The following is a 72,089-nucleotide window of genomic DNA, read 5'->3' on the forward strand; positions in this document are numbered from 1 at the left end:
GTGATTAAAGTAAAGCACTCAGCTCAGCACCTCTTCTACAGGCCATCCTGGACACCAAAATCTTGAAGGAGAGGCTCAGGCAATGTGTATGTCCAAGGATATTTCTTTCATTCCTCAAGTCTTGTCAGGGCTAACTTTACAGAAGACAGTATTTTCCTGTTAGAAATTTCTTAACACCCTCCCTTTGACACCATAGTATACCCCACCTTTGTGCAGGTTAGAGCCATATCTGCATGCTATGATTGCTTCCAGGAGTTAAGGTAGTCACTGACCCACCTAAGGAGTTTGGTTGAACCTTTGTGTCTTCCAGAAATTCTTCCACCACTCCCTTAGCGATTGCAGACACAAGCAGATGAAGGAGGGCCAGGCAGGTAACCATGTTGGCTGGAAGCACCTAGGGGTTTATTCTCCAGCATCTATTCTCTGCGAAGAAAAAAGACATCCTTCATATTAATATTCAGCCCTGAGAAAAGAATCAATCCTATATCCATTCACTACCTATTTTAGTAATTTGCTTTTGCCTCACTGATTTCAAAGATTAATGCAAACTCTTCTTATGGTTGGTTGAGAGCCTGAGTTTAGAAGCAATAAAAAAAATTTAGAGTTCAAAAGTGTACATTCTGCATAAACACTGAATTTTGGAACACTGAAAAAAAATTAAATTTTTTTAAAAAGTGTACATCCTCAACTGTGTTGGCTTCTCCAGGTGCTTGGCTTGACTCCTGGATTGGTGGTTGCAAGTTAGTTTTATGCTTCAAATATTGCTTTCCTATTTCTTACAATACAGTGTGTTTCAACCTAATGTGTGGTAGAAAGGATGTAGGAATCTTGGTGATAAGACAAGGCAAACACTGCTTGAATGCTTCCCTTGCCCCTTGTTCTGCCTGTAATTCAGAGCTTCCCCAAAAGTAGGAAGGAGGAGAGACCTAACCTATCTCCCCAACAGCCTCCCAGTATATTAGGAGGGGAAAATTTCTGTGTGCAACAAAGCTTACCTGCATTTGCTTCTGCCTTTTATTTATTTGTTTGCTTACTTATTATTTCAAGTTTTAATTTAAATTCTATTTAGTTAACATATATGGTAAAATTGGTTTCAGGTATACAATTTAGTGGTTCTTCACCTACATATAACACCAGTGCTCTTCACAAACGCCCTCCTTAATGCTCATCACCCACTTAGCCCAAGCCCCCACCCACCATGCCTCCAGCAACCCTCAGTTTGTTCCCTATAGTTAAGAGTCTCATAGTTTGCTTCCCTCTCTCTCTCTCTTTTATAGGAAGTGGCCAGGAGCAGTTGAGCCATCCTTAATCTTCCTCAGTTTCTGCTTTCAAAGTTACTCCTAAATAAATACAGAACCTGTTCTTGTTCTTCTTCATCACCCAAACTCACCCCGTTTGTTCTGGTCCATGGATAGAGAATCTGGCAAATGACCTCAGCAGGGATCCCCTGCAATCTGGCTTCTAGTTGGGTTCAGCCCATGAGAAGCATCTGGAGAGCAAGAGGAAGGGGAAATCAGTGTATTTCCTCCCCCACTCCCTCCCTGTAACCCCTATTGATATAACCCTTATGATAACAGTGCCTCCTGGCTCTTCCACAGCTCCAGCCATCACCAGGCTCAGAGAGACCATTTCCTTCCCTTGCTCCTTCAGACCTAGGGGTGTAATGTCTTCCCACTGTTGCTGTCCTTAGGTGCCTCAGTGTTCATTTTTGGTTTCTCTAACCTGTCCACATTTTTGGAGACACTCCTTTAATTAAAGTCTCTTTACTTAAATGCCATTAAATGGAATTTTGATTTCTGCCAGGACTTTGCTACATGATTAAGTTAAAAATAGTTTGTTTGCTATGCAAGTATAATTTGAAGATAAGTTTTCTTAATTCCCTTTCGATTAGACACTCCCAACAAAGCCCCTTCTACTTAGAAATTCTGGAACTGCCATAAGGAATATCATAATTCAATCCTGGGGTACATGTTTCTGTTATGAAAAGATCATAATGAGATGATTAAGAGGGGTTAAGAAAGACCCCCCTTGTCATTGGGGAGAGTTGGGGAGTAAGAACATATTTATATTTTGGGGGAAACCTTGAAGATAAGAGTGAGTAGATGAATAAGGGTCTGGAAAACAGACAGAAAGGAAAGCAAAAGTGGTCATGGAAGAGAGGAACCTCAAGATATGGCAGGAAACAGACAGTGAGAAATTGTCAGTGGTGGGAAATGTTCATAAATGCCAGGATTAGTTATGTCTGGAATTGTTGAAGGTTATTTTGTGTTCTGTGTTGAAATTACTGTTATCCTGCTCCTTTCACCCCATCTTCTCCACCATGGCATTCTTCCCTCAAAAATCAGTAAAAGTCAGTTACAAGTAACAGCTTTATAAAATTAGTGCTCCGGGGGCATGAAAGAAGGTCCCATGTGGAGCCCTTTAGAGAGGATGGGGCTCGTTCACACTGAGAGGGATGTTAGGAGGAGGAACTGTGGAGAAGCAGGCAGCTAGAAACCTTATGGAAAATTGTTAAGTCCCTTAAAAATCCTCAGAGATATTGGGTTGTATTTACATGTTATTATTATTTAATTAATACTGAGAACCAAGGTGATAGACCTCCACTATTAACTCCAGAAGGCAGGAATATGTTCATGTAAAACCATATGACTCAATCAGAACAAACAAGAATAACATTAGCTATACATGAAAGTGTGTTCTGAGTTTGAAATTTTTATTCTTATTTATGTATTTTTTAAAAAGATTTTATTTATTCATTTTGAAAGGGAGAGAGCACAAGACAGGGAGAGGGAGAGGCAGAGGGAGAAACAGACTCCCCGCTAAGCTGGGAGCCTGTTGTGGGGCCAGATCCCAGGATCTGGAGATCACAACCTGAGTCAAAGGCAGACACTTAGCCATGAGCCACCCAGGTGCCCCCTGAGTTTGAAATTTTTAAAAGAATTTCTCAAGTAGTGAGCAAATACATGGGTGTTTACACTGGCAAATGGGAAATTTTCTCTAAGTGCATAGAATGGCACCTGGTATAAAGTAATTGCTATATGTGTGTTTGGTGGTTTAGTCTTTCAAAGGGAAAACATCCATAAGCAAATAACTTCTTAAGAGATAAGGCCATACAATTACAGTAGGGTAGGTAGGTAGATAGATGGATTGATAAATAGGTGGCAAGGTGAATAGATAGATTATAAATACAGTTATTATGTAATTGTCATTGTTGTGACCGGGGGGTTCATTGTCCAAAGAGTGCCCTTCCTTTTTTCCTGGACTCAAATGGCATCTTCTGACGTTCAAACGTTCATGGAGCTACATATTCCAAGAAATTCAGGTTTAAGTCATGAACATAAATATAAGTGTGTGTTCATGGTCTATGGAAAGCATCATCAATGGAAGAAATATAACTCAGGATACTCACAGGAAAGCAACCACAATAAATGTTACTCTTCAGTACTATGTGCAAGACTCCATTTAGATACATTTGATACTCAGAGCTACCTTATTATCATCTTATTTCACAGAAGAGGAAATTGAGGGACAGAGAATTAACTTGATGGAGATTTCGCAGCTAGTTAGCAGCAGAGTCAGGATTCAAACCTACATAGTTTAACTCCGGAGCTGCAGCTCTCAGTGACTACACTGTCTCATCTTAAAGCTGGACATAAGCAGCCTGGGAAACACTGCACTTTATTTAGGGGACACATAATTCCAAAATTGCATAAAATATACTAATTATCATTGACTGTGGGAAGGCAATAATGTAACAAGAATTTATTCATTCTTTCAGTAAGTACTTAGTGAGCACTTACTAAGTGCCAGAAGCTCTCTAGGCATGGGGGCTATAGCTATGAACAGTGTGGACAGAAATCCCTGCCTTCACAGACCATAGATTCCAGTGAAGTGGATACAGGCAATAAACAAAATAAGACATAAATATTATGAAAAAATAAAACAAAGTGGAAAAGAAGGAATAGTTAAAGAAAGCCTCCACAAGGAAGTTGTTCATTTGTTTAGGAAGCCTTGGAGAAGGGAAATGAAATATTGTGCTTACCTTTCCCCCTTTATTTCTATTCTCCTCTTCACTAAGATGAAACATGAATGTGAGCTAAACAGCCACAAAAACCTGCTTACCATAATTTTAGAAATCCACTCTTCCAGTAATCCAAAATCAGAAGTATTGCTATTACTCTCTGAAATCCTTTTAAAGTTGCAGGGACTTCCTTTCTTATGCTGGGGTGTACCCACATGCCTGTGGTTCTTGAAAGAGCCTTCTAAACCAGAGCAGTTCCTACACCTGATCATCTCTCCATTAAAGTCAAGATTTATTTGAACTTCACCAAATGGCCTTTGGCGGTTCAGTGTCCTTTCACATGGGACATCTAACTTGTCAAATAGGAGTTGGATTCCCTGAGGCTTGATCTTGAACTTCTGGTTAAGACACTGGATGAGATTTTCCCTTCTATTCCTATTTTGTATGTGTGTGTTTGTGCTAAAAGGCAATATTGTTACAGAACCTACATAGACAATCACTATAGAAGTATACAGTCATGGTATGAAATCATGCTGATAAAGTATGTCTTTTTTCATGGATTCCCATAAATTACCTAGCCTAAATACTCCAGAACAGGGGCACCTGGGTGGCTCAGTTGGTTAAACATGTGACTTTGGATCTCAGCTCAGGTCTTGATCTCAGGGTTGTGAGGTCAAGCCTCACATTAGGCTCCATGCCTCGTGTGGAACCTACTTTAAAAAAATGAAACAAACAAACAGGAAAAAAAAAATCCAGAATAACAGAGGATAAATAAAATTTGAACAAAATCCCCAAGCATGAAAAGAATATATTCTAATTCATCAAAGGTTTTATTTCCACTCTTTAAAAAATCTTCAGAAATCCTAAATGGTCATTATTTACTTCAGTTTTCTCTCTGTTCCTTGAGAAAGGTCATTTTCTCTTTCATAAAACATAACCAGGACCTCCTTCTCTGGTTTTGAATATCACAGAAGACAAAAGCTAGACAACCATTGTATCAGTTGATGCTCTGCCTGTGGGGCATTTCTACACAACCAGTTCTCATAGTTGGTGCTTGATTTCAGTCTATTCAGACACGAAGACAATGTGAGCAACAAAGAAATGCACTCTCCACGGGCACCCCTGCCACCCAGATCACTCCCTCTTTTCCTCTACACCCGTTTCTTCCTCATCCAAAGTTAGGTGGCAATTATCACTATTCCTGTCTCCCTTTCCTCCCTTCTCCTGTTTATTCCTGGGTTCTCAGTTGTTCTCTAACTTAAGAGGAAATACAGATTAGTCCGGAGTTTATAAGTCACACATATAACCTTGAATCCCTAATCCCATAATACAATTTTTTTTTCTTAAGGAATGTGGTTTTATTTTTTAAATGCTTCCACTGGCTTTACTGAGATATAACTGACATATAACATTATGTAAGTTTAAGGTGTATAACGTGATAATTTTTGTATATATTGTAAAATGCCACAATAAGGTTAGTTAACACATCTTTCATCACATAGCATTGCCATTTTGTGTGTGTGTGTGTGTGTGTGTGTGTGCTCAGAACTTTAAGGATCTACTTTCATAGAAGTTTCAAGTATACAATACAGAGGACGCCTGGGTGGCTCAGTTGGTTGAACAACTGCCTTCGGCTCAGGTCATGATCTCAGAGTCCCGGGATCGAGTCCTCTCACGGTCTCTCTCTTAAATAAATAAATAAAATCTTAAAAAAAAAGTATACAATACAGTATCGCTAATTATAGTCACCCTGTTAGACATTAGATCCCATCCTAAAATTTTCTATTTAGTAGGCTTGGATCAGGGTCCAAGAGCCTGCATTTTATTATTTATTTGTTTGTATGTTTTCATGATGTGTATTCTAATCCTCATCACCTATTTTACCAATTCCCCCCTCCCCCCAGTAACCTGTTTGTCCTCTAGAGTTAAGAATCTATTTCTTGGTTTCTCCATCTCTTTTTTCTTTTCTTTTCTTTTTTTTCCTTAAATGAGTGAGATCATAAAGTATTTGTTTTTCTTTAAGTGACTTATTTCACTAAATGTTCTACTCTCTAGCTCTATCATGTTTTTACAAAGCCAAGATTTCATTCCTTTTTATGGCTGAATAATATTCCATTTTATATATACATCACTTCTTCTTCACCCATTCATCAATTGATGGACACTTGGGCTGCCTCCATATTTTGACTATTGTTAATAATGCCACTCTAAAAATAGTGTTTTTGTATTTTGTGGGTAAATACCCAGTAGTATGATTACTGGATTGCAGGATAGTTCTATTTTTAACTCTTGGAGGAAGCTCCATACTGTTTTCCACAGTGACTGTACCAATTTGCACTCCCACCAACAGGGCAGGAGGGTTCCCCTTTCTCCACATCCTCACCAATACTTGTTGTTTCTTATGTTTTTGATTTTAGCCATTCTGATGGGTGTGAGGTAGTATCTCATTGTAGTTTTGACTTGCATTTCCCTAATGATGAATGAGGTGGATCATCTTTTCACATGTCTGTTGGCCACCTGTATGTCTTTGGGGAAATGTCTGTTTATGTCTTCTGCTCATTTTTGAATTAGATTATTTGTTTTTTGGGTGTTGAGTTTTATAAGTTCTTTATATATTTTGGATAGTAACACTTTATTGGATATGTCATTGGCAAATATATTCTCCCATTCAGTAGGTTGCCTTTTAGTTTTGTTATTTCCTTCGCTGTGCAGAAGATTTTTATTTTGATGTAGTATCAATAGTTTATTTCTGCTTTTATTTCCCTTGCCTCAGGAGACATGTATAGACAAACATTGCTATGGCCAGTGTCAGAGAGATTACTACTTGTGCTCTTTTTAAGGATCTTTATGGTTTTGGGTCTCAAATTTAAATCTTTAACTCAGTTTGAATTTATTTTTGTCTATGGTAATAGAAAATATTACAGTTTCATTCTTTTGCATGTTGCTGTCCAGTTTCCTCAACACCATTTGTTGAAGAGACTGTTTCCTGTTTCATATTTTTTCCTCTTTTGTCGAAGATTAATCGATTATATAATTGCAGGCTTATTTCTGGGTTTCCTGTTCTATTCCATTGATCTGTGTGTCTATTTTTATGCCAATACCATACTGTTTTCATGATTACTGCTTTGTAATATAAGTTGATATCTGAAATTGTGATACCTCCAGTTTTGTTTTTATTTTTCATGATTGCTTTGGCTATTCCTGGGATGCAAGTTTAGCTCAGTTTTTGGAAAATAATCAATGTGATATGTCACATCAATAAGAGAAAGGATAAAAACCATATGATCATTTCAATAGATGCAGAAAAAGCATTTGAGAAAGTACAACATCCATTCATAATAAAAAACTCTTTGCAAAGTAAGTCTAGAGGGAACAAATCTCAACATAAAAGGCCTTATATGTAAAACCTGCAGCCAACATCATACCCAGTGGTGAGAAACTGAGTGCTTTTCCCCTGAGGTCAGGAAAAAAGAGACGGATGTCCACTCTCACCAGTTTTATTCAACACAGTACTAGATGTTCTAGTCAGAACAATTAGACAATAGAAAGAAAGAAAAGGCACAGAATTTGTAAGGAACAAGTAAACTCTCTCTATTTGGAGATGACATGATACTATATATAAAAAAACCCTATAGGCACCACCAAAAGCTACTAGAACTGATAAATGAATTCAGTAAAGTCACGAGATACAAAATCAATGTACAGAAATTTGCTGCATTCCTATCTGTTAATAATGAAACAGCAGAATGTGAAATTAAGAAAGCAATCCCACTTACAATTACACCAAAAGCAATAAAATTTCTAGGAATAAAATTAATCAAAGAGGTGAAAATCTGTACTCTGAAAACTAAAAAACACTAAAGAAAGAAATTCAAGACAACACAAAGAAATGGAAAGACATTTCATGCTCATGGGTTTGAATAACAAATATTGTTAAAATGTCTATACTATCCAAAGCAATCTACAGATTTAATGTAATCTCTTTCAAAATACAAAATAACATTTTTCACAGAAGTAGAACAAATAATCCTAAAATTTGTATGGAACCACAAAAGAGTCTGCATTTAAAATAAACAGTCCAGGTGATTCTGTTATATGGAAGTTTGAAGACCACAATTTGAAAAATAGTGTTAGTGACAGCAAAATAATTTCTTAAGGAGGATCTACTAAACATTTAAATTTCAGATATGTTCAATGTAGAATGAGGATTAAATTTAAGAACTGTAAAAATGTAGCATTATAGAATGTTCTGGCTGGGAAAAAAGATCATTCTAGGCTAGTGCCTTCGTTTCACAGATGAGGAAAAACAGGTTCTGAGTAGTTAGGTGATATGACCATGGGTTATAATAAGTTTATAGCAGAACCAGGGCTAGAAATAAGGTCTCAGTGCCCCATTCAGGTTTTCTTTTCTTTTCTTTTTTTTTTTTTTTAAGATTTTATTTGTTTATTTGACAGAGATCACAAGTAGACAGAGAGGCAAGCAGAGAGAGAGAGAGAGAGAGAGAGAGAGGGAAGCAGGCTCCCTGCTGAGCAGAGCACCTAATGTGGGACTCGATACCAGGACCCTGAGATCATGACCTGAGCTGGAGGCAGTGGCTTAACCCAGGCGCCACCCAGGCGCCCCCCCATTCAGGTTTTAATCCCCCATCTAACCTTCTAAAATGAAGTTAAAACTAGGAGGATTAATTAGGAAAGTTCTCTTTGTTTTTTTAACCTTTTGTAGGGCTCTAGAATTTCTAATTGTCTCTCAAAATATAGCTCCTTTCTATTTAAACATTTTGGAAGGGTAACAAAGGAGTTGATTGCCACAAAAGCAGAAAAGAACATGGAAAAATACAGCTGGTAGAGAAAAGCTTTTCTGTGTGAAGAGATTCTAAACCATGATTTTATGTTTTAAATACTTGTAATTAGACCCCTCTATATAAACACTCCAGTCTCCTTTTGGCTTTTCAACATACATTCTGTCTTTTTTTCTGCACAGCAAGGTCAAATTGTGTCTTGCAGGTGCATGCACTATGAGCAAGTTGCATGTATCATGAAGGCTAACACGTGGGTCATTATTTTCAAGAACCAGGTATTAAGGACCCACTACACCAACACAGAAAGCCAATCCTTTGACACTTACATGTCAAACTCTTCTCCATAATTATAGGATTAAAATCCATTTCAAAGTTGTACTGCTAGCAGTTTTGCAGGAAATTTATAGCTTTTAATATGGCCAGTGATTTCCAGGTAGAAAAATGACAAATATGAGTGATGTATAAAATTACTGTATAAAATTATTGGTCTGATTGCTTGGAATGTCCACCACCCCAGACATTCTCTTCTTCAAAGGAAAATACGCATCAAAAAGTAAACTGTACATTTGAAACTTGAAATTTGACATTCTTTAAAAAAGAAAACTTTCCACTCTCTCCACAAAGAGAGAGTGAACATACTAGAATAGAAAGAGCACTAGAATTGAAACCAGGTGACAGAGACCTGGCTTGACTGCTATAACAAGTTTAAATTTCAGTTTGCTCATGTGCAAAATGAGGATATCTCAACCTATCTGACAGACTGTCATGAGGCTTCTATGAGCTTATACCTGTGAAGTGATCAAATAAATATTGTAATTTAGTAATTGACATGTTTATTTGGAGTGAAAATGGTGTTAAGAATATTACCTCATGCGGTATTAGGAGGAAATGGTGACAATATATATTATTAGATAATACCTATTTCTGGTAAAAGAGCAACACAGTCTTTTTTGCAAGCATAGCATTACATAAAGCATTTCAGTAATGTCAATCAGGCTCCCTAGGGTCCTGGAGCTAGCTTGTAGGTGCTGACTAGCTCCAACCCTCAAATTCCATTCTAGGCAGGAATTAAGCCAATTAGAAGGAAGAGAGAGACATCTGCAGGGAAGGGGAATAGAAGTTACACTCTCCATGTTCGTTCAACAATTCCTTGTACACAAGTCCAAATTTAAGATTGTTTCTAAGTGGACCACCGCCAGTAGGTTGGTTCCTCTGTAACTCATCATATCAAATTCACGAAATTAGAAAAATCAACATCAGTGGCCTGAGTGTCACTTTATCAAAATTACCGAGCTTGGAGCTGGAAGGGATGCATTTTTAGGAAGCTTCTTAGGTGGTGCTGATACTTAAGCAAGTTTGGGAATCAAAGCTGTAGATCATCTAATTCAGCAGTTCTCAGTCTCTATTAGAATCAACTGGAGAATTTTTTAAATTACGCAGATATTTTATTGAGCCGAACATCAGGATATTTAAAAAGTCCCCCTGAGTTTGTTTTGTGAGATTAAGAGTCACTTATGGTTTGTCTCCCTCCCAATCCCATCTTGTTTCATTGATTCTTCTCCTACCCACTTAAGCCCCCATGTTGCCTCACCACTTCCTCATATCAGGGAGATCATATGATAGTTGTCTTTCTCTGCTTGACTTATTTTACTAAGCATGATATGCTCTAGTTCCATCCATGTTGTCGCAAATGGCAAGATTTCATTTCTTTTGATGGCTGCATAGTATTCCATTGTGTATATATATCACATCTTCTTGATCCATTCATCTGTTGATGGACATCTAGGTTCTTTCCATAGTTTGGCTATTGTGGACATTGCTGCTATGAACATTCGAGTACACGTGCCCCTTTGGATCACTACGTTTGTATCTTTAGGGTAAATACCCAATAGTGCAATTGCTGGGTCATAGGGCAGTCCTATTTTCAACATTTTGAGGAACCTCCATGCTGTTTTCCAGAGTGGCTGCACCAGCTTGCATTCCCACCAACAGTGTAGGAGGGTTCCCCTTTCTCCGCATCCTCGCCAGCATCTGTCATTTCCTGACTTGTTGATTTTAGCCATTCTGACTGGTGTGAGGTGATATCGCATTGTGGTTTTGATTTGTATTTCCCTGATGCCGAGTGATATGGAGCACTTTTTCATGTGTCTGTTGGCCATCTGGATGTCTTCTTTGCAGAAATGTCTGTCCATGTCCTCTGCCCATTTCTTGATTGGATTATTTGTTCTTTGGGTGTTGAGTTTGCTGAGGGTTGCTGGGGGGAGGGGGTTTGGGAGAAGGGGGTGGGATTATGGACATTGGGGAGGGTATGAAGTGTGTACACCTGGTGATTCACAGACCTGTACCCCTGGGGATAAAAATATATGTTTATAAAAACTAAAAAATTTAAAAAAAAAGAAATGCAAATTAAAAACATAAAAAAAAAAAAAAAGTCCCCCTGACATTTCTAATGTGCATTCGGGGTTAAGAACAATTGATCTAGCTTAGTTCCTTATTCAATGAGCACACTGAACTCTTCTCCTCTTGAAAGGAGTAAATTATTAAATTACTCCAAGCATCTACAAATATGAACACTTGATTCAACTCAAAAAAACTTTACTGAGCACCTTTATGGTTCAAAGCTTGGTCCAAGTGGCCTTATCAACTCATAAGAGGGTTGAAAATAACTCAGAATTATATAAGGCAAAGTAAGGTAAATGCTATAGGTCAGGAAAAACAACGTGCTTGGGCATTTCAAAGGGCTGAGAAATAAATTCTTTAAAAGGAACATGGCAGAAAATTCCTAAAAATCAGAGGATTTTGACTTCTAAAAGCTAGTGAGTTCTGAACCTGTGGAGCTGTAGATAATAATGTGACATGGATTCTGCAATTCCATCTCATACTTTGAGTTACCCTGTGTGCCAAAGAATTGTGAAGACTTCTGTTCATCACGGACAGAACTATACAAATGTCCTGAAAGGAAGAATGCTGTAAATAAGGGTAGCTTTTGATTTCTTTTAGCTTAAGTGTTTAAATTATAGGATTGCATTATTTCTAAAGTTCTGAAAAATTACTTGAGAAGTATTATGAATGATGGCTATGAAAGATGTAGTCATTCCTGGATATCTTTTTAAATACTTATAACTTCCCAAATATATTCCAATATGTCACTATTCTAATTTCAGGGATACCCATGTAGTTCAGGGTCTCAGCAGGTATCCGCTTAATCATCTCAAAGTCTCCTTTCTGGTTTTCTTTCTTCTAATCTCTTACGTCATTCAATTGATTCTACATGTTGTTGTGGAATTAGTAAATCTAAAATACTAATTATTTTAAACATACAGAGAAACTTCATTTTATTATATATAAACTTACACTCTCCATTTATATGTATTCTCCTTTTGAAGTTTAATTATTATTTATCAAAGTAGTACACGTAAATGATTTAAGAATTAGAAAATACTGCAAGGCTTATAATGGGATACTGTTCTCTTCTGCTTTATCCCTTTACACTTTCTGCCCCCCAGATTTTTCAATATTGAATGTTGCCTACTGATTTTCTACTCTAAAGGATACTCTGCAGAGTTTTCTACTTCAATTACACAATCATTGCCCTCTGCCTTCCTGCAAATAATAGGGAATATACTAGTAAATAAGATGAAGTCCCATATTTATGAACTCACATTTGGTATAAAATGGTAAATAATAGACAAGTAGCCAAATAATCAAATAATTCCGGAAGTGACCAATAATATATAAAAAAAAAAAGAACAAAAGAATAGGATACATGCTCCCTTTCTCCATGCACCCAATATAGTTATACCAACAATTTTGATGTTTTCATTGGCATAACTAGACAAATATTATGCAACACTGAGATATAACTTGTACTATGACTACCTTTCATTTATTGTACAACCTCTTGTTTTCTCTGAATATGCAATTGCCTTGTTTTTGCATTTTTAGTCTTGCATTTATTGAGAACAAATTCATTCCTAAACATGTTGCCAGACTATACACCTTCTCTCAAGATTGTCAAGCACCGCAGTTAATCCTTTTCTTCCTCCTCTCCTCTTTTTAACTCATTCATCATTCCTTCCAGGGACCTCTGCCTTCTTGCTCCAGTCTTGTATGGTAGCTTTCTGGGCCTGTGACACAGCTGACACCCTGGTGTCCCTTTATCATCTTTCAGGATCTCCCTCTGACTCTCTCCTTGGTGGAGGTCCTTTTGTGGACACCTCATCTTGTTTTCTTAATTTAATTCTCCAGTAGCTTCTTGAGAAGAGGACACAGAAGTAAACTTTTGCAACCACAAATGATCAAGACTGTTTTTATTCCACTCTCACTCTTGATGGAGAGCCTGGGTATAGAATTCTAGGTTGAAAATCATTTTTCCTCAGAAATGTGGAGGCATTGCTCCATTGCCCTCTAGTTTTCAGTAGAGCTACTGAGAATTCTGATGCCATTCTTGTTACCAGTTCTTGGTATGTGACCTATTTTTTTTCCGCTTGGAAGACTTGGGGTTCTAAAATTTCAAAAATTTAATATCTGATTTTTTTTTTTTTTGGAAAGGCAGTGTAGTGATTCTGGTGCCAGACTGCTGAGTCTCTTATTTAACTAGCCCCATAACTTTGGGCACTTTACTCAACTTCTTTGTGTGTCTGTTGGCTGAAAAATGAGGATAATACCAGTGCCCACCTCATAGGATCTTGGGGAGCATAGAAGTAACACTTCAACACTTGGAACAGTGCTGGGTTCATGGCAAGACTTATGTAAATGTTGGCTATTAATATTATTACTATTTTTTTTAAGATTTTATTTATTTATTTGACAGACAGAGATCACAAGTAGACAGAGAAGCAGGCAGAGAGAGAGGAAGGGAAGCAGGCTCCCTGCTGAGCAGAGAGCCCGACGCAGGACTCGATCCCAGGATCCTGAGATCATGACCGGAGCCGAAGGCAGCGGCCCAACACACTGAGCCACCCAGGCGCCCCTAATATTATTACTATTATGTATTAGTTGACTCAATTTAGAAACTCAGATTTTCACAGCTAGGGTATCTGCTTCTGTTATTTCTTTGATAATTTCTTCCCCTTCATTATTTCTATACTTTATTTCTGGAATCTTTGTTATTAATTCAATTCTCTCAGGGTTGTATTTCAATCCATCTGCTATCATATTTTAAATATCCAATTATTTTTCTTATTTTTTGAATTTGTATCTGTGTGTGTATGTATATTTATGTTTTTATATATGTGTATATAAACTTTTTAAAATAGATGCAAAATTTTCTTTTTCCTTTGTTTTTTTTTTTTTAAGATTTTATTCATTTATTTGAAAGACAGAGATCACAAGTAGGCAGAGAGGCAGGCAGAGAGAGAGAGAGAGGGAAGCAGGCCTCCTGCGGAGCAGGGAGCCCGATGCGGGGCTCGATCCCAGGACCCTGAGATCATGACCCGAGCCGAAGGCAGCAGCCCAAACCACTGAGCCACCCAGGCGCCCCCCCTTTGTTTTTTTTTTAAAGATTTTATTTATTTATTTGATATATGTAGAGGGAGAACGCAAGAGAGTACAATAAAGGGGAGCAGCAGAGAGAGAGAGAAGGAGACTCCCTGCTGAGCAGGAAGCCTGATGCTCAGTCCAGGACCCTGGGATCAGAACCTGAACCAAAGTCAGACATTTAACTGACTGAGCGACTCAGGTGCCCCTTTTTCCTTTCAGATGATATTTGCTTTAAGATTTGTTCTTGTTGTTCAGGCCTTCCTCTGCTTTTTTCTGTTCTATTAAAGGCTTTTGTCTGGTGATTCTTGGCTATTTATACTTAAAAGTGAGGCTCTTAACTGGTGAGTTTTGCTGAAGAGAGATTGAGTTGGAGTAGGGATCCCCCGAAGAGATAGATGGGCTCCCATAAATGTCAGTTTCTGTAGACTTCTTATTTTGAGCTGGCCATTATTTTCTAATCTCTTGCCTGGGAATATAAGTCTGGCCAACAGAACATGGGAAGCTGAGCCTTAGAAGGGTTAGAAGAAGTGTTTTTCACACAGCATCACACAATCCCCTTATTTTTAGTATGGTGTTTCCTGGTCCAACCTCTCCACCTTGTCTATGGTAGATCTAGGTTTGGTGGCACCTAAAGCTTATACAACTTGGGGACCCTCTCCCAGACAAAAAAAATATATATAAAATTATGAAGGAAACTTCAATATATGGTCTTGGGAGGGACCTGTGCAAATGGGGAGCCTAAGGCCTTGGTTCCATTAGCTTTATGGTAAATCTGGCTCTTCATCCTGACCCCTACCAGGGGCTAAAATGATGTACCTGACTTCATTGGCTGAAGAGGGCACCTGAGAGGTCTAACTGTTGTTTATAGTCTTTTGGTTAATTCTCATCTTTTTCATCCTACTCTATAGCCTGGTTCTTCAGGAATAACCAGTATCTTCAAATCCTGGGCCTTTCTGGCATTAATAGTTCAATGGGTACACTTGTTGTTAGAGTAGCTCTCATCACCGGTATTTAGTCTTTAATTGTTCTTCTGAGCAGTCTTTTATCGCTCATTTATGTACTCCCCATTTTCTAAAATCTTGAAGATATCTCTTAGTTACTGTTATGTCATTACCCATCCTGTTCTCTTTGTTACAATGGGTTTAATCCTTTTAACAATGACTTTGCTGCCATTTATATGGGGCTTAAGGAGAATATAAAAATAAGCAACCAGGTTCAATGGCCACGTTTAGTTGAAAGCCTCATTCTATCATTAAGTATTTTTATATCTGCCATTAACTCTAATATTTTATTGCCATTTAAATAATTTCATTATAAACTAAAACATTTGTTGTTCTCCATATTTGAAAAATAAATACTTTAATGTTCTTATAGTCTGGCATTTTTTTGAGCCAATAAATCAATACTTGTTGGCCCAGCAAGCTTGTGTGCTCTCCTATTAATCAAGTTCTGAATATTCTGTGAAGGAGAATGTGCCAGAAAATGTCTACAGTTTTTTAAAACAAAATGACAAAATAATGCTTATTAATAGAGGAGTTCATAGAAAAAATTCCCTTTGTTCATATGCTTATGGAAAAAATACAATGGAAAAATGTTTTATCTAGTTTATTGAGATGGTGCTCAATACATGTTTATTAAATAACTAAATGCTCTTATAACTAGTTCTATCTCATCCACTCAGCTGACATCATTTCTATGAAAACATTTTCTTTCCCAAACTATTCTCCAAACTCTTGGCAAATGAGGTATAAAAGCATTTATAGTAATGTTTCCCAAACTGTGCTCTTTGGAACCTCAGCTCTGCAAGAATACTAAGTAAAATCTAAGAAAATGATCTGTAGTCAAGTATATCTTATAACTCTGAGTTCAACAAAGTTAAACAAATTTCTTTACATCAAGGACTCCTTAGAGCCTTCACTACAATAACATGCATTGTGAATCTTTAGGAAGGGAATAATTATTAGTAGTTCTCAAATTAACTTAGTACCAATCTTGTTTAAGGTAGCATACTACTTATTCCTGACAAAGCAAGTTACTTCAAAATATGGTTTGGAACATTTATTATCAGCAGTAGATTTCTTAATTCTGTACCTGTACAAGATGTCACTTTCATCCTGAGAAGTTTCCATTTTAGATCCTGATCCAGTTCCACGCTAAATCCTGATCCCTCAGGATTGCTCTATCTTGAAACTCTCTGGAGTATCAGACCGACTGTGTTCCCATGGGGCCCAAACGATGCAGGGTGAAATAAAAACCTGTGTCAGGGGACTTTTTAGATTTGAGTTACTGGGGAAAATGGAAATGAATAAAGGGTAACAGCAGGATACTCTGGCACAAGATGGGCCATCCACGTCTTCCTGCATGGGGCATCACGCTTAGGGTCAGTGTTTAGCAGAGTCAAGCAGAGAAAGAGAGAACCCAAGTGTTCTCTATGCTCTGCTCTTTACTATTTCCCAAACTTAATTTCTTCATATATTTTATGTCCAGAGCCTCAAACTGACTGACTGAACCAGACTCTCCAGGGGACGGACCTGGAAATCTGCATGTAAGAAAAGATGATTCTTAGACTGGCAGGTTTAGGAAATACTATACACTGCACCACTATGGGGCTTATCTGGCCACTCCTGACCATAATATCCAAATTGCTGTCACACTGATGATGTTCCTGTTAGAGACTCCGAGCTCACTTCTTGCCATATGCATCTGCTTTGCTTCAGATTCTAATTGTGTGGAGAGACACAGACACAATTGAGAGACTGAGCTCAGTCTCTCATCCTGGTTCTGATTTCTTTGTCTCCCTCTACTGAATATTTTGGACAAGCATTAAATGGAGTGAATTCTCTCTAGGAATAATCTTGCCAGAGCAGCTCAAAAGATCTGAATAACTTCTCCTACTATTTGAGGAAATTAAATGTTAAATAGATTCAAGTTAACTGAAGAATGGTTGTGCCAGAAGATTAAAAAATTAATTAACACAGAATTCAAAAAGTACAAAAAAGCAAAAGCTAAAAAGTATGGTTTTTCTATACTACTTCTACCAGCTGTGTAGTTGTTTGAAAGCCACTTGTATTATATGAATGCTTCTAAGAGATATGCTAATGCATTTATAAACATTTATGTAATATATATGTGCATTATTTCTTTTACACAGAAACACATGCCATATACCCTCTTCCATTCCCTGCTTTTTTTCACCTAGTTTACCCGGGAGATCGTTATAGATTGAATTGTGTCTTTCACCAAAATATGTTGAAGTCCTAACCTCTAGAATCTCGGAAGGTAGCATTATTTGAAACTAAGGTCATTGCGATTAGTTGAAATGAGATAATTCTAGAATAGGGTGGGCCCTTCATCCAGTGTGACTGGTGTCCTTATAAGCAGACACAGACATACAGTGAGACTGCCATGTCACAGCAGACAACAGAGGCAGAGATTAGCATGATGCAGCTGCAAGCCACAGAATGCCAAGGCTTGCTGGCAAATCCCCAGAAGCTAGAAAGAGGCAGGAAAGGACTGTCCCTTACAAGTCTCAGAGGGAACCTGACTATGCCAACACCTTGAATTTGGACTTCTAGTCTCCAGAACTGCGATACAATCAATTTTTTTTTTTTTTTTTTTTTTTTTTTTTTAGTTTATGGCACCTTTTGGGGCAATTCTAGGAAATGAACAGACAGCACTGTCCATATTAATAGACAGCTGCTTTATTCTATTTGACAGATGCATAATATTCTATTGTGTGGCTGAAGCATAATTTATTTACTTGGCCTTCTACTGATGGACATTTAAGTTGTTTTTCAAACATTTCCCATGAAAAACAATGTAAAATGAATAGCCTCATATATGTCATTTCGTACCTGTGTCAGATCACCTTGGGCTGAATATACAGACATGGGGAATACTTAAATTGAAATAAGATGAGAAATTATTATAACTCGAGTAACCTTCAGTTTCTATGAACAGAAGAAATATATAATAAAATTATCCTCAAGCCAATAATAATGCCAAATGGCATGACTTTATCTCGACTCCTTTTTCAACCCTCCTCCTAACTGTCCAACTGCTGACCTTTTCAATAAACCTTTCTTCTTTTCTCTGGATCTCTGCTGTACCTGAGTTTTTAGTGTCTTAATACTTGAGTTCTGAGAGTGGTTGTAAGGATCAAATGAAAAAAAATTGTGAAAGTAATTGCCCTACATAAGGACAGGGATTGCTGTTATCTTTGCCTTAAAGCAATGGTTGATAACTTTATTATGCTTTCTATACACACACACAATTGCTCTGGGTTATAGATCTGTTTCTCACATTTGTTTTCAGATATTTAGTAATTTCGTACTGTCTCCTTTACATTTTACCATAACAGCTGGCATACTGTCTTTTCAACAAATATTACTATCTGACTAATAAATATATGCTCAGTGCTTTTGCATGCTAAATTTTTCATCAATGAAAATTCTTTACTTCCTGAAGGTAGCTTGAGGATTTCCTTTTTCTAGAATAACAGTTTCTACAAACTGCATTCTTTCCCTTTCTTCTTTTTTCAGATTAGGAAAACTGCTGGGGATATATTTTGTAACCAATGGAGTGAAAACAATCAGTACAAGATACATTTAATTGTTACAGCTAATCCATATACAAAGGAAGGAGGTAATTTCACCTTTCTAACTAAATCACAAAGACTTTTCTTTCTAGGCAGGGTTTAGGATTGTGACCCTGGTCACGCTGGTTATTATTCTTAGTATCCTCAGCCTTGTAGCCTGCCAAGAATAGTTAGGGCTAAAAGCAGGCTGTTGTTTATATGATATAATTGGTGAAGTGCTAGGAAGAGCCCTAAGTCTTCATACATCTCCCCTAGAGCATTCCAAAGTACTTAAAATTCCTACCTTCAGAGTTAATGCTTTCTTTTGCTCAAATGTAAATAGCCTGAAGGGATATCATAATAAACCATTATCAGTCATCAGCAACTCAGCATGAATTGGTCTATTAGATTTTTTTTTCCTGCTCACAATAGATGGCCAAGAAGAAAGTGAGAATTCAACAGGAAGCTTTCACTGAAGTGAGTTGTTTGCTGCTGCTGCCTCCCTGAGAGAAAAATCTGCAGAGGTACTTATTATCTCCCATCACTCTTTTCGCTACCAGGAAGACAGAGCTCATTTGAATGGAGGTTGTACTGGGATTGGAATCATCTAGAGAACTGGGGAAAAAGGATCTTCATCACTTGCCTGCAAGGTCAACTCTGGGCAAAATTGTGAAGAAGTAGCTGTTAAGTTAAGTCTTTAAGTATGGCAAGTATAAGTATGATTCTGGAAAAGCTCAAAATGGTATCTGGCAGTCAAAATGGTTTTTCACACTTCCTTAGCACATAATGTTTAACTCTTATTTTTTGAATCAAGCTACTTACTAAAATTAAATTATTCTGTATTCCTCTCCTTTTTCCCTCTTCCCATTTCTCTGACTACTGTGGGACCACTGATCATCTATTTTGGAAAAAACTTTGACTTCTTTGTGGAATATTTATGGCTAGAAAAAGACCAGTAAATATATTCTTCATGTGTCCTATGCACTAAAGCTAATCCCTACCCCATGAGATCTGTTTGAGGGATTGAATGCCTGGTTAGGCTCACTTGCTTGTTTGGTCTCTCACTCTCCAGCATTTTCCAACCTCACCTAACTAGAAAAAATATTGGAAAGAGGTCATATCTCATCTCAAAATGCTGTCCAGACTTTTAACCACATCTTTTAAGAATTAGTATTCATTTCAGAAGCAGTAAAGAATTATAAATTGAATGTGCTCCATAGAGGGAACACTTTTTTGCTTGAGAACAGTCAACAAATTGTGGTGATTTCATAAATTAGATTCATCCATAGATGTATCAAATCAAATATTGTTCTCAGTTATTGATTCATTGAATATGTCATATTATCTCTTTATGAAATTTACCACTTATGAGAAAATTTTCTCTAAATAATTCCCCACTTCTTATAGTATTTTTATTCTATTGCTGGCTCTTTCTCCTCTGCCTAAAAACACACTCAAGGTTTTCCCCATCCTAGAATTTTTAAAATCGCTTCTTGGACAGAGTTTACTAGACTGAATGCTTCATGTCTCTCTTCTTTCTCACAGACCTCTTGAGAAGTCTCCAGGCCCTAATCTCCCATTTGCTCATTAATTATGATATCATTATTATTATTAATAGCTAATATTTGTTGAGTGAATAATGTGTGCCAGGCACTGTGTAGCTTAGATGTATTATCTCATTCATATCTTCCAAGGATTCACTGAAGTGTAGGTACCAGTAGTAGTCTTACTTATATGATGAGAACAAGGGCTTAGAAGGTGTTAGTATGTTGCTCAGCAAATTTGACAGTGAGTGGGTGGCAAGGATACAAAGAAACTGACAGCCAAGATGGGTCATGGGTGAGAGAGGGGCAGAGAGCAGGCAGCGGAAAAGATGTGTGCCAGAGGCATACCTTCAAAATGAGAAGGTAAAGTCACTTCAGATGACTTTAAAAAAATTTTTTTATAAACATATAATGTATTATTAGCCCCAGGGATACAGGTCTGTGAATCGCCAGGTTTACACACTTCACAGCACTCACCATAGCACATACCCTCCCCAATGTCCATAACCCCACCCACTTCAGATGTCTTACACTCTGGTAGATTTTTGAACTGAACATCAGACTTGCTTGTAATACTTAAACTAACTGGAACTTACCTTTCTCATCTGTAAAATCAATTTTTAAAATATTTATTGTATTTATTTGAGAGAGGAAGTACATATGAGTGGGGGGAGGGACAGAGGGAAAGGCTCTCAAGCAGACTCTGTGCTGAGCACAGAGCTGGATGCAGGGCTTAATCTCATGATCCTGAGATCTTGACCTGACCCAAAATCAAGAGTGGGACACTTAACCAACTGGCACTTAACCCAGGCACCCCTGTAAAATAAAATTTTAACGTAGTAATCTCTGATAATTATATAGTTACGAAGTCTAGTATCATTTACACAATGGTCTTAGTGATTTGTGATTGTGGACTCTTAATAGCAAAAAAACCTGAGCAAGTACCCCCATTTAGGAGCATGCTGGATGGACAAGTTTATCAATTATTTATAAACATGTTAATTTGTACAAACACCACTTTACTGATACATAAAGTATGTTATGAAACACAGAAATAGAAACATAAGATAAAGATAAAGCAATACAGTTAATTGCCTTATCAATTGTGATGTGTCATATAGTCATTAACTAGGATCTCAAGGCACAGTATTCAGATAGGGTGAGGCTTATCATTACCATGGATGTAAGTGCCTATTTAAAATAGTCCTAGGCAATTTTGATTTGTTTTGCCCACTTCTTGTTAGATCTGATTAGATTTTGTTACTTTTATATTGCAGTTTGGCTGATGACAAGTTCTTTCTTGGATTTAGATAAGTGTCAGCAATGTCAGTTTCTTATTCAGCTCACTCTTACACATCAGTATTATCATGAAGTTTCTTTGAAAGAACCTTGTAAGAACATGTTTCCATTATGTAACCATTCATTCCATTAACTAATTACAAAGAAGTCAAGTTCTAGGCTAGAACTCTAGATCTCAAGTCCATCTCATCTAAGGTTTTGGATCCCCTCACTAGCAGCTCCTGAGGGAAGGACCAAATGCAGGCCATTATCTTGGGAGGTGATTTTCAGAAGCACAAAAGGCAGAGTGATGCACAGGATGTGTTAAGGAGCATGTTGCTGCTGTGGGCCCGACCCCAATAGTGACCTCTCAGAAGCCATACTGGACATACCTCAGAATCGCCCTTTCCTGGATGACTGGGGCATTTATCCACCAACTTTCATTCCGCCATTGGTTGACGGTCATTGCCAGTGGCTCTAACTCTCCTTTATTTCTGGGTAACGCCTGTCTCTGGCAGAGCGAACTCCAAACTCCCATGGTGCTGGAGAAGCAGGCAGAGAAGAGAGGTGCTGGTCCTAGAGGTGGAAGGCTTTAGCGTGCTGCTGCTATTTACTGCACCTAAGGTGAATTCACCTAGGCTCTGGGAGAATGGCACATGGTATCTACAATGTGTGCTATAGCTGGTGATGGTAAGAATCAGGAGTAAGTGTAAGATTAGTGAACTCCGACAAACTGAAGCAAAGAAAGAAAGGATAGCACTGGCATCTACCTCTCTTTCCTCAGGATATATTGAGTTCCATATTTTGGCAATTAGAGGCATAAAGGCTGCCTATTCAAGGAAACGAACTACAGGGAGGAAGAAAATGACATCTGTCTGATTGTAAGCTGATCTATAGAGGAAGTTTAATTATTGTATCATTGATGTTTATAATCGTGGTGGAGCCAACATTGTCTCTTTGGTATTATCACAATTCTATACATGACGTTAAACAAATTAATTGAACAATTTTGATATCTAAATGCCATTGATTAGGTAACTCCTATATGCTAAATCCCTGTAAAAAGTGGCGTGAGTTATAAAAAGATCAGTAAAACTCAGTCTATTCCTTACCTTATTGTAGGGGGAATGAGCATTGCATATAAGCAACCATAAAGCAAAGTGAAAAGAGGTAAGATCCATAAGAAAAATACCAAGGGATGTAAATATTCTAAGATAGAAAAATTATTTCTACACCAAGAAATTTATTATTTCTTATGATCAGAGCTAAGCCTAGCCCAAATTCCATGCCTTAGAAATGTCTTTAAACATGGGTCACTTGTAAGCCACCAGCTGAAGTTTAGTAGTAAGCGGCCTTTGTCTTAGAAAAGATAGAGAATTCTGAGATGGGCCTTTAATCAGTGATAACTACACTGGGCTCTAAAGATGCCCTCGAGAGACAAAGTAGAATACTTCCCTAACTCTTTATCATTTAAAAAAAACCAAAAAAACAAAACTAATATTTTGTGATCTGTTTTTAAGGCACACACTTTTAAGAATACAAAGGAAACAATGGAAAAAATGATGCAATATTTGCACTGACAGTATATTGTTGCAGCTTTCTTGAGGATGAAAATATTTTCTCAATAAAGGTTTTATCATAAAATGGAAACTAATTTGTTAGGTGTCTCCTTTCTTAGCCAGAAATCAATTTATAATGAGATTATAACACATGAAAGAATTTATAACTGATATTTTAATAGAAAATCAAGTTTAGTCAAGCTATTTGGAATTATAATAAATAATATTTCATGCTCAAATAAGTAGGAATTCTATACTTGTCATATTAGGTATTAGGTACAACTTGAGATCTAAAAGGTACATTTTTCTATTCTGTCCAAAGACTAAAAAAACGTTAAAATGAATTGCCTACAATAAAATGTATTTGTCACATTAGCTATATTCAACATATATTTGACAACTTTTGTTTATTTATCATTAGTATTTAAACTTATTGAAATATAGCTGAAACACAATGTTATATTAGTTTCAGGTATACAACAGAGTGATTTGACTATTCTATACATTATTCAGTGCTCACCAGGAAAAATGTCATCACCATAAAATATTATTACAATATTACTGACTCTATTCTCTATGCTGTACTTTACATACTCGTGACTTATTATTTATTTTATAACTAGAAGTTTGTATCTCTTAATCTCCTTTACCTATTTCACCCATCCACCTAGCCTTCCAGCAACCACCAGTTTGTACTCTGTATTTCTTATTCTGTCTCTGTCTTTGTTTGTGCCTTTGTTCTGCTTTTTTTTAGATTTCATGTGTAAGTGAAATCATACAGTATTTGTCTTTCTCCATCTAACTTATTTCACTTAGCATAACACTCTCTGCATCCATCCTTGTTATTGCAAATGGTCTCATTGTTCTTTATGACTGAGTAGCATACCATTATATATATATATATATATATATATATATATATATATGTAATATATATATATTACTCAGTTACTCAGATAACTCTTTATGTATGTATATAGATACATACACACTGCCTCTTTATCCATTCACCTATTATCACTTGGGTTGCTTCCCAATTTTGGCTGTTGTAAATAATGCTGCAATAAACACAGGGGTGCATATCTTTGAATTTGTGTTTTTGTTTTCTTTAAGTAAATACCCCATAGTGGAATCACTGAATCATATGGTATTTCTACTTTCAATTTTTTGAATACGCTTCATACTGTTTTCCACAGTAATTACACCCATTTACATTTCCATTAACACTGTATGAAGTTTCCCATTTTTCCACATCCTTACCAACACTTGTTATTTCTTTTTGATATTAGCCATTCTGGCTGGTGAGAGATTTATATCTCATTTTAGTTTTGTTTTGCATTTCCCTAATGATTAGTAATATTGAGCATCTTTTCCTGTGTCTGTTGCCCATCTGTATGTATTCTTTGGAAAAATGTTTATTCAAGTCCTCTCCCTATTTTTAATTCAGATTGTATATATGCATGTTTATTGATTTGTATCATTTCTTTACATATTTGGGGATTAACCTTTTATCAGATATTTGATTTACAAATACCTTCTTCAGCAAGTTGCCTTTTTGTTTTGTTGATGGCTTCCTTTGCTGTGCAAAGGACAATATGGTTTGCTCCATTTTATGCACTACCCATGCAAAGTATGATACCTCATTTATGGTAGTTACTTGTTTACATGGTTGACTTCTACATCAGACTATAATACTTTCTTCTTTGTGTTATTACTACCAAGGAAAGCACTTATTGAAGGACTACATGGATGGGTGGATGATGGATGGATGGATGGATGGATGGATGGATAGATGGATGGATTACAAACCAGAGTCCCAATCATCTAGTTTAATCCTAATATAATTTGAAATACTTAAATAATTAATCCAGTACTTTCATAGCTAATAGGTTTTTAAAATAATTTTTAACTTCCAGGAAAAAGAGTTTAGAGATTATATAATAGCACTTTTGATGGGAACTCACTGTTCTTTACTCTCTTTCCTAAAGAAAAAAGATGAGTCACCCTGTCTGAAAAAAAAAAAAAATAGAAGATAAAAAAATAATACAATTTTTATGATGTAGATTCAATAGGGGGATATTTAAATAATGTAATTTTATTTAAACTGTAGTTAGTTAACATACAGTGCAGTATTGGTTTTAGGGCTAGAATTCAGTGATTCATCACTTATATACAACACCCAGGGCTCATCACAAGTGCCCTGTTTAATACCCACCCACCTGTCTCCCTTGACTCTCGGTTTGTTCTCTAGCATTAGGAGTATCTATATTTTGTTTCCCTCTCTTATTTTTCCCTTTCCCATATGTCCATCTGTTTTGTTTCTTAAATTCAACATACTAGTGAAATCATATGGCATTTATCTTTCTCTGATTGATTTATTTCACTTAGCATAATACATTATAGCTCCGTTAACATAATTGCAAATATCAAGATTTTATTCTTTTTGATGGCTAAGTAGTATTCCATTGTTTATATATATACACACCATGTCTTCATTATCCATTCAGTAGTCAACGGACATTTGGGCTCTTTCCACAGTTTAGCTATTGTTGATAATGCTGCTATAAACACTGAATTGCATATACTTCTTCAAATCTGTATTTTTGTATTCTTTAGGTAAATACCCAGGAGTACAATTACTGGATCATAGGATAATCCTATTTTTAGTTTTTTGAGGAAATTCCATATTGTTCTCCAGAGTGACTGCACCAGTTTCATTCCCACCAACAGTGCAAGAGGGTTCCCCTTTCTCCATATCCTTGCCAACAGAAATGTCAATTTAGGTCCTCTGTGCTCTTAAAAAATTGGTTTGTTTTTTATTACTGAGTTATAACAATTCTTTGTATATTCTAGGTACAAATCCATTATCAGATATATGATTTATAAATGTTTTCTCCCAGTCTGTGGGTTATCTTTCATTTTCTTGATGGTATCCTTTGAAGCATAAAAGTTTTTAGCTTTGTGCTTCCTCCTCTCTCTCTCTCTGCCTGACTCTCTGCTGACTTGTGATCTCTCTCTGTCAAATAAGTAAATAAAATCTTAAAAAAAAAAATGGGGGCGGCATCTGGGTGGCTCAGTGGGTTGAGCCTCTGCTTTCAGCTCGGGTCGTGATCTCAGGGTCCTGGTATCGAGTCCCACATCAGGCTCTCTGCTCGGCGGGGAGCCTGCTTCCTCCTCTCTCTCTCTTTGCCTACTTGTGATCTCTCTCTGTCAAATAAATAAATAAAATCTTTTAAAAAAAAGTTTTTAGCTTTGATGAAATCTAATTAACATATATATCTGTTGTTATTGTTTGTGTTCTTGTTATATCTAAAAAAAAACTTTCTTTAACCCAAGGTTATGAAGATTTATTCATTTTTTAAAATAAGTTTCATAGTTTTAGCTATTACATTACATAGGTCTATGATCCATTTAGAGTTCAGTTTTTTTCAGAAGAAAGGAACCCAAGTTCATTTTTTTTGCATGTGGTTATCCTATTGTCTGAGCACCATTTGTTGAAGGTAATCTTTCTTTATTAAATGGTCTTGGCACTTTTCTCAAAAACTGAGTGAATGCAAAAGTGAGAGTTTATATCCAAACTTTCAGTTTTATTCCACTGATCTATTAGACTATCCTTATGCCAGCACAACATTCTCATGATTACTGTAGCTATGGAATATGTTTTGAAGTCATCAAGTGTGAATCCTCCAACTTTTTTCTTCTTTTTCAAGATCATCTTGGCTACTCTGGGTCCTGGGCATTTCTTTATAAATTATAGGATCATTTTATCAATTTCTGTAAAAATCTCAACTGAGAATTTAATATGGCTTATATTGGCTCTGTAGACCAATTTGTGAATATTGCCATCTTAATATTAAGACTTGTAATACACAGACAAGAGATAGCTATGCATGTATTTAGGTCTTCTTAACATCTTTCATAAGTGTTCCCCCTGCTTTTTGAGGTGTAATTGCAAAATAAGAGTATATATATTGGAAATGTGTGATATGATGAATCCATTGCCTCACTTGGTTACTATTTTTTACTTTTGTGGTGAGAATGTATAAGATCTACTCACCTAGAAAATTTTAAGTAGACAATACAATATTATGAACTATAGTCACCATACTGTACATTAGATCCTCATAATTTACTCATCTTCTAGTAGAAAGTTTGTGCTCTGTAACCAACATCTCCCCATTTCCCCCACCCTCTGCCCCTACAAACCACGACTCTACTCTGTGTCAATGAGTTTAACTTCTTTTTTTTTTTATTCAACATATAAGTGATACATATATTATCCATCTTCCTCTGTTTGGCTTATTTCACTTAACATAATACCTTCCAAGTTCATCCATGTTGTCATAAATGGCAAGATTTCCTTCTTTTCTATGGCTGAATAATATATATATGTAACACGTTTTCTTTATCCATCTATCCACCAATGGACAGTTAGGCTATATCCATATGTTGACTACTATGTATAATGTTGTAATGAACATGGGAGTGTTTCCTTTGAATATATAACCAGAAGTAGAATTGAAGGATCATATGGCAGTTCCATTTTTAATTTTTTTAGGAACTTCCAAATTGTTTTCCATAGCGGATACATCAATTTACATTCCTACCAACAGTACACCAGGGTTCCTTTTTCTACAGATCCTTGCCAGTACTTGTTACTTCTTGTTATTTTATTTATTTATTTATTTATTTATTTATTTATTTATTTATTTTAATAAAAGCTATTCTAACTGGTGTGAGGTGATACCTCATTGTGGTTCTGATTTACATGCCCCTGATGATTAGTGATGTTTAGAACCCTTCCACGTATCTATTGGTCATTTGTATTATTCCTTCTCATCTCTTTCTCCTCCTCCACCGCCTCCTCTTCCTCCTCCTGCTCCCACCCCTCATCCTTCTCCTCCCACTCCTCATCCTCCTCATCCTTCTCCTTCTTCTATGTCTTCTTTACAGAAATGTCTATTCAGATCCCTTGTCAATTGTTTAATCACTTCCTTTGGCTATTGAGTTGTATGAGTTCCTTATATATTTTGGATGTTAACCCCATTTCTCATATATAGTTTGCCAACATTTTCTCCCATTCCATAGGTTGCCTTTCCTTTTTGTTGATGGTTTCTTTTGTTGTGCAAAAGCTTTTAGTTTGATTTTGTCCCATTTGTCTATTTTTGTTTTTGTTGCCTACACATTTGGTATCATATGCAAAAAAAATATCATTGCCAAGACTAATGTCAAGGAGCTTTTTCTCTTTGTCTTCTAATAATTTTATAGCTTTAGGTCTTATATTTAAGTATTTATTTTATAGTTTTAGATCTTACTTTTAGGTATTTAATCTCTTTCAAGTATTTCTTGTGAGTGTTGTAAACTAGGGATCTAGGATCATTTCCATGTGGATATCCATTTTTCTCAGCATCATTTGTTGAAGAGACTATCTTTTCCTTTATTGAGTTTTCTTGATATCCTTGTCAAAGGTTCTATGGCCATATATTTGAAGATTTCTGGTCTTCCATTTATTTTTGAATGAATTCAAGTCTACCATGATTAGATGACTCTTTACATAGCAATTAAAATGCATGGCTTCTTGTATCAATCTGGAGGACTATAAGTACTCCACCGTTTACTATGTGATGTTAGACAATTTACCTTCCTGCAAACCATTTTCCTTATCTATAATACAACAATAATGATAGCACCTCCTTATCCCTCAGGATAGGATTATGAAGAATTAATAATAAAAGAAAACTTGTTAAAAATGCTTGATACATAGAAAGAACTCAAAAAATATTCAGCTATTTTATTGGCTATTTTTCAATTTTATTAGGGCACATCCAACACAGTTATAGCTCCCAAAGGATCTTTGGATGATTTCTTTTGAATCTTAGGATTGTTTATTCTATTTTTATGAAAAATGCCAATGGAATTTTGACAGAGATTGCACTGAAGCAGTAAATCACTTTAGGTAGTATGGACATTTTAACAGTATTAATTCTTCCATTCCATTTATTTATGACTTCCTCAATTTTTTTCTTCAATGTTTATAGTTTTCATTGTCCAGGTTTTTTACCTCCTTGGTTACATTTGTTAATACTTGGTTCAATTTGTTAATACTTGGTTAAGATTTTTATTTATTTTTCCCTTTGATGTTACTGTAAACAGGATTGTTTTCTTAACATCTTTTTTGGATAGCTCCTTGTTAGTATGCAGAAACACAACTGATTTTCATATGTTGATTTTGTATCCTGCAACTATACTAAATTTAGTAGCTCTAACAATTTTTTGTTGGAGTCTTAAGGTTTTCTACATTTAAGATCATGTCATCTACATAGGGACATTTTTATTTCTTCTTTCCTTATTTGGATGCCTTTCTTTTCTTGCCTAGTTGCTCTGGCCAGGATTTCCGGTAATACAGTGAACAGAATAAGGTGAATAAAGAAGAGCATCCCTGTCTTGTTATAGATCTTAGAGGAAAGCCTTTGGATTTTTCACCATTGAGTATGTTAGCTATGGAGTTGTCATATCTGGTTTTTATTATGTTGAGGTATGCCCTTTCTCTACCTAATATTTTGAGAGTTTTTATCATGAAAGGATACTGAATTTTATCAACTGCTTTTTCTACATCTACTGAGAGGATCACACAATTTTCATCCTTCACTTTGTTAATCTACTAATTTGTGTATATTGAACCATCCTTGCATCCCAGGGACAAATCTAACTTGATCATGATGTATGATTTTTAATGTCCAGATAAATTCAGTTTGTTAGTATTTTTTCATCTGTGTTCCTCACTGATACTGACGTGGAATTCTCTTTCTTTGTAGTCTCTTTCTCTGGCTTTGGTATCAGTGCTATGCTGCCTCATAAAATGATTCGAAATGTTCACCCCTCTTCAGTTTTTAAAGAGTTTTGAGGAGGATTAGTATTACTATTATTTTTTAAATATTTTGTAGACGGGGTACCTGGGTGGCTCAGTGGGTTAAAGCCTCTGCCTTCAGCTCAGGTCAAGATCCCAGGGTCCTGGGATCGGACCCTGCATCCTCTCTGCTCAGCAGGGAGCCTGCTTCCTCCTCTCTCTCTGTCCGCCTCTCTGTCTACTTGTGATCTCTGTCTCTGCCAAAAAAAAATTAAATAAATAATAATAATAATAAAATCTTTAAAAAAGTGTTTTGTAGAATTCACCAGTAAAATCATCTGTTCCTTTTTGGGGAGATTTTTTACTTTTGATTCAATCTCCTTACTATAGATCTAATGAGACTTTATATTTCTTCATGATTCAGCCCTGTTAGATTGTATGTTTGTAAGAATTTGTCCACTTCTAGGTGGTCCAATATGTTGGCTTATATAATATTTTAGGGGCATTTTCTTGCAATCCTTTATATTTCAGTGGTGTCAGTTGTCATTTCTCTTTTGATTCTAACTTTATTTATTTGGGTTCTTTTTTCTTGCTGAGTCTGGCTAAACATTTATCAATTTGGTTTATCTTTTCAAAGAACCAGCTCTTGGTTTCAATGATTTTTTTTCTTTTTCTTTTTTTAGCTTTTTTTCTTTTAGTCACTTAATTCTGCTCTGGTCTTTACTATTTCCTTGTATCTATTGACACTGAATTTTATTTGTTCTTTTTGTAGCTCCTTTAACTTTAGTTTTTTTATCTGAGCTTTTTTTGGTTTCTTTGTAGGCCTATATCACTATGTACTTCCCTCTTAGAACTGCTTTTGTGTATCTCAAAGAATTTTGGTCTATTGTGTTTTCATTTTCATTTGTCTCCATATATTTTTTAATATCTTCTTTGGTTACTTCATTGACCCATTGTTGTTTAGTACCATGTTTTTAGCTTCCATTTGTTTGTGATTTTTCCAGTTTTTTTTTTTTCCTTGTGATTGATTTCTAATTTTATACTGTTGTGGTCAGAAAAGATGTATGGCATAATTTCAGTCTTGTTAAATTTACTGAGGCTTGTTTTGTGGCCTAACATGTGATCTATTCCAGAGAATGTTCCATGTGCAGTTGAAAAGAGTGTTTATTCTGCTCTTTTTGATTGGAATTGTACATATCTGTTAGGTTCAGCTGGTCTAATGTGTCATTCAAAGACATTATTTCCTTATTGATTTTCTTATAGATAACTGGGTTATCTATTCAGTTATGAAGGGGGGTAAAACTCCTTTACTATTATTGTATTTCCATCAATTTCTCTATGTTCAGTAATATTTGCTTTATGTATTTAGGTGCTCCAATGTTAGGTACATAGATACTTACAATTTTTATATCCTCTTGCTGGATATCTCCTCTTTCATTTCTTTTTCTTTCTTTTTTTTTTTTTAAATTAGCTCAACGCCAATTGTTTCTTTTTTTTTTAAGATTTATTTATTTATTTGAGAGAGAGACAGTGAGAGAGAGCATGAGCGAGGAGAAGGTCAGAGAGAGAAGCAGACTCCCTGTGGAGCTGGGAGCCTGATGCGGGACTCGATCTCAGGACTCCAGGATCATAACCTGAGCCGAAGGCAGTCGTCCAACTAACTGAGCCACCCAGGCGTCCCTCCTCTTTCATTTCTGATGGCTTTTGTTTGTTTGTTTGTTTTTTCTTTTTTTCTTAGTCTAGCTAAAGGCTTGTCCATTTTGTTTATGTTTTGGAAAAAAAAACAACTCTTCATTTCATTGATCTTTTCTATTGGCTTGCTAGTTCCTAGTTTACCTATTTTTGCTCTGATCTTTGTTATTTCCTTCTTTTTGCTAGCTTTGGGCTTAGTTCTTTTTTATTTCCTTGAGATATAAATTTAAGGTTGTCAATTTGAAATATTTCTTTTTTCTTAAATAGGCATTTATTGCCTTGCTTAGAATTGCCCTCTTAGAACTGCTTTGACTTCCATCAAAAGAACCAGCTGCCTGGCAGCTCCTGCTGTTGTACTGCCTCATCCTCCCACATCACTGCTCCTGCTATGGCTGGATGACTCCTTATTGGGGATAAGTCTCCCAGCTTTGAGGCCAATACTATCTGTGGCCACATCCATTTCCATGCCTCCCTGAGAGGTCACTCACATAGGGCATTCTTTGTCCTATGCTTGAGACTTTACTCCACTGTGAACTACAAAGCTTGGCAGAGCAGCAAATCTGGCATCAAAATTTACCCAGAGTAATGCTAAAGCTGATAGCTCTTTTAATAGATAATGTTGAAGATCACCTTGCCTGGAGCAAGAGTATCAATGCTTACAATGGTGAGAAGTCCACAGAAATGTTACCTTTTCTGGATCACTGATTATAAGAATCAGGAGTTTACTATCCTGTTGGGCATGCTGGACCCAGCAGAGAAGAATGAATAGGGCATACCTGTGGCAGCTTGTGTGATGTTTGTTTTTGGTCCTGATAAGAAATTGAAACTATCATCCTCTATCTAGCTACCTCTGCCAGGAACTTTGATGAGATTCTCAAAGTAGTTATTTCATTCAAGCTCACATTGGAAAAGAGAGTTGACACCCTGGTTAACTGGAGAAATGAAGACAGTGTGATGGTCCTTCCAACTATCCCTGAAGAGGCAACCAAAGAAATTTTCCCTAAATAAGTCTTTACCAAGGTGTTACCATTTAGCAAGGAAAGACCTCTGCTACACTCCTCAACTGTAAGGTTCTCTGAGAAGTTGGTGCTGGAACTGCTTGCTTAGCACAGTGAGCAAGAGGACAGTAGCTGCTAATCATGTTTTCCTGCAGCAGCAATTTTGTAAAAACATCCGGGTATCATCCAAAAAAAAAAAAAAAAAAGAATTGCTTATGTTGCAGTTTGGTATGTTGTATTTCCATTTTCATTTGTTTGAATATATTTTTTGTTTTTCCTTTTGATTTCTTCTTTGATCCATTTGTTGCTCAGAAGTGCATTGTTTAATTTCCACATGTATTTGTAAAATTTCCATCTTCCTTCCTGTTACTGATTTCTCATTTCATATCATTGTGTTTGGAAAAAATACCTGGTATGATTTCAGTCTTAAATTTGTTAAGACTAGTTTTGTGGCCTAATATACAAGCTGCTCCAGAGAATGTTCCATATGTGTTTGAAAAGAAAATGTTTTCTGTTGCTGCTGGGATATTTTGTATATCTGTTAGGTACACTGGATCAAAAGTGTAGTCCAAGTCCAATATTTCCTTATTATATTTTCTGTCTGGATGGTCTATATATTGTTGAAAGTCAGGCATTGAAGTCCTCAACTGTTATTGCACTGTCCATTTCTGTCTTCAAATCTGTTAAAATTTGCTTAATCTAGTTAGGTGCTCCATTGAGGGTGCATATATGTTGTATACTACTGATGAACTGACCTCTTTATTATTATATAATGATGTTCTTTGTCTCTTGTTAGAGTTTTTTTTTAACTTAAAGTCTAATTTTTTTATAGAAGTTTATCTTATTTTTTCATTTTCATTTGTATGATAAGTCTTTTTTCACCTTCCAGCCTCAGCCTATGTGTGTTTCTAAAGCTGAAATAAGTCTCTTGTAGACATCACATAGTTGGACCTCATTTTTATTTTATCCATTCAGTGACACTGTCCTTTGGGAAATTTAATTCATTTATAGTTAATTATCGACAGCTAGGGACTTACTATTGCCATCTTGTTAATGTTTTGGGTGGGGGGTGTTTTGTGGTCCCTTTGCTCTTTTCTTCCTCTTTTGCTATATTTCTTGTGATTTGATGATTCTCTGCACTGGTATACTTTGATTCCTTTTTCTTTTCTGAATCCATTACAGGCTTTCGCTTTGTGGCTACTATGAGGCTTACATAAAAGTCTTAAACTTATAATAGTCTACTTTAAGCAGTTAACAACATAACTTTGATCGCATACAAAAACTCTACCCTTCTATTCATCTCATTTTATATTTTTGATGCCACAATTTGTATCTTTTTATATTGTATGTCCACTAAAAATTATTGTACTTACAGTTGTTTTTAATACCTTTGTTTTCTTTTATACTGGAGTTAAGCAATTTGCACACCACCAATATAGTATTAGAGCATTCTGAACTTGACTATATATTTACTTTTACTAGTGAGTTTTACATTTTCATGCTTTTATGTTACTAATTAGTGTCCTTTTATTTCAGCTTAAGAAATCCCTTTGTCATTTCTTATAAGACAGAGCTCGTGGTGATAAACTCTCTCAGCTTTAGCTTATCTGGCAAAGTCTTTAATTCTTCATTTCTAGGGGTGCCTGGGTGGCTCAGTCAGTTAAGTGTCTGCCTTTGGCTCAGGTCATGATTCCAGGGTCCTGGGATCGAGCCCCATGTTGGGCTCCCTGCAGGAAGTCTGCTTCTGCCTCTCCCCCTCCTTGTGCTCTCTCTCTCTTGCTCAAATAAATAAAACCTTCAAAAAATTTCATTTCTGAAGGACAATTTTGCAAAGTATTCAAATATTCATGTTGGCACTTTGTATATATCATCCTACTCTCCCCTGGCCTTCAAGGTGTCTCTTTTTTTTTTTTTTAAAGCTTAACCAAAGAGCCACCCAGGTGCCCATGCAAGGTTTCTGCTGAGAAATCCTATCATAGTCTGCTGCGTGTTCCTTGTATGAGAGGAGTTTCCTTACTTTTGCAGCTTTCGAAATTCTCTTTGTCTTTGATTTTTGACAGTTTTATTATCATGGGTCTCAGTGAATTCCTCTTTGGGTTTTATCTGTATGGGGACCTATGAACTTCAGGTACCTGGATGTCTTATCTCTGCCCAGATTTGGGAAGTTTTATTTCTTTAAATGAGCTTTTTGCTTCCTTTTCTCTCTCTTCTGCTTCTGGGACTCCTGTATTATGAATATTGTTTTTTCTGATGGTGTCCCATAATTCATTCAGGTGTTCACCACTTTTTTTCATTCTTCTTCTTTACTCTCAGCAGACTGGATAATTTTAAATACCTTGTCTTTGAGTTCACAGATTCTTTCTTCTGCTTAATCAAGTCTTCTGTTGATGCTTACCATTGCATTTTCATTTCATTCATTATATTCTTCATCTCCAGAATTTGTTCTTTTTGCTTTGTTCTTTTTTAATGATTTCTATCTTTCTGCTGGTTTTCCTATTTTGTTCATGTATTGTTTTCCTGATTTCAGTAAGTAGTCTGTTTTCTGTTATAGCTTGGTGAGTTTCCTTAAAACAATTATTTTGAAAATTATTTTTTTGGCCAGAGAATTCATAGATTTCCATTTATTTGTGGTCACTTACAGGAAAATAATTATGTTCTTTTGGTAGTGTAATGTTTCCTTGCTTTTTTGTGTGGTTCTTGAAGTCTTGAATTGCTGTCTTCTCATTTGAAGAAGGAGTCACCTCTTCCAGTCTTTACTAACTGGCTTCAAGACATAAATAACCTACATTGGTCACAGTCCAGTTTGGAAGTCTGAAGGTTTTTTCTCAGAGGTCTTCTATGAATGTGTCTACTCCAAACATATTATTCTCTCTCGGGGGAAGTTTTAAGATTCTCTGTTCTCTCTTGATCCTGCAAAACTGTATTGGGTGCTGAGAGTCTCCTATTTCTCCTATTTATGTTTTCCCTAGAGTAGCACCTGGAAATGTTCATATTTGTGAGCATTTTTCCAATCTCACAGAGTCAGGCTGGCTTTCTGTATTTAGTTGTTTGCAAAGGCTCTTTTTTACTGTCTGAGGAATCATGTGCTGGTAGCTGGCCCTGGGGGTTGGGATGGTAAGAAGGTGTGGGTGAGATGGGGTTATCTATGGGTCAGTTGTAGGGGTCTATGGGGAAGATGTTCCCAGCGGCTTGGGGGTAGGCTTCCTGATGGAGTTAGCAAGTCAGTTAATGAAAAAGTCATTAATGATATCCCTTTAATGAGTCTGGAGCCCTGGCTGCAGGGGTAGTTTTTGAGGTCAGTCTCTGAAATGTGTTTTGACCTTAGGGGATTCTTAGCTCTCTAACTCTCTATAGTGAACTAGCCGGCCTATGATTCTGAGGAGCTATTGTTTTTGAATGCCCTTAATTTAAAAAATAAAGTGCTAATTTCTTCAATATATACAAATCAATTAGAAAAAGAAAAAAAAATCCATTGGAACAAAATGGGCAAAAGATATGAACATATGGAGTTAAAAGGAAATATCTGTGGTTTTAAACATATAAGGAAATTATCAATCTCACTATTAATGAGACAAAAATACAAATTAGAGCTATACAAAGATTATATTTTCATGTGCAAGATTGGCAAGGATGAAAAAATGATAACACAGTCCCAACACTGCTGGTGAGAATATAAATTGTTACAATAATCTCTGAGTAGTGCTTTGACAATACCTATCAAAATCACAAAAGCCCATATCCTTAAACCACTTCTAAGACTTACCCTGGAGATATACTGGCAAATCTGAAGTTGACATATACACTCATTAGTCACTGCTGCACTGTTTGTAATAGCAAAGAGCAGAAAACCTTCTAATATGGGTTGTTTAAATAAATTATGTCACATCAGTTTGTGGTAGATTGCACAATAGCCCCATTTCGTCAGATTTTCCTCTATATGAGTCCTTCACTGCGTCATTTTGTACTGCTCTCCCACCATGGATGGGATATAATTCCCAGCTCTTTGGCCTTAGCACATGATTTGTTTTGGCTGATAGCATACTGACAGATGTAATGCCAACAGTATTTTGAAAAGGACTTACCTGGATTGGGCTTGCCTTCTCTTGTTCTTCTACACTTGTCAGGAGAAGAACATGGAACATGCCTACGCTGTTCCACTCATCTTTTGGAGGAAGGTAATAGCCACTTGGAGAGGAACTGTCTTCAAATAAGCTGTCTCAGTCAGGCTCAGCCTAGAGTAGAGCATGCCAGTCAATTTCTATAAGCACAAGCAAACCCAGATTAGCAGAGTTAACCAACCAAGTCCAACTCAGATTATCCAATCCTGCAGGTGCATACACTGTACCTGCAACAAATTTTTTCAGAATTTGTTTCAATTCTTTGAAACAAAGAATTGTTTCAAGCCACTGAGTTTTGAGATGGTTTATTACACAGCAATAGATAGCTCATACACTGTACAATGGATACTATCTACCCATAAAAGAGTTCTTTAGTATAGTAATAGGAATAGTCTCTGACATTTACAGTTCAGTTAAATTAAGTCCAGAACAATGTGAAGTATTCAAAATCATTTGTAAAAATAAATTTGCATACATATGCATAACCTATGACTAGAAGGATACACGAGAAAAGCTGATAAAACTTTGATGCCTGTGGAAAGGTTATCCAGATAGCTGAGGGGCAGGAGGAGTGAAAAGACTTTTCCTTGTATACCTTTTGCTACTTCTTAATTTTCAACTGTTCAAAGGAATTATGAGTGTTAAAAAATAAATTAAAGTATTTTTAAAAACTCAGGCTATTCCGGGTGCTCCAAATTCTTCTAGCAACTAATAGAGCAGAAAAAAATTCTGGCATCATTAGATTTTTCTTCTTTTAAAAATGTCATTTTTTTTTAAACATAAGTGATTGTGGGATTTTTTTTTTTTTTTTACTGTTCCCTAAAATTGGGAGTTTCAGCAGTATCTGTCTAGCTACACAGCTCTAGTGTATTATTATTTCTTGTTAAGTAGTATATGTAAGGAACTCTTAATTAAAACTCAATCACATAGGATGCCTGGGTTGCTCAGTCAGTTAAACGTTGGAATCTTGATTTCAGCTCAGGTTATGATCTCAGGGTCATGGGATAGAGCCTCGTATCCAGCTCCACACTGAGTGTGAAGTCTGCTTGAGATTCTCTCTCCCTGTCTCTCTGTCCCTCCCTGCACACAATCTCTCTCTCAAATAAATAAATAAATATTAAAAAAAAAACCCTCAATCTCATGAAAACAAATGGCCCAATTTAGAAAATGGGCAAATGAACTGATCAGACGCTTCATGAAAGAAGATACAAAGGTGGCAAATAAAAACATTAAAAGGTACTTAATATCACTGACCAATGAAAAGCAAAATGAGATACTATTACACATCTTTCAGAATATCTAGAATTAAAAAGTCTAATCATGGGGCGCCTGGGTGGCTCAGTGGGTTAGGCCTCTACCTTCGGCTCAGGTCATGATCCCAGGGGCCTGGGATCGAGTCCCGCGTGGGGCTCTCTGCTCAGCGGGGAGCCTGCTTCTCCTCATCTCTCTCTCTCTCTGTCTGTCTCTCTGCCTATTTGTGATCTCTCTCTGTCAAATAAATAAATAAAATCTTAAAAAAAAAAGTCTAATCATGTCAAGTATTAGAAATATGTGGGCCAACTGGAAATTTTCACCACTGGTGGTAATGTAAAATAGTATAACAACTTTGGAAACCAGTTTGGCAGTTCCTGAAAAAGTTAAAAATGAATCTAACATATGACTTAACCATTCCATCTCTTGTTATTTACCCAAGAGAAAGGAAAGCATATGTCCACACAAAGACTTGAACATGAGTTTTTATCAGAGCTTTATATAAGATAGCCCCAAACTGGAAACAGACTGAATATTCATCAATAGGTAAAGGAATAAACAAAATATCCTATACCCATACCAGGAAATACTACTCAGTTAAAAAAAAAGGAGGGAATGAATTATTGATACTCATAACAACATAGATAAATCTAAATTAAGTATGCAAGTGAAAGAAGCCAGATAAAAGAGAGTTCATAGTGTATGGTTGCATGGGGATGGGTTTGGGTGGAGGTTACATGAGATGGAGGGATTATTAAAGGTCATGAGGAAACTTTTGAGGGTGATAAATATGTTCATTTTCCTTACTCAAGGGTATATACATAAGTCAACACTTACCAAGTTACACTTTAATATATGCAAAAGAAAATTGAAAAAGAAACCAAATGTTCAGATTTGTAAACTGAGCAGTCTTTTGTTATACTATGTGTTTTCTATATTTAATAACAAAATATTTACATTGAATTTACATTGAAATGACTATTTACATTCAATTAAAAAAACTAGATTTCCCATCTTCTGCAAATTGATTGAATAAACTAGTGGAAACAAGTTTTCAGGAAAACGGGGCCCTTGCCTCTTTTATTCACCATTACATTCTCAGTTCTCAGTACAGTGCCTAAAAGTACTCATCATATACTTCAAAATTATTCATCTAATAAATCATGATTAAATCAGCTTATTCATAATTACTGGGTCTTTTCTTATTTTATTTTATTTTTTTTTTTAAGATTTTTATTTATTTACCTGACAGAGAGAGACCACAAGTAGGCAGAGAGGCAGGCAGAGAGAGAGAGGGGGAAGCAGGCTCCCCGCCGAGCGGAGAGCCCGATGCGGGGCTCGATCCCAGGACCCTGAGATCATGACCCGAGCCGAAGACAGAGGCCCAAACCACTGAGCTTCCAGTTCTTTATGGTAAAGCTTGGAAATTATGGAAATTTTAAAGTGATTACCCATACTGTGGTATGTAGTTGCTAAGATTATAAGAAAACTCTATCTACCTATCCATCCATCCATCCTATATATGTTTGCATTCAGGCAACCTGTACCAATGATTATAGGTGGCACCCTGTCTGATTATTGAACACTTATTAGTCCATGTTTGCATTCACCACACTGATTGTAAACTATTTTGAATATCATCCCTTCACAAATGTCATCACATCAATATTCTTGAATTCAAGTATTTCTTGATGCTACACAACACTCCAGAAGGTTTTAGTTCAAGTTCAGTATAGGCATACTTTGGCATGACCTCTGCACCTAAATCCTTTATTCTACCATCATCCATACCACTCAGGCCATATGATTTGACACTGGTTTGACTTTGTTTCCCTCGTTGAACTCAACTTCCATTTTTTTTTTCCACTGACAAGGTGATATGATATATCTCTATTTCAAAATACATAATATATTTAGTCCTCTCTTCTTGGGCTTTTATATGGGGATCTAAAGTAAATCTGAAAAACATTCACTTACTGGCTTCAAATATTTCAAGCAGTTCTAGTAGGCAACTTATTAACCTATGTACTTTAGCTCACTGAATGAGACTTATAAAATACATTAGAGAAGCTTGGGTCTCGTATCCAAGATTTGGCCCAAGTCTGTCTGCTGAACCTCTGCCATGGACATGCAATAGATTGTCTGTCAATTTGCCAGGATTTGAAATTTTTTAAAGGAGAATTTCTGGCTTTGGAGGTGGCTCTGTTTGGAAAACAAAGTAAGTACCACAAAAAAAAAAGCAGATTAATAAACATTTATTGAACTGTATTAAATTTAATTGAAATTAATTGAATTTGGATGATGGCTACAGTTGCAACTGTTCCCATTTCTTGACTGTATTCCAGTTTTGGTTTAGAACCCAGTTTGCACAAGGTCTACAGAAATGGAAAAACTTCAATGTCACCTTCAAAGTTGAATTACCTTATATTAGAAAAAAGAGTATTAGGTAATATCACTGATTTAAATATTTAATCGTAATTTCCTTTGAAAAAAAATAATTTCAACAAAATCAGGTAGATTTTCCTTTAAACAAAATTCACTATTTTATCCTTTACTCTAGGTATTTTTCACCTTCTTACAGCCAAATTTGACTCTTCATTTTAGAAATACTAGAATTTCTCCTGGACATCACTGAAAATACAGAAATTACAATGTTTTAATTTTTAGAATGATAAATGTCTGTATTCCCACCTCCATACTGAATAAGTCACCATATCTTATAGAGTCTAGCTCTTAAATATCTGTATAGGTTGTTTTCATCCCTCTTAAAACTAATGTTTTGGGGCGCCTGGGTGGCTCAGTGGGTTAAAGCCTCTGCCTTCAGCTCAGGTCATGATCCCAGGGTCCTGGGATCGAGCCCTGCATCGGGCTCTCTGCTCAGCAGGGAGCCTGCTTCCTCCTCTCTCTCTGCCTGCCTCTCTGCCTACTTGTGATCTCTGTCTGTCAAATAAATAAATAAAATTAAAAAAAAAACACTAATGTTTCCTTTTTAAAACAAGTATTTTATGAAACCCCCCCTTTACAAAAAATTTATGTTCACACATAAATTTTAAGTATATACTATATTAACAATAATATAAAGGAGAAATTAAAGGAGAATACTTAAATATTAAATAATATTAATAACCTATAAATGTTTGGGCATAACTATATTAGAACACCTAATTTGGTGGTAATATACTTCCATCTCTTTACAAATAGGCTAATATTTAAGAGAAAGTAGACCAATATTCAAATAAACAGTGACAATTTTTCTTTATATTAGAGATTTTGAAGTAAGATTCACCGTGGATGCAATAACTACAAATGCAAACTGATACAGTTGGGTTATATTGGTGATTTAAATAGCATGAGTAGCCAAGCTGTCAGAAATAAAATTTTGTAACGTTCCAAACAAAGCAATATATGTTCTTCCTTCAATGAACATGGCAGCCTCATTCCTGTAAAATTCAGTGTGTATGAAAAATCATACTATAAGTATTTACAGCTTCTATGTAAAATGGAGTTGTTTCTAGGCTGAGATGATTAAAATCTGGCTTTTCACCTATAATAATGTCTAGATGGATATTTGAATGTCGTGTGGGAAGCAGAACTTTTCATTACATATTACTATCCCTCTGATTACAGGATGTCTAATATCTTCGGCTTCTACACACTAAATGTCAATCAGGGACAGCCAGAAAATGCCTCTGCAAATATCCAAAATGCCCACCAGAGGCAGTGTCACTCCGTTAAGAACTACTGGTCTATCTCATCTGTTCCTGCCTTGCCAATCTTTTACCACTACTTTAGTTGGGTTTTGTTAACAACTAGCACTTGGACCTCCCAAATTCTCTCCCTGTCCTCGCCTTTTCTTTTCTTTCTTTCTTTCTTTTTTTTTTTTTTAAGATTTTATTTATTTATTTGACAGAGATCACAGGTAGGCAGAGAGGTAGGCAGAGAGAGAGAGAGGAGGAAGCAGGCTCCCTGCTGAGCAGAGAACCTGATGTGGGGCTCCATCCCACGACCCTGGGATCATGACCTGAGCCAAAGGCAGAGGCTTTAACCCACTGAGCCACCCAGGCGCCCTGGCCTCAGTCTTTTCTGCTCATATTTCATCCTTCAAATAGATAGCAAAAGTGATCTTCCTGAAGGACACATTTTAGAATGCATCTAACAATTCACCTAAAATCTGGTCCTGTCATTTCCCATCTTGAGTATGGTCAGACGCTCCCAGGCACTATAGGATGAACTCGGACATTTTAGAATGGAGAGAAGCAATCTGACCTTGTATTTAAAATCTGACCTTGTACTACTCCTTCCAATGTGTGCTGTGCTCTTCTCCTTGTACTCTCTTTAACTCAACAAGTTCTCTGAGTCCTTCCACCAACTTGCCCATCATTGGTCTGATGAGTTATTAATAACTCAAAGTATTATTTAAGCATTGCTTCCCCAGTGAAGCCTTCTTCAGACAATCTCCCCACGGTGCCCCTGACTCTGGTGCACACCATGTTTTATAACTCTTAGATAGTCTGCCTCTGCCACTACACAGTGAGTTTAATCTGACAGTAGGGATTTTTGTTATCCACTTTGTACCCCAAGAGCATCAACTAGGTAGAGGCCATATGGTAAGCTCTTAAAAAGTTAAACACTTTTGGGGTTCCTGGGTGGCAAAGTTGTTAAGTGTCTGCCTTCAGCTCAGATGAAGGGTCTGGGATAGCAGGGTCCTGAGATCGAGCCCCACACTGAGCCCCACACTGGGCTCCCTGCTTGGTGGGAAGCCTGTTTTTCCCTCTCCCACTCCCCCTGCTTGTGTTCCTGCTCTCCCTGTGTCTCTCTCTGTCAAATAAATAAAGTATTTAAGAAAAAAAAAAAGTTAAACACTTTTAAAATTGAATGATCTTGTAATGTTACTGTAATGTTAGCTATTTATGTTCTGCAGATCACCATGTAATTTATTTACCTTTCAATATTTTTTCTTAAAGAATCACGTATTTCCATCCAGTTTAAGTCCCCATCTATTACAGCATTTTATCTTGTTCTTTCTTTAGTATTTTAGTATTTATCTTTATTTTAGTATTTATCTTTATTTATCTTTAGTATTTTATTTTTTTCTTAGATTTTACTTTTATTTAACTTTACCTAATTTATTTAATTTAGCTTTATTTAGTTTTTTACTAAATTTACCCTCTTTATGTATCTTAGACAAGAAGCCCATTTCTTCCTAAAGTGATTTGGAATCAGCTCATGAAAAGAGTTTTGTTTTCTTTCATTAACAATTTATGAGACTGATGCGCTACCTACTGTGCTAACAAGGCACCTTTTCATTAACAATTTAAAAAATATATTTTTTTACTTGAGTGGATATATATAACCTCATGTTGATTGTTTGGTTTTAAGTGTTGGTTCATGGTTTTATGACATATGTGCTTGATGTTAGTCACCAATACTTGATTTTGTTTTAGATATTTTTCAGATTTGAGAGTACTTACCTTTATCAATTATTTTGCTAATTTAAGGCAGAGACTAAAATGAAGTAGTCTTAAAAAATGTTGATGGTTGTCCATGCTGTACTACTGGGCTTTCTTCTGCTTCATGAGGGTGGCCATAATCAATCATCCTTTTTTTTTTTTTTTTAAAAAATACACATTATTCTTTGCCTTCCTAGGGCTTAACAGCAATATTTCAACGAGTTACTAATGAATTTCTTTTGGGTCATTAGAATAAAAGCGGATCCTGTAGAAACAATTGAAATAAATGATAGTACAGACATATTTTCCTAGAGGCTACAAAGTACCTATTGAAATACACTAATTGGTTCTTCTCCATTAGGACATTCAGATTTTCCTTTTATTTCATTTTGGAGTGAAAGAATAAGTGGGAAACAAATGTGCTCTGAAATCCTCTGTCCTGCTCTAGAGCATGAAAATAGCATCTCACACAAAAATTTTTCAAGCTGTCAGGAGTAAGGCAAGTATGATAATTTAAGATCATTAAATGCTTAAGACAATCAAAATAAAATGGATCCTAGTAAGCTTTTCTCACTTGGAGGAAACTTCTTTAAAAAGTAGCTACTGATCTAAATGTCTTTCAATAAGTAATTTAAAAAAAATGTGGTATAACAATTCAAAGCATGGAATATTTTGCAGTCTTTAAAAAAGAAGAAAGCAAATCTATATGTATGGACATAGAATGATATATAGTTGTCCTAAAATAAGAAAAATTATGAATAATACATATACTATGATCCCATTCATATAAAAATAGTAGAAACAGAAGTAAAATATATATAAGAGAGAAGAGATTGGAAAGACACACATCAAAGTGCAGTCAATGCTGTACACTGAATTAGTTTCTATTTCTACTGAATTAGTTTCTATTTCTTCCACCAGGTTATGAGTTCCTTGGCTGCCAGATCAAATAAGGGGATGCCCAATTAAATTAGAATTTCAAGTAAACAATGGATGATGATGAGGATTTTATCCCAATATTATATCCCAAATACTACACAGGACATAATTATACTAAAAAACTATTCCTTATCTGAAATTCAAATTAAACTGGATGCCTGAATTTTTTTATTTGCTAATTCTGGCAATTCTATTTTAAGAACCATAAACTCTTCATCCTTGTACTCTTATCATTAGCATACTTAGAGACATATAGTGGTTGCATAATAAATCCTGAGAGGGAGAGGAATTGAGGAGAGTACAATAACAGGCTGTTTTGTTAAGTCTATTATGTATATATCTCAATCCTAATGGAAATGCCTTGAAGTTTTATTACTGGCCCTATTTTACAGAATAAGAAACAGAGGTATACAAAAGTCACACACAGTTAATGAGGAAGTTAGAAATGACCCCAAGTTTCTGGGTCCTGATTTAATAGCCATAACCAACTGCCAGCTGCCAGGAGGAAAAAGGAGAAAAGGGGAAAGAGAACCAAAGGTGAGGCTTTGGTTCCTCCTCACCCTTAGTAGCTCAGCAGGACTGCACAAACCCAACCTTGCCAGAGATGGAATGTGGTGTATGTAGGAGAGACAGACGAATCTGGGCCTGGTCCCTGTATCCACCACTCCACCACTCATGCAAACAAGTTACATAATTTATTTTGACTTCAATTTTCTTGTCTGGATTAAGAGGACCTACCTGACCACTGCCATGATAAGCACAGCAGATAATTTCTATAAAGTGATCAGCACAAGGTTTAGCCAGTGAAAGAATACTCAGTCAAAGCTAGTTATTATTGGCCCAGAACCCCAGTTTTTTCATTTGTAAAATAGAGTAACATCAATAACAAGACAGTGATATCCATATTGCCAAGCTGATTTGAGAATCAGATGAGAGGTATATTATCTTTCTAAATTCTAAAGCGCTTCCCATTTTCCTTGAGTACTTGCCCTTTACACAGAACTGAATTAATACCACGCCAAAGCAGTACTACAATTTTTCCCGAGTAATTCATTTTGTTTTAAAAATTATCATACAGTAAAATCCACTCTTTGGTGTATAAAGTTTTGTGAATTTTAGCCCATATAGATTTATGTAACCTCTAGCCCAGTACAGATACAGAACATGACTATAGTTTTTGAGATTTTTTCAAAGTGTTTCATATTCTTGTTGCAAAACTCTAAAAAAAAAAAAAAAATTTAGATAGCCATGAAGATACAAATTAACAAAACTGGCTTTTTGTACAAATCTATGCAGCCTCCCAACCCCTCTAGGTCTTGTCTGGGCCATTTTTGCTGTTGGTCCTGCAGAATGTCTTTCCACAAAATTCATCAGTCATGGGCTTGAGAGTTGGGACATTTCTTCAAGCTAAAGGCCCAAGGCACAGGCACAGACTTCAGCATTCTTTATTTGTTCCTTTTTTATATGACCTTCCAGAACTTAATTTTCCCAACTATTTCCTCTACTTGCCATTTGCTCTCACAAATGAAGAGAACTGTCAAATGAAGGTCTGGAACACCAGCACCTTCTCACCCTTTCCGGAAAATTATTGAGGATACAGAGTTACTGAGAGAGCAAGGGTGGAGACTTCAGGACCCTAAACCTCTCCAATATAACAGCTCCTCCAGGCAAAAAAAAATTAAGCTATCCCTTCCCCAGCAGCATCCTCTCCATCTCCCCAGCCTGCCCCGCACCCCCTGGGAGAACAGAATTCTGGACCAAACTTCTGTGCTCCAAGAGCGGCCACCTCCCATCCCCCACTCCACCTCGTGGGCTCTGTTTAGGCAATTTGCACTGACACACCGTTGCCACATCCACTTTTCTGGGTGACTCAAGTCATTGCTATTTGCTTTTTCTTTCTAGGATGCTTTGGCTGCTGTGCTTTCCCTCTGCTTTTAATTTGGGGAGGAGAAAAGCTAATGAATCAAGAATGAATCTCCTCTCCAGTAATCCCTTTCAACCGCTCCCTACCCCCCAAAGTTGGCTCCCTCTGTTCTCAAGTTCCGTAACTACCCAAGAAGTGCGGGGGTGGAACAGGTGGGGACGCAGAATTACACCTAAACCTCAAGTTGGCATGTAAGGTATCACTTTTCTGGGAAGACTTTTCTGAAGCTCCCCTGCAGCTTGGTGAGCGTTTTTGCTGCTGCCGCTGTGCATTTTCTGCTCATTTCTTGATGCTGCTGCTTCTCGTTGCTCTGTCACGCCGAAATCTATTTTGTTACGGCCCTAGGTGCCTAAATCAGGGTGAATTCCACGAGACTTACCAGCGGTTCTCTTGCTGTCCAAGGTAAATACACTAGGCAAAATGAGGAACCACCAAAGGATACAGGGGAAGGGGGGAGAGAAAGGGATTCCCTCACCTTTTCGGGCACATTCCTTGTTAATTTCTACCAGAAGGAGGCGCGCGGCCCAGATCCCCCCAGTCTCCTTTCTTAAATCCCCCTACTAAGGGCTGCCAAGGTTGGCCGCACGGAGGGAGAGATCCCTCCGGCAGGCCTGGCTCTCCCCCCGCCCCCCGGGTTGGTTTTTCCCAGCTGCGGAGGTTGGGCCAGGGGCTGGGGTGCGCGGAGAGTCGGCGCGCCCGCATCGCGGAGCGGAGAAGTCGCGGAGACTCTGGTGGGACTGAGTTGTCTCCGGAGGTGACGGGCGCGGAGGTGAGCTGTGGGGAGCAAGCGGCGAAGGCGAAAACCCGGAGGCGGCGCCGGGCCCCTTCCCATCCTCTGGAGAGAGAGTAGCGTAGGTCCTAGGGTCCCCCAGCCGCTTTGTTCGCGGCCTCTCCCCTCCTCTTTGGAGATGACTTGATCCCCTCTGGGATCCGAGGGGATCGCTGGGGCGCGGGCCAGGGGCCGAGGAGTGGGGGGCGACAGCTGTAAGGTCCTCCACTTCCTGCTAATCCGGGAAGGTACCAAAAGAGATCAAAAGACTCCTGTAACCTGAAACTTCCCTCCCATCCAAACCTGGCCCGGGAAAGGTCCGGGCAGGCGCGGAGACCCCGGAAGGCAGGTCGCCGCGGAGGCGGCGGGGGAAGGAGCTGGGAGAGTGAGAAGTTTGGTCGGGGAGGCGCAGGGGATTAAGCGAGAAGTTAGAGGCGGGGGACGAATCTGATCGGGAAAGGAGGAGGGCGGGAGCCTGGAAGGGTATATCTAGTGTGGGCCTGGGCAGAAGGAAGACTTTATGCTGGGTGTCTCGGGACACGCGTCCCTCTCGCGGGTAAGGATGTGCGTGGGACTGGGGAGGCGAAACCTGGACGGGCTTTCGGAGGGAGTCTCGGGGACCAAGTAGGGACGACTGGGCTTGGACAGTCCGGTTCCCGAACTCCGGGAGCTGCAGCCGCCGCCGCTCCTCACGCTTCTCTCCCGCCTGCCTCAGGTCCCGGAGCGGATCAAGCGTGAGGCGCCAACAAAAGAGGCAAGGAGGTGCCACCCGGGGGCGGCGGCAGAAGAAGAGCGGGAGGAGGAGCGCGGAGCTGAGAGTCCCGACCCGCCGTGCGTACTTTCTGGAGGGAAGGGGCGGGGGAATCGACCCCGGGAGGGGAACGCCCGGTGGCGAGGGGTTTAGCCAAGTTCCGGCCGCGGCGTCCCTCCTCCGCTCCCACGAGAGGAAAGTTTTCTCCAGACGCTTCCGGCCGGCCCGCACCCTCCGGACCCAGTCCCCGAGCCTTCGGAGCGGGCGCCGTCCCAGCCCAGCTCCGGGGAAAGCCGCGCCGCGATGCCTGGGGGGTGTTCCCGGGGCCCCGCCGCAGGGGACGGGCGGCTATGGCTGGCGCGGCTGGCGCTGTTCCTCCTGGGCTGGGTCTCGTCTTCCTCTCTCACCTCCTCGGCGCCTTCCACCTCGTCCGCGTCGTTCCTGGCCTCGGCGGTGTCCGCCCAGCCCGCGCTGCCAGGCCAATGCCCCCAGCCCTGCGAGTGCTCCGAGGCTGCGCGCACTGTCAAGTGCGTTAACCGCAACCTGACGGAGGTGCCCGCGGACCTTCCCCACTACGTGCGCAACCTCTTCCTTACCGGCAATCAGCTGGCGGTGCTCCCCGCCGGCGCCTTCGCCCGCCGGCCGCCGCTGGCTGAGCTGGCCGCGCTCAACCTCAGCGGCAGCAGCCTGGAGGAGGTGTGCGCGGGCGCCTTCGAGCATCTGCCCAGCTTGCGCCAGCTCGACCTCAGCCACAACCCGCTGGTCAACCTCAGCGCCTTCGCCTTCTCGGGTAGCAACGCCAGCTTCTCGGCCCCCAGCCCCCTGGTGGAACTGATGCTGAACCACATCGTGCCCCCTGACGACAGGCGGCAGAACCGGAGCTTCGAGGGTATGGTGGCAGCGGCCCTACGAGCCGGCCAAGCGCTTCGAGGGCTCCAGCGCCTGGAACTGGCCAGCAACCACTTCCTCTACTTGCCTCGGGACGTTCTAGCCCAACTACCGGGCCTCAGGCACCTGGATCTGCACAACAACTCTCTGGTGAGCCTAACCTACGTGTCCTTCCGCAACCTGACACACCTAGAAAGCCTCCACCTGGAGGACAACGCCCTCAAAGTCCTTCACAATGGCACCCTGGCCGAGTTGCAAAGCCTGCCCCATGTCAGGGTCTTCCTGGACAACAATCCGTGGGTCTGCGACTGTCACATGGCAGACATGGTGGCCTGGCTCAAGGAGACAGAGGTAGTGCAGGGTAAAGCCAGGCTCACCTGTGCATTCCCGGAAAAAATGAGGAATCGGGCCCTCTTGGAACTCAACAGCTCCCACCTGGACTGTGACCCTATCCTCCCTCCATCCCTGCAGACTTCTTATGTCTTCCTAGGTATTGTTTTAGCCCTGATAGGCGCCATTTTCCTATTGGTTTTGTATTTGAACCGCAAGGGGATAAAAAAGTGGATGCATAACATCAGAGATGCCTGCAGGGATCACATGGAAGGGTATCACTACAGATACGAAATCAACGCGGACCCCAGGTTAACCAACCTCAGTTCTAATTCGGATGTCTGAGAAACATTCGAGGACAGAACAAGGACAGCTATGCATGAGATGTAGACTTAAGCTTTATTCTGTCCTAGGCTTGCTCCACTTCCACCTTCCACTGTGGACACCGCTGACCTTGACTGAAAGCAGTGAAGGGAATTTGCTCTCTTGTTATGTGAAGTTTTTTGGTGTGTCCTGTTAATATAAGACGATGAAAAACTGTGCGTAGTGTTTTATCCTTTTCCTTTTCTTGGAACTCGACTCGTGTGGAGGGATTTTTCGAGTTTTAGCATGAACGTGGACTCCTGGCTGTTTCTCTTAGTACAGTTCAAGGTGTAGCCAGTGTACCCACACAGATAGCATTCAACAAAAGCTGCCTCAACCTTTTTGGGAAAAAAACACTTTATTCATAAATATCGGTTTTATTCTCATGTACCAAAATTGTGGGGAAAATAAACGCATTCCATAAACTGCCTGCAGATCTTAGCAAGCTCTTCAGAGTAACTCCATAGCCCACAGGAGCACCTGCATCCGAGAGCATGCTTATATTTTACTGTTCTACGTATTACAAAAAAATAACTTGCAACTTCAAATAACTTCTTTAACAAAGTAAACTACTTTTTTGGTTGCAGTTTATATGAAACTATACTGAAGTTTTTTTATAAACTGCATTGAGATCCAACAGATTAAATTGTTAAGAAAAACTTCAATAAAGATTCTTAAAAGAATTATAGCTGTGTTCAAGTTTGCTATTTGGAAAAAAAAAAAGGATTGGGGCAATGATGTCAGAATGGTCTTGGTTTTGATGGTAATTGAGGTATTACTTGTATCTGAAAACGAAAGTGGAGTAGTGTTTTAAGTAAATAGAATTTGGAAATAGTTTTGAGATGGTGGAACCTTTCAGGATTTAAATAGAGAATGTGAATATACATGTAATAGACTTATTGTAGTCTGAAAGTTAATGCTATTCATGAAACAATTTTGTAAGAGCATTATAAAGTTGGTAAGAGGGGAGAGTTCTGTATGATAAACAGCTCACAGTTCGGAGCTTTTTCTAGGCTAAGTTGTTAGAATGGAACAAAATTATTTACTTCATAAAATTTTCTATATGAACTTGTTCTATGGGTTTTTAGAGCAGAGTATGAAACAAATATAATGCAAATGTTTTAAAATGAAGTGTCTTAAAGACAATACTCTAAAACAAAAGTTTAAAAATGTAAATTAAAAAAATTTCCTGAGCATAATGTAAATTGGAACTTAGATTTTCTTGAGAATACTTAAAAAAAAAACACACAACCATTTAAAATAGAATATACATGGTCAGTAGTTTATAAGAGATCCTGCTTGTATGTTTAAAAAACCGTCATGACAGGATATGAATTTGAGGAACTAACCAGAGACAAAGGCCTACATCCATAAACAAGTGTCTTAATGAATCATAGGTTGTGTTCAGTTCATATTTAAGAATTGGGGAATCGAAATATTCCTCACCTCTACTTTATATTAGTATATACACCTGTGTGAAGAATAAATCACTGTAGGTGTAAATAACAGCAATTGCTTAATCAATTGATACAATCAGTAATGGACAAGATTTTATTTATTTTTTTTTTTCAGTTAATTGTATGCCAAGGAAGCCTAAAAGTAAATTCCATTACTCTCCAAGCTATTATATAAAGTGACATTAGCCATTATTGCTTAACATACAGTGTAGGTAAACTTGCATCAATAAATCTTAAGGCCTTTTTTCTCTTTAAATTGATTATGTTCTACAGTGCTTTATATTTGAAATAAAATTAACATTTCCATATGTTTATAAATGAAATAGGATTGCAGTCCTTTAGGTAGGTTCTAGAGATCTTTGCCTATTCCTTCTTTGAGTTAAATTGAGAAGTTTTGAAAATAGGACTAAAAATGTATGAATCTTCCTTCTTTAGACTTTGTAGTTAGAATATGAAGTTCTAACTAGATTAAGTTTTGTAAGACTCATTTTATGATATAGTATTTATTATGTACAGGAGTTATTTCAGATACTATAATTAATTACCCAAGGAAAGGTTGAATATATGGTACTTAATATTTTATTAAACATTTTAAGTGTTCACCAGGAATTCATAAACTGGCTGACTGTCATCATTTCTTAGGAATAATAAAGATATTAACCTGCTAACAATAGTAAAAATATCTAATACATAAGGGCACATATAGCATCTCAGAAATAAACTGATAGACTTTGGTAAGTCTGCTGATTCTGTGGAAAACAAATTGTAATGCTTGCAGTCTATTTAGAAGAATTTTTTCTTCTTCATCCCATGATAATCTTAGCAGTTAAAAACCAAGCTCTAGCTAAGATCCAGGAAAGCAGTAGATTTCCTTAGTCTAGTTTTTCTCATTCACTCACTGAAGCAGGATCCCGGATAAAGTGAAGGTGTTTTTGCCTGTTAGGTGAATGGCTTTTTTGAAGTTATGACTTCTTGCTTTTTCATCCCCTTGCTCCTTCCTTTGTATAAACTTCCCAGTTTGTTCTTGGTCTCTTTCCTGTCATATCACTCCTTGCTAGTCTCCATTACATGGCAATAGAACATTCCTTGGACAAAAAATATTACTGTTTGGAAACAATTGCTATTGTGCTATCATAATACTCTAAGTCTGTAAACTCCTAAGGCAGTCTGAGTTCCTTAGAAGATAGGTGCTATATAAATCCAATGAGTATAAGGGAATATAAGAAAAATGAAATAAAAGTATCATAACTTTAAGTGTTTTAAACACTGATCTTTAGTACCATTTTGCATTACTAATCCTAATCCATTTTTAAAAATTTATTTTATAAATTTGAAAATTTATTTAGGAAATTAAAGTATATTACCTACCAAAATAAGTTTTTGAGGAAGAAAGTTTTGAGGAAAACATGTTTCCTCTGTTTGAAACAAAGCTGGTTCAGCGGAAACACCCTTCATTTATCCTTTACAAGTTTCATTTGAAGAAAGTTAGAAAAAAATACTTAAAAATGTAAGCGCTTGATAAATCCCTCAATTTAAAAAGCTATTAAAATGTCCAATAAATTTCTATTTAAAGTGCAAGATTTCAGAATAATACACTATTTGACCCTGAATTGTAACCATCCCCTTTCCATGTAACCATTCAGTTTGATACATTAATATATATATATCATCAATTTTGCTGCCTCCTGTGATTCAGTGGTGACCTGTAAGGCACATTTGTACCTTATGGCTGATGGATTTTTCTGACAAATAGGGAGACTTTGAAGCACAGTCAATAAAATTTTTTAAGGGAAAAGGAGCTACATAAATTGATACTATAAGTAATAAGCTATTTTTTTTTTTTTAGAAGTGGGGAAAGGCTTAGTTGAAATAAATGAGTAAATCATAACTGGTAAATTCTTTTACAGTATCTTGATTGGCAGCAAAGGTGGATTATGCTCAATATTTAATTAGAAATAACATATCTTTGTTTTCTGTTTTTAAAGTAGATGTAAAAAAAAATAAAAATAAAAAAGAAGGTCCCAATAAATTGTGATTATTTCCTCAGGGATTCTGTTTTACTCTCTCCCTTTGGCCTAATGTTCTATTACAGGGCTTAACCTGTAATGTCTTGAGGACATTACAGGCTTTGCAGCTCTAGGGTTGGGAGTCTTTCATATAATTTCTGCTTTCCATTTAAATTTTTTCTCCAAATACTACACTACAAGAGACAACCATGAGGATTTGCAAGGTTAAAAACAATTTGGCCTGTGCTTTCTTCCTGCTCCAAAATCCATTCAGTTATCCAGCCTTCAGAGAGCAGCACCATAAAGTGAAGACTGACATTTATTAGCTGGATTCAGGTTTCACTTTTATACTTGTGCAAGTATTTTTCATGGTAAAAGAGGGAAGGGAGGAAATCGTGTTTATAGAAAATACATGAAAAATACCTTGAAAATGTCCTTTTTAAAATCTTTCAGTAATAGTGCAATGATGCATTAGAAATAATTAAGAAAAGATAATCTGTATTGTTCAGGTGATCCTGTCTTCTTTGAGATGGAGAAAAACAGCCCTTTGAGGATGTTTGTACAATTATTTTTCTGTTCTTATCGTTATAAATGATTCAAAAATGCAAACTGGCTTCATTTGTGTTTTATCGTAAAACGTTTTAGCAGCTCTAACTTTAACTTGGTCATGGTTAAAAAAAAATCTAGATTTAAAAAAATATTTAATACGTGATTTACATACTTTTGACAGGAGTAAGAGCTCTTAGTATTTCAAAATTGGAAGGGCTCTTAGATGTGTCAAGCCCAATTATCTAAGCTATGGATGAAGAAACTGATAATTGTGACATATCATTATGTTATATAGTGACAACCAGGACTCCATTTCAGGGTTCCCAACTCCCCTTCTCATTCTCTTTTTGCCACAGGATGGCATTACTAATTACCTGCCTTCAGTTCTTTGGAATTCCCATGTCTAATATAAAAGGCAATTGCTGTGAATATATCCGTTTTATTGTTTTGTTTTGCACTCATTCAATATGTTTTTGTTTGATCTAAATTTCACTTCCATTGTGTTCAAAATTACTATGTTTCAGACCCCTCAATATGCCCTCACTATGTTTGAGATAATTTTTTCATAGCAATCATATTACCATGAAGCTCCTCTGAGTCTACGAGAGGAGCTATTTTGAAAATTTAATGGTGTTATTTCTTTTTAAAAGAAAAATAAAACTCTGGGAAGCTGTGCTAGCTTGTGTAATTCTATCTTAAAAAATGAGTTAGCTCAGCTGGCCAGAACATTAAACAAATGAGACCAAGTTCATGGCCATGGAGACTGTCAGTTTTGCATGCTCAGGTCTAACCCCCGGCCGAGGCCTGCTCCAGGTGCATGCTGCCATCCTTTGAGGGCCTAGACCAAACAGAGAATCTACGTCAGTGCAAATCCCTATCACACGGGAAAACGAGTGGGCTGATGGGCCAAATCCTGGCAGCCGTGCTGGTGATGTGCTAGTTTACTGTCTTTACCTACGCAGGGCTGAACGTAGTAATCCCTATGTCCTCACTGTGGTATGTATGCCACAGACCACAGAAAGTTTCTCATTTATGTGAATTTTAAGAAAAATCTATCTATCATGAGTGACTTTTAATGTACCACATGGGAAATTAGTTAGGTTTGCTTTGCTATTTAAAATGAAAATATGGCTTAAGTTTCGGGATCGCGATTACTCTGTCACAGACTTGTATGTAAATGTTTATAAAAAACAAATGCAGTTTCTGTTTAGCAGACATTTCATGGTAACAGGATTTATTTGTGGTTTACAGTTTAATGTGGTTAATGTAAGGATTCTAAGGAAGTAGAACCTTAACATAGGACTCACTATAATACTTTCTGTGAAGGGTAAATATTTAATAATATGTTTTAAAGAACCTGAGGATGTTATCAAGATAGGCTTTTTTAAAAAGTGGAATTTTATAAATTTCCCTACTTAAGTTCTCTACCCCCACAGTCCTATTCCTACATCTGTGTCTTCTCCCAAGGAGAACCATGATACACATTTCAAGGTGACTATTTGCGCACAGGAGAATTGGACTGACTGAAACATTAGGTGGGTCAATTTGCAAATATACGTTTTTTTTGTATAAGACAGCTTCTTGAAGCTTTACAATACAGTTAGTGAACCGTTTGCAAAGAGGACTTTATCTTTCACTTAGACATTCTATGGTTATTCTTACAGATCACGGCAAACACATGGGTATTAAACATTTAAGGACATTTTAAAATGAAATCAGGCATATTTCTTGTAGATTTTTTGAAAAATACAGGAGGGAAACACCATGAGCTATCCTATCACTACAGAAAAAAATGCTTCACTATTGAGATAAACGGCCATTTGTTTATACCACATTGTATCTTGCCTTTTCACTTACAATGTTGTCAACATTTCCCTAGTTTCATTAAAAAAAATTTTATGTCTGGGTTTTAAAGTACAAGGGCAGTCACATATTTTACAAATATAGGACTTTTTTGCAATTTCAGCTAAGGTTCTAATGAGCACTGTTGTACCTCCCGGTGTTTCTCCATCTTTTATTTTCCCCTTCAAGTAGATCCTTGAAGGAGAATTACTGCATCAGAAGGTATAATATCTTTTTTCTAACCCCTAAGAATATTTTTGATGTCTGTCTAAATTAGGGATATTAAACATAGACCAGCATAGTTCACTATATATTTTAAATCTCACACCAAACTTTTTGCAGTGCTGAATGGTCTGTGAACAGGATTTTGAACAGAAAGAAACCTTAAGTTGCCAATTAACTTGTCACTGTTTTTAATCCACCAATGTCTACTTTTTGTTAAAATAACAAAATTAGGGCATAGGTAAACCCATAATCCAGTTAAAAGTGTCTCTGTATGTGCATGTGTGTGTGTGTGCACACATGTGTAGGTTACAGGGTTGGGAGAGGTGGTGTGGGGTGTGGAGGAATATCTGGGAAATTAATTTTAGCTAGTTACAAGTTAGCAAGCAGTTTTCAAGACAAATGTATGTCTTTGCCTGAATTCTCTTTTTAGATGATGTGTATTCATACTTAGAATTAATTTAGATTCCATGTATATGATTTAATTGTTCTAATCTTACTGTTAATTTGCTTTAAAGTTTCAGTGAACTCCTATGAACCATTTATTCAGTTCATTCAATAGATATTTATTAAATACTTTCTATATACCAGGCACTATTGTTGCACTGGACTAAAAAATGAAGTTTCTGACATAAAATTGTTTCTGATCCAGTAGAGGATAAGTATGATAATAACTAGCATTTTATTTTGTGTTGAGTATGAATCAGACAGTAGGCAAAACCCCTCACATATGAGATTTTATTTCTTCTCCTTTTGGAAGGACTTGAGGCTTAGCCAGTAGAGGTAACCTGCCTACTGACAACCAGGCAGCAAGAATCAGAGGTGAGATATTCATTCATTCATTCATTCATTCATTCATGTCTGTTTCCAGGGCCCATGGTGTCAACCGTTGAGCTTTAGGAGCAATACGATGTGAATGACTATATTATAGGGTAGATATAGCACTACCAGATAAAGCACTACCAGAGTTTCAAACGATGTGGTACAGGATTCAATGCAGGAAGACAGTTTGGTTGGAAGACTCAGAAAAGGGTTTATGGAAGAGTTAACTTTTAAGATGATCTTGAAGAAGGGACAAATAAAGATGGTGAGTGGAAAAGAAAACTCAAGACAGAGAGAACAGCATAGGCAAAGAGAATAGAGGCAATAAACGACCTAGTTGTGTTCTGGGCATCTAACATTTGAAGCATTATGTTTATAAGGAGTATGGTGGAAAGTGAAACTGGAAAATTCAATTTGTAGCTATGATAAATAATTTCTATTTAATTCAGTGGACAGTGGGGGAGCTAGCTGTTGGAGGTCTATGAGCAGGAGGGTGATACACACAGCTGTGGTTTTCCTCCAGAGGGTAAGAAAACACCTCCTCCTCAAATTAGTTTAAATATCAAGAGCAATGATCACACATGCATCAAGAGAGTATGAAGAGGTTTATTACTCCCACAATGGGGTTTTCTGGGAGAGCAGGGCTTGGCTTTCTTTTCATAGTGATTAGAGGGTGGAGCCAGAGTGAGGGTTTTGGGTCTCTGTGGTTTTAACTACCCAGCAAATGCTAAGGGATGAAACTCATGAGTATTTTGATGGGCCTGCCCAGATGTGGTGCGAAGAGTGGGAAGGGAGGTATGGGACTTGAAAGTTGTCAGTATTCAGACTTCACAAACGGAGTCTGATTCATTATAATTCACCACTGATGTTTGATGGATGGCTGAAATGTGCTATGTCTTATTTAATTGATTTTGAACTCATTTAAGTAAGCCATTATGCTCCCTATGAGGCTTAAAGCATGTGGCCATTAAGGTTTATTGAAGTTTCATTGGATATCTCAGTCAGGAGTCTTTGGTGTGTACTTTGAGAAATACATGCCTTGGTGGAAGAACATCAATAATGTCCGGCACTCCGGAAGGGATAAGATGATGTCTTTTATTTTGGCTTCAGTATGGACAGACGTGCGTGACCTTGATTTTTATTTTGGGTACCTGAAGCAAGAAAAATTCCCATAGTTTTTTTTAGCCCGAAAGAGGTAAGCTTGGATAAGGAGTTGTTGCCATTGGTCTGACTAAGTGGCCAGATAATTGATAATGTCCCAAGAATCTGCAAAAACAGGCACAATGGACCAATTTTTGGCCAAGCATCTTCAATGGCTAAGATGACTGCATAAAGTTAGGCCAGTTGTTCTAACCCTTGAGTCTTGTCCTTAATCAAGGTTATCCTGCTTGGAGATAGCATTAGCTAGCTAGAGGGCTCCATCACATGTTATGGTGATCTTACCATAGGTAAGTAAATGAAATCCCTTTTTTGATTACACAGTTCATCCTGACTTTCAGTCAAACACACATACTTTCTCCAGGTGGCCAGTGGGTCTGGGAGAGGAGTAGCTTTCTGTAGCACCATTACATCTGGCGAAAGACTAAGGTCTGGGGAAGCCAATTTTTCCTACAGAAGTCTAAGGTTTGGCTCTATCTTGTAAGTACCATTTCCATTTTAATAAGGAGACCTCTGTGACTGTGCCCAGTCTTCTGGGTGCTGCCTCAGTGATCCAAGGCATAAGGGGCAGCTAGGTGTGGAGAGTCGTGGACTGAGGGCCTTTGTTTCCCGAAAAGCCCAACATGCAGCCACCAGTTGATGTTCAAATGGCATGTAGCCAGGAGATAAGGAGGGCAGCTTCTTATCAGAGAAGCTCATGGGCAACTTACTGTCATCATAGTTAGGCCAGAGACTCTAGGAGGCTTGAGAGGAGGTTGCTAAAGCCTATAAGTGATGGCATGTACAGTCTATGTACTGTTATGTAAATTATTTTAGTATAGTTTGGATTTATAATTGGGTCAAATTGCCAAACACTATTTCAGTTTCTGATTCCTATCCCTGTATCTGTCTGCTCTACCTCCCCTTGGTGATTACTGGATGTACTTTGTGGGGGAGGGGGTTCTTTTTACTCTGCTCATATTTATAAGTTTCTTCTTCTAGAGAGTCCCCACTCAGTATAATCAGGATCAGAAACCTCTCCTATGGTGATTGTTGCTTTCTAGCATTTAAGGAGTCTGGGCTAAAGTCAGTTTTGAAAAAAACTCTTTGGCGTACTGATAAATCTCTTCACTCAGTAGAACCTAGAGCAATTGTCAGTCCATTTTCCAATTATCCAATAAGGTAATGTCATCCTCTGTTCCTTTAGGAGGCTGCTCTTTGTAATGTTCTGTGCTATATGAAAGTGCCATATATATTTTTCTTTATAGCCCTAATGATCAGGATCTTTTTTGGTGACAGAATCACTGATGGCAGTAGAACCAGAGACATTTTGGGCAAAGGGCCCTAGTGAACCATCTGCTTTTAGGAACATGGAGTCTGGCATGCCTCACAGTAAAGACTCTTCCTCATACAAGTGGCCACGTGATGGGCTTATATACTGCACAGAGTATCAGTCTTTCCCCTGAACACTCTAGAGTAGGGTCTATACAACCAATGGTCACAGGGTAAAAGGTGTCCCCCTAAGCCTAGTGTAGGTCATAGCTTATGCTGGGAGACAAACTGATAGGTCTAGGCCAAGACACATGACCTAGAACCACTTTAAGGAGACCTGTGACACCACCTCCCTCCCCAATCTCATAATCCTGTACCTAAACTCTAATCATTGAAACTTCCAATTTAGGTTATATCTGTGAACAGAAACTCCAGGACCCAGGAGAGCTCCACTCAAAGCACAAACTTGACAACAGGCAACAGCGTGGTTCCCAGCGCTCCCCAGCTTGGCTCAGAGTCAGTGAGCAAGCCAAGAGCAAGAGAAGGGAGACTCCCTTCAGAGGTGGTCATGTGGTCATCAACTATACAACATTGCTTGCTGCTCCAGTTGTTTTTGGTTGCCCCGTGGAGGCTGGGATCAACCTCCCCACCCTCATTTGGTTTGGATTTTACTGATGACACCAGCACACACACCCAAGAGAGTATGGAAAGGTTTATTACTTAGATAATGGGGCTTTCTGGAGAGAGCAGATACCTAAACTGATCTAGAATGGCTTAGGCAGAGGTTATCTCTGATTTTTATTGTAGTTAGGGAGTGGGGCCAGGGTGAGTGTTCCCAAAGTTTGTTTGGTTTGAACTCCCTCCCTCCTCAAGGGAAGGAGTGCTGGGGCCTTCCTATTGGTTTACCCAGATATGGGGCAAGAAAGGAAGAGTGAGACATGAGGCTCGAAAGTATCGGAGGTCAAATATTAAAAAAAATGGAGTCAGACTCTTTACTACCCTCTACCTTTTGGCTCTAGGAAGAATTCTCTCTGACAGTGATGAGGGGAGAGACAGGAGAGAAGTGACAATTTCAGTAGTTATGTAAGAGGGTTCTTTATATTGGTTTTTCACTCAAATTTTAAAAATATTAAAAGCTTCCCTGGTCAAGTCTAAAGATGCTGCCACTATTTAACAGGTCAGTTCTCAGGGCCAGTTGTTCTGACCTCTGAAGGAATGAATGTAGTAGTAACACTCAGAGCATTCCGTACTCCAACCTTGCTTTTTCTCTTCCACCCTTTGATAGATGTTCTAATGAGAATGAATTCACTGGAGAGATTGCTAGAACAAATCTGCAATCTTAATAATTTAATGGTGGCGAATCAAATTAAACTTTGGGTGGTGCTATGCTTTTTTTTCTTTTCTTTTCTTTTCTTTTTTTTTTTTTCAGAGAGAGAGCTCATTCTAGTGGTGAGGGGAGGGGCAGAGAGAGAGGGAGAACAGACTCCTGGCTGAGCAGAAAGCGGGAAATTAAGCTGGATTGCAGGACCCAAGCCAACGACAGATGCTTAACTGACTGAGCCACCCAGGCATCCTGTATGTTCTGATGGTCTTTAGAGTAAAATGGTCACATATAGGTAGTGTAGTTTTAAATTAGTTTATACTACATACCACAGAGACATTTTGTATTACTTAGAGAAATGATTCTTATTTAACAAGTAACATATTTCATAATTTAGTATTTCAAATTAATATTCTCCAGGCACCCTTCTAAGTATGATATTAATATTAAATAATCTTGTCCTTTTAATAGGACATAATGGGGCAATGTGGTATAGATGAGGATAGTGAGTCAACACTAGGTGTTAAAAAATCTGCTAAGTTCACACAGCTAGTAAATGATACAACTGGGATTTGAACCCTATGTCTTAAAATCTGGCTCAGAGACCACATCTTAACCACTGTGCTATATTGTTTTTCACAAGTACACAATAATCACAATACTCTATATTCTGAGAGAAATTAAGACTATAACAGATATCTCTCCTTAATAAGTATAGTATATGGGGTTATGGGGTAAGTGATCTAACAAATTTAACTTCGATTTCAAAGTCTTAGTTTTTTATTTATTTCTTTTTTAAGGTTTTATTTATTTAGTTGATAGAGAGATAGCAAGAGGGAGAGAGCACAAGCAGGGGGAGTGGCAGGCAGAGGGGGAGGGAGAAACAGACTCCCTGCTGAGCAGGGAGCCCAAAAGACAGTGGGGCTTGATCCCGGGACCCTGGGATCATGACGTGAGCCAAAGGCAGACACTTAACCAGCTGAGCCACCCATTTACCCCTAATTTTATATTTTTTGATATTAAACTATAAACAAAAATCATTACATTTCAATATATGTGAAGAAATGGTAATAATATAATAAAAGACCCCAAATAAGATACTGTGTATGGGGGCACCTGAGTGGCTCAGTGGGTTAAGCCTCTCCTTCAGCTCAGGTCATGGTCTCAGGGTCCTGGGATCAAGCCCCACATCGGGCTCTCCACTCAGTGGGGAGCCTTCTTCCCCCTCTCTCTCTACTTGTGATCTCTCTGTCAAATAAAAAGAAAAAAAAAAAGAGCACCATGATCATTCCATTTGCAAATCTAAAATAAAAAATAATAATCACAGTAGTTTATAAAAGAAGAACTTTTGGAAAAAAGAGTAGTGTCCCTATTTTACTTTTCCTATCTAAATGGGTTCACAGATTTCCTTCATGACTTTATATGAACAGTTTTATACTATTGGCTGCATCTACTTTTGGGCAATGCTTTCCACAAAGTGAACTTTAGTTTTGGACAATTTTGAACACTGGTATAAGAAAACCAATGTGGATAAATCAGACAGTCAAGCCTTTTTTTGAATGTTTTGACCTTAGTTATCTGATCTGAGGCCTGCATTTCCATTTGAATCAGATGGTTGTGAAATTCTCCCTTTTAGAGTTTAGAATACTTTGTCATGTCTTTTCAACTTAATCTTGGCTGGACAATTGCCCTCTGGGTGGAGAAGCTGAGAAGGAGGATTCCTGCCCTTCTGTGTGTCTGCCAGGATGTTAATCCTAGTGTCTTTAGAGAGTCCTGACTTTAGGGACTCCTCTGTTACCTTTGTAAACTGTCCTTGATGTGGACTGCCATAGGATATTTTTCAAATAACTTGTATCTTTATGTACAGAACAGGCTTATTTTTTTAACTGACTTCACTGGTCATATCAGCAAAATCACCACTCAGTCCAAAGTTTTTCAATGAACTTGACTCTTAGGATAAAATACAAAATGCATTTTTAGATTGATTTGACTTTTCTTCCCCTACACGTGACTGTTTTGCTTGTGCAGATTGCCATGTTAGTCTGAGGATCTCTGGTAAAAGATGAAACAATATAAATAAAACCAAAGAACCGTTAAGTTAGATTTTTCCATGTATCTCATCTACCCCTTGGTTGAAGGTTAGTTGCTTTTGCATTGGGAAGGCCCGACTTAATTCTTTCAGTTCTGAGGTACAAAAAAAATGGCATTTTACTAAACACAGTCAGCAATGTTGATGTTTAGGATCTTTGACAAATTGTTACTTTATTTTTGCTTGAGTAACTAGACACTCCACCAGCTCTTCATCAACAGAAGTGAGTGCAGTGTATGGTACTTGACTAGATGGAACTAGTTTTGGCCAATCTTCAAGTTGAGTTGAGTTCCAAGCTGGACTGAGGCTGGACTCAAGAGGACTTTCCTACTGGCAATGGCTTCTCAACTCCCTAGCCAGCTCCAAAGATTCTGGCAAATAAGATAGCCTCTAGGAGAGAATGAATGCATTAATTGGGATTAGGTTCATCTGTAAGTGGAAGAAAATTCAGTAGAGGTAAATTTATTCCTCTTAAAAGTTTAAATATTTAAAGTTCAGAAGTGCTATGTCAGCCTTTCTCTATGAAATCCTTAGCAACTCAGGATGCTTCTAGTTCATTAGTCCTCCATCCCTAGTAGGCAGCCCTAAACCATTTGGTCTGAGTTGGTTTGAGTCTGGGACCCCATTAGGATGAGCTTTTGGGAGCCTCACTTCGCCCAGTAGCAAGCAGACCTGTCTTCTTTAGAAAATAGAACATTTTCTGGGAACTTTTTCTTTCTTCCCCCCCCTTTTTTTTTTTGGTAAATAGAGAGGATAATATCAACCCCTCTATATTTTTAACTTTGTTTCTGACTCTTGCCCATGTGGTTTGCTTATCAAAAATCAGAGTATATATTAATTGCCAATATGGTGAGAGCCCTAAGTTTAATTTGGGGTTCTTTATTTCTCCCTCATTAGCTAAAGTGAATCATCTGTGGTTCAAATTAGTGGGGTTTTCAGTTCAGGATAAGACTTCCTGAAGGTCAAAGACTCTGCTAGAGGATATGAAGAATAAAAGATGAGGAAGATAGAGTCTATGTGTTCATAGTTAAAATTAGACAAGCACACAGATCATTATGATACAGAGAAAAATGTGAATATGAAAGATACAGTATTTTGCAAAACCAAAGGAGAGATTACTTTTACTGGATGACTTGGAGAAGGCTTAACGGAGTCACTGTCATTGGGCTTTGGAGGCCTAGAAGCAACTGCTGTTGCTTATGTAATAGCCATCCTGTCCCTCGTTCCTCTCTCTGGATGGTACAGTCCTCCTCCCATGTTGGCGCCTGGAAATGCTAGATGCTAACATTTCCCACCTTCTTGAAACTAAAGAATGGGCATACTGGAAAGGGCATGCTGGAAAGGATTTTCCTTTCCCTTGAAAAAGGATAGATGAGAGGAACTCCCCTTCCTATTCCTTTTGGCATAGATATGTGAGGATGTGATGCCTGGAGCAGTGGCAGCTATCTTGTGACAATAAGGAAATAAGCCTGAAGACAACAGCCAACATGAAGATAGTGAAATAGAATGATACAAAAGCATGAGGCTCTATCTCAGAACTTGTTGCTATGTAAGATAATAAATGTCTGTATTGTTTAAGGCACAGTTAGTTGGGTATTCTGTTACAGGAAGCTATAAGCCTCCTAACTGACAAAATAGGATTTTCCTTATAGGTTGGGGTTATAGTGGGGGTCTGGGGGTGAAGTAGTGTTGGAGAGAGAATATGCCAATCAAGAGAAATTGTGAATATAAATATGGAATGAAATAAATAAATAAATACATATAATTTATATAATATATATAAATAAATAATGAATAAATAAATAAATAAATATGAAAAACTCAGATTATATAGGGAACTAGCAAATGGTTTTGTTTGTTTGGAGCCAAGAGAAAAGACAATGGCAAATGGTGGGAGGTACCTGGTAAGACTGTTTGGGACAAGATCATGGAAGACTTTGTAGCTGAATTTGAGTTTAGAACTTATTCAGTAAGAAATATTGACAGTTGAAGTTTTTGAGCAGGGGGAACTATAATCAAAACTACTCTTTCAGGGCACTTGGGTGGCTCAGTCAGTTAAGCGTCTGCCTTTGGCTCAGGTCTTGATCTCAGGGTCCTGGAATCAAACCCTATATTGGGCTCCCTGATCAGCGGGGAGTCTACTTTTCCCTCTCCCTCTGTCCCTGACTTGTGTTTGCTCACTCTCTCTTGTACAAGCAAATAAGTAAAATCTTTTAAAAAACAAAACAAAACAAAAACTATGCTTTCTTCTTTGAAGAGTATGTATACTTTCTTATATATATTTGAAAGTATATAAATACATACTTTCTTGTGGTTACACTTCTCTTCTTTTGAATTTTCTCCACCCTGTCATCAAGAATATATAATTTACATCCTGGGATCAAGCCCCGCATCGGGCTCTCTGCTCAGCAGGGAGCGTGCTTCCCCCTCTCTCTCTGCCTGCCTCTCTGCCTACTTGTGATCTCTCTCTGTCAAATGAATAAATAAAATCTTAAGATTTTATTTATTCATTTGACAGAGAGAGATCACAAGTAGGCAGAGAGGCAGGCAGAGAGAGAGGGGGAAGCACGCTCCCTGCTGAGCAGAGAGCCCGATGCGGGGCTCGATCCCAGGATTCTGAGATCATGACCTGAGCCGAAGGCAGCGGCTTAACCCACTGAGCCACCCAGGCGCCCAAATAAAATCTTTAAAAAAAAAAAAAGAATATGTAATTTACAGGAGGAAAGTCAGAAAGAAGGGACAGACTATTACACATTTTATACCATTGCTGGTTAAACTGTACATAACTGCTTCATCGGTTTAAGTACACAAGGCAGTTTCCCTTTGATTAAATGACTCTCATTTAAGCATCTCTAGATTTAAAAGATTTGATATTATGGACAGTTTGAAGATGAGAAGAACCCTATTCAGAAATGCACATTCTATTCTAATATGCAATTATTTTTCAGTTTTACCCAGAGATTAAGAAATTTTCTGTTCTTTTTAAAATAAAGTTTTTTTTTAATTACAAAATAATAAATTCTTTATCATTAAATATTTGGGAAATTCAAAAAATTGGGAGCAAGAAATGAATCAATAAATCTTCAGACCACTGATGTTCTTTAAGGTTTTTTTTTTCCCTGTGGGGCACCTGGGTGACTCAATAGTTTAAGCCTCTACCTTCGGCTGGGGTCATGATCTCAGGGTCCTGGGATCGAGCCCCGCATCGGGCTCTCTGCTCAGCAGGGAGCGTGCTTCCTCCTCTCTCTCTCTCTGCCTGCCTCTCTGCCTATTTGTGATCTCTCTCTCTATCAAAAAAATAAATAAAATCTTTTAAAAAAAGGTTTTTTTCCCTGAAACTTATTTTTAAAGGCTTGAAGATGATGCATTATATATTTAAATTTAGGTTGAAAATGTGTAACTGGCACATATAAGTGAACCAAGTAACCAAATAATTTGATACTAATTTGATAGTAAAACGCTATATTACAACTTTCAATTACCACTTAAATAATGTGTTCTTCAGGATACAGGCATATTATTCATTAGGAGTTTTAGTTTATTTTAGAATAAACTAAAGGCGGATTATGTCAGAATAGACAGAGCAGTTTTTCTTTCTCTGTAAAAATGAGCAAACCCTGAAATTTGTTGTAGACTACCATAAAGACAATTGTAATCCAGTAGAGGTTACTCTTGTTCTGAACAAAGCTTTTTGCAGTTTTACAGCATAATTCTGTTATCATGAATTCTGAAAATACTGCATACAAGGCACAAAGTGTTTGCTAAATGAGAGCAAAATAATAAACTTTGCCCATTTAAAAAATATTGTATCAGACAAAACTAGCTGTTGCTGTTATATCTGTCATGAAGAAATTTTCTTTTATTCCATAACTTGTGATTTGTTTATTATATGTTGTTTGGGACTATTAGGATGAACTTCCAACTGTATGGAGGGATTTCTAGGAAAAAAAATAAGAGTAGCATTAAAAGTCTGTTATAGCCATTATATTTGGACTGATCTAAAGATTAAAAGTTTAAAATTTGGAATTTTAAAAAATAGGTTTGGTTTAGTTCTGAGAATTAAAAAACCCATCTTTCCTTTGTAAGAAATATGTGTAGCTGTGTTTTAGATAAGTGCTTCCCAAAATGCAGTATGTACATAATTTACCTAGAGTGCTTTTTATTATTTTTTTATTTTTATTTCTAAATTTTAAAATTTTTTTTTATTAACATATAATGTATTACTAGCCCCAGGGGTACGGGTCTGTGAATCGCCAGGTTTACATACTTCACAGCATAGAGTGCTTTTTAAAAAACGATTTCTGATTCAGAAACTCTGGGCTAGAGCCTGAGATTCTACATTTTTAACTGTCTCAATGCAGATGCCATACTGGTCCACTGATTACATTTTGAATAACAAGGTTTTAGAGGGACAAAAAAAAAGAATTGTTTATGTTATCAAACCAAAAAATATATTCTGAAAACTGACAGATCAATTTAATCACGTGTAAACTGGTCATGAAAAGCTGTGATCAAGAAAGGCAATCATCCAATAGTAAACTATTCACAACCATAAAAATGTAGGAGACTTTAACTCATTACATTTTCTAAAATATTTTTCACATGTGCGCTTAGTAACTGCGTAGCCCTGCCTTTCTTACATAACAAGTTTAAACTAGAGTCTAAGCTGTAGACATAAAACATCAAATACATGTTCATATTTTGGATTTGTGTTTGGGAAGAAACTTGGAATGAGTCCTTTCCAAGTCTTTGAACATATTTAAATTGAGTCATTTTCATTAATTACTCTTAACAAGTAATGAATGCTTTGTTGGGTGTTTCACACAAGCTCATGTCTTAAATCCTGGCTTATGTTTGATACCATTTTATAGACATTCAGGCTAGTTACTGGCCTTTCACAAGCAGTCCTGAAGCAGGAAAGAGAGAAATTTTAAGCCAAACTATTTCTGTAATAACAGATGAGATATTCATTACATAGAGTTTGTGGGGCTGGAGGGGTTTGTTGTTGTTTGTTTTTAACATTGAACTCTGGGCATTTAACAGAAAACTTCTATTTCTGCAAAGCAGATATTTTTTTCCCACCCCTTGAGTAAAATCATCATCTACAAGTAAAGGTTACGGGAAGTAAATATTTATCTCAGTAGATACACACAGAGCATTTTAACAATTAGGAGCTGACGACTCTGCCCCACTGTGTTGGATCCAGATAGATGGCCCAGGGTCCCCAGGCGTGGGTGCAGGGCTTATCCTGAAGGACTCCTTCTCCTAATGTGCAGGCAACTGCTCAGGAGGGAGAGCCAGATGCAAAATAGGGGTAGTTTTTTTGTTTTGTTTTGTTTTGTTTTGTTTTGAAGAACTGGCAATTTTCTTTGCCTTACCTGTGCATGTCAGCAAACTAGTCATTAAATATATTGCTGTCAAAGTTAATTTGTCCTATTTGATGTTCTTTAAAGATCAAGTCTGAGGTCAGGGACAAGCACCACAAATCTTCACTGGAAGTAATACCTTTATTATAAGCTACAAGAATGCCAGACTTCTGAGAAGTTGCTTCCTAGCCTAAAGAGATTTTTGTTTCACTTGAAATTCTCAAATTTTCACTGTTCCCTCATTAGCATGCAGATCTCAGTTTCTAGGGTAGATGAATTCCCTAATTACAAAATAAATATAATTAGAAATAAATTTCCAGGGGTGCCTGGATGAGTTAGTTTGTTGTGCACTGGACCCTTGATTTCTGCTTGGATCATGACTCCCAGTTGTGGGATCCAGCAACCTCTGCAGTCCCCAGGGTTCTACCCAAGATTCTCACTTTCTCTCTCTCTCTGCCCCATCTCCCATGTGCTCTTGCTCTTTCAAAATCAATCAATTAAAAAAAAAAAAAAAAGAAGAAGAAGAAGAAGAAGAAGAAAGGAACTTCCAAAAAAGAACCAACAGAGAGACAGTTAAGGCATATAACTCACAGATATTGTGGTCTAAGATAATTCACTATCAGAAACACAATGGGCCGCTCATTAGGAACAGCACACTTCATACAACTTGAGTACCCAGCAATTTTAACCCCAGCGCTTTGTCTCCTTTTTTGCACCCTTCGCGCCATATCAGACTGATTTAATTTCAGTTGAACGTTTAATGAGTGTCCACTCTGTGCCAGGTATATCCAAAAAGCACCTCACTGAAACTTTTGTCTTGGCCTCGGCTCTAGAATATAGCCCTCCTCTCACCTTCCCCTTTCTATTCTGTGGCTTTGTGTCAAGGGAATCCAGGACAGGCCTGGGGTGACCAGTGCCACCAGTGAAAGGATGGTCTCAGCTGGAGCCCTTCCTCAGCGACAACCATTAGCCTGTTGGCCCGGGCTACACTTCATTCATCACAAGGATTCTCGGCATGCCAGAGGGTAAGGGATGCATGCTCAATTCCACCCATGCAGCAGGCCAAGATGAAGAACGCCTAGGGTAATGTGTTTTATTTTTTGAAAATAGTTTCCTTTATAAAATCGCCTCAGGATAGAAATGCAAAACTTACAGCATTAATTAAAATGTGTAAAACAGCAGGGATCATTAAGATAGCATCTTACTCCTAGAGTAAGCCAGAGGTAAAAAAAAAAAAAAAAAAATGGCAATTAGGGATGTTGAAATTGTGAGTATGTTTTGTCACAAGTTTTCACTTCTTTAATTAAGAAGATAGGAGGTTTTGCCCTAACTTTAGTTTAATATCAACTTATCTTCCAATATTTATGATGTTGATCAATAGATCATTGAGTTAAATTTGATACTGCACTGTTCTCTGTCCAGTGATTTTCTGAGTTTTCGGTGCCACTTAATAACAACCCATATTCCATGCGTTTCTGAAGCATTTACAGGTGGAATCCAATAGATGATGTATTAAACCAAAGTAAAGTCTAGGGGTTATTATAAGCCTTGTTTTGAGAAGGAATAGTGGGCAAGAGTGGCAAGAGAGGACAGGAGGACTTTCACTGATCTGAAACTAGAACAGCGACAGGCTTCAGACACTGGACTCCTTCCAGGAAAGAGGTTGGCCTTTCTTTTTCTTCTTTTCTAACACATTTGATTTAGCCACATTTTGGTGTGATGTGGTATTTGTTAAAGAAATTCCAAATAACAGTAGGGGAATCTGCTCGATGAGATATTCTTGGTGTACACTGTCTGTGTTTGTATGTGCGTGCAAGGGCCCCGTGCATGTGTGTGTGAGCCTATGTGTGTGTGTTTCCATTTCTAACTCTCCAGTGCCACACCTCCATGCAGCACTGGGATGGTGAAATTTCTTGCCTAGATAGTTAGTTCCCTCTTGTGCTTCTAGACTTTACCAACATTTCTTTCTCTTGGATGACTTTTTTTTTTTTTTTTAAATCTTGGATAACTTTTTAGGAGTCACTTCAAAAGAACTGGAACATTATAGGACTAATTCAACCCTAACAAATTAATTTTAAGTAGTATTTTTTCATGAAAGCAAACAAGAGCAAATCTTTTTACTTTCCATGGCTGTCAGTTACAGGTTGACGTAAATGGAATCACACAAATTAGCCTAATGGGAAAAAAAAAGTCTGTATCTTTAAGAACAGCTTTTCAGTTAGAACATACCAAATATACATTTTATTCATTTGCCACAAAACAAAAACAAAAACAAAAATATACACACATACTAAAGTGGCAGCAGGAGACTTAATACATTTGTGCATTCCTCTCTATCCTTGATATATCATTGCTGTTAACTTATAATAAAGGGGGAAAACATCTGGCAGCCTGGAAAACAGTTCTTTCTGAAGCCTAGTTTTATGTGGAGTGAAACTTTATATGGCATTTTAAAAATTTTTGTTCTAGTGTTTTTGCAAAATAATAAAATAAATACAAATTGAATACATCAGGTTTTTGTTTTGTTTTGTTTTTTCTAGGAAGAACAATCACTGTGCATTTTTGTGTTACTACTTAGCATGGGGGAAAATTGTACCGCCTGGAGATAAAGTGTTAATAACAATGGCAAATGTCTACTTTTAGTAAAAGGAGTTCATTTACATTACACAAAAATCCTCATTTAGATGAAGCCTTTACAAAAGGTGGTTGTTTCTGAATTGAGGTTTCTTCCCCGGTGTTTAAGTAGTTCTCCATCTTGTAATCTCCTAAGACTTTTAAAAGTGATTTGAACTCACTGTGACACTTGCTTATAATATTTATCATTAAGAAAAATAGACATATTCCAGAAAAAAACAGCTGGCCTATTCTAGGATGCTCAAACGTTTAATGTAAAATATTGGCGGGAAAAATATTGGCGAAAGCCACAGCAATTTATATCACTTATAACTTAAAAATTGTCTTTTCTATGCTCAATAAACACAAATATACGTTCTTTTAAGAAATCAATATTAAAAAAAACTCATTCTTCTCTATATTTAGAGAATATGTATTTCCCTTTTTCTAAAAATTAATCTTATATATTTATAAAATAACTTATGGAAGTTGCCACAATTAAAATATTTAGTTTGATGAAAGATGTACAGGTAGTACATCAGATCAGTGAGTAGCTTATCTATTTTACTTATTCCGTAGTGATCATTCATAATAATTATGCATCTAATATGTCATTTTGCCTGAACCATCATAATATATTCCTGTGTGGAAAAGATGTAAAAAAAAATCTATTATAATTCCAAACATGAAAGAAACTTCCAAGTAATGTATGTACATTTTATCCTTGAAGGGGAAAATGGATATATGCCCAAATGTTTTGTGTGAGGCTTTCATGAATTGAATGGGAAACATTTGATCATCTCCAAAGAAAATGAGTTTTTCTTTACAAAAAAACCCAGACAATTAACAGAGCAGGAGACATAATATTTCCACATCTCCCACCTACTAGCTCATATGAACAGATTCTCCTACAACAATGGATGACAAAAGAGCATGCATTTCAGTGTGAAATTTGGAATGGGATAAGATCTCAGAAATTGCATGTTGATTTCAACTACTGCAGCATTCCATTTATATTTTGAGATAACACATTACGCAGTATTGTAAAGTCTTGGATTGTGTGAACAGGGAACCTGAACTTGGAGAGACAGTCACAGAGTAGTGCAATTAAGAAGTTGGGCTGTATAATCAAACAGGAGGGTTCAAATCTTGGTCTTTCTAACTATCCATTTGGATGAACTTAGGTAAGGTGCATAACTTCTGCTACTCCTAATTTTCCCATTTATAAAGTAGATTTTATAGTAGTACTTCCCTCAAAGTGTCACAACAGTCAAGTGAAATAGTTCATGTAAAATGCTTGACTATATAAAGTGGTCAATAAATATATGTTGTTATATGAATTTCTTCCTCTGCTGACCTGATAAGCTCAGTTATGGTTTAGATCATATACTTACATTTCACCTATTTGGAAAATTGTGCAATTTTTCTCAGTTGTAATAATTTAAAATTTTTAAAGAGCATTAATACCTTTATGTAATACATTCAGCATACCATATAAAAATGGTATACTCATGCTCAGTTTAACTTACTCCTATCTAGTGTGATAAGGAATAGAACTATATCATGATCCTCATTTTCTAGTTGGGAAAACAAAACAAAGTAAAATTAAATGAAATGACGAGAGTTATAGCTTCCATAGCATAGTAGGAAGTATTTATAGTAAAATTCCAAAGATTTAGATCTTTCATTTAAACATGAGAAATCAAATTTATATCATAAAGCGGTTGTATGTAATTTTTTCTATAGGAAGCACATTTAATACAATGATTTGGAAAACTTGGTTTTCTTTTGTAGTTAATTTTTATACTAATAATA

General features: G+C 37.4%; 1 protein-coding gene and 1 pseudogene across 2 annotated transcripts; both read left to right on the forward strand.

The window, feature by feature from the left end:
• Positions 1-32,185: 32,185 nt before the first annotated feature.
• On the forward strand, positions 32,186-48,150 carry LOC132018687 (peroxiredoxin-6-like; annotated as a pseudogene).
• Positions 47,087-50,261, forward strand: TPBG (trophoblast glycoprotein). Of its 2 annotated transcripts, none has more exons than XM_059400983.1 (2): positions 47,087-47,246; positions 47,962-50,261. In XM_059400983.1, exon 2 carries the CDS (start codon positions 48,301-48,303, stop codon positions 49,558-49,560), a length of 1,260 nt encoding a protein of 419 aa, XP_059256966.1. In that variant the 5' UTR covers positions 47,087-47,246; positions 47,962-48,300; the 3' UTR covers positions 49,561-50,261. The 2 variants fall into 2 exon arrangements, with proteins under 2 accessions (XP_059256966.1, XP_059256967.1); XM_059400984.1 differs by lacking the exon at positions 47,087-47,246 and adding an exon at positions 47,703-47,802.
• The last annotated feature ends 21,828 nt before the right edge of the window (positions 50,262-72,089 follow it).

Source organism: Mustela nigripes, chromosome 5, assembly GCF_022355385.1.
Source record: "Mustela nigripes isolate SB6536 chromosome 5, MUSNIG.SB6536, whole genome shotgun sequence".
Classification (NCBI taxonomy): Eukaryota; Metazoa; Chordata; class Mammalia; order Carnivora; family Mustelidae; genus Mustela; species Mustela nigripes.

Bases quoted from the DNA above. Each gene is read 5' to 3' on its own strand.
- TPBG (XM_059400983.1), top strand. From the start codon at position 48,301: ATGCCTGGGGGGTGTTCCCGGGGCCCCGCCGCAGGGGACGGGCGGCTA.